General features: G+C 57.9%; 2 protein-coding genes and 1 long non-coding RNA gene across 9 annotated transcripts; 1 reads left to right on the top strand and 2 right to left on the bottom strand.

Moving 5' to 3' along the window:
• Window positions 1-13,112: 13,112 nt before the first annotated feature.
• Rnf223 (ring finger protein 223) lies at window positions 13,113-19,664 on the bottom strand. 2 transcript variants are annotated; one of them, XM_077110037.1, is made up of 3 exons: window positions 16,118-19,664; window positions 15,534-15,890; window positions 13,113-14,281 (listed from the first exon to the last, which is right to left on the bottom strand). In XM_077110037.1, the coding sequence occupies exon 3, from the start codon at window positions 14,270-14,272 to the stop codon at window positions 13,544-13,546; it is 729 nt and encodes a 242-aa protein (XP_076966152.1). In that variant the 5' UTR covers window positions 14,273-14,281; window positions 15,534-15,890; window positions 16,118-19,664; the 3' UTR covers window positions 13,113-13,543. The 2 variants fall into 2 exon arrangements, with proteins under 2 accessions (XP_076966152.1, XP_076966153.1); XM_077110038.1 differs by lacking the exon at window positions 16,118-19,664 and having other exon boundaries at window positions 15,534-16,066.
• Window positions 19,665-19,765: 101 nt separating this feature from the next.
• On the bottom strand, window positions 19,766-36,516 carry C7H1orf159 (chromosome 7 C1orf159 homolog). Of its 6 annotated transcripts, XR_013155560.1 has the most exons (14): window positions 36,486-36,516; window positions 29,280-29,430; window positions 28,273-28,397; window positions 27,905-28,001; window positions 25,840-25,915; window positions 24,870-24,965; window positions 24,518-24,583; window positions 23,338-23,453; window positions 23,175-23,229; window positions 22,943-23,077; window positions 22,215-22,240; window positions 22,091-22,121; window positions 20,715-20,867; window positions 19,766-20,589 (listed from the first exon to the last, which is right to left on the bottom strand). XR_013155560.1 is itself a non-coding variant. In XM_077110032.1 (13 exons), the coding sequence occupies exons 4-13, from the start codon at window positions 27,974-27,976 to the stop codon at window positions 20,770-20,772; spliced, it is 771 nt and encodes a 256-aa protein (XP_076966147.1). In that variant the 5' UTR covers window positions 27,977-28,001; window positions 28,273-28,397; window positions 29,280-29,430; window positions 36,486-36,516; the 3' UTR covers window positions 19,766-20,769. The 6 variants fall into 6 exon arrangements, 5 of the variants coding, with proteins under 5 accessions (XP_076966147.1, XP_076966148.1, XP_076966150.1 ...); XM_077110032.1 differs by having other exon boundaries at window positions 19,766-20,867; XM_077110033.1 differs by lacking the exon at window positions 36,486-36,516 and adding an exon at window positions 36,063-36,460 and having other exon boundaries at window positions 19,766-20,867.
• A 222-nt stretch (window positions 36,517-36,738) lies between these two features.
• LOC143641868 (uncharacterized) lies at window positions 36,739-38,538 on the top strand. Its single transcript, XR_013155536.1, has 3 exons — window positions 36,739-37,588; window positions 38,038-38,142; window positions 38,234-38,538. It is a non-coding gene; the product is annotated as an uncharacterized LOC143641868 (long non-coding RNA).
• The last annotated feature ends 17,777 nt before the right edge of the window (window positions 38,539-56,315 follow it).

The raw sequence follows: 56,315 nt of genomic DNA, 5'->3' as shown, positions 1-56,315 counted from the left end.
GCTTCTGCAGATGCAGCCCCATCCCTGGCAGAAGTCTGAGCTTAGAAAGGAAAGGGAGATGAAGGGGGGCTGTGTGGTCACATAGGTGACCCCCTCCCTCAAACTCATGACTTTAATTGAAGATAATAAGTGCGCCTGTTTGATTTTGTATTAATGAGCACCCCCTCCCAACAAAAAGACCCTCAACTTCAGACCCAGGGACCCAGGGAGTCCTCGGGTATTCACTTCCTACCCCCTCACTAACTTGTTCCTTAAGGAGTGTTGGCTGCTGCACACCAGGCAAGTCAGATGCTGGGTTGGGGGAGGCAGGTGCTGGGGGTTGCAAGAGGCAGTGGTGCTGGTGGGGGCTGCCCTCGTTTAGGCTTCGGGGAGGGTGGGGAGTACCCAACCAGCTAAAGATATCAACCCTTACCCAAGCACAGGGATTGCAAGGCACATCTGCCCCAGGGGTGGCACATGTAAGTGTCCTGAGTCTGGACAGAGGTTCTTGGGGCAGAAAGGAAGCATAGGAACGGCCAGAGGCCAGGGCCAGGTCAGAGAAGCCATGGAGGGTGAAGCTGTTGGGGCTTGGGGAGGACTTTAGGCATGAAATATTCAGGCTTCATGAGAAGGCCTGCCCTGGGACGCAGGGTGCTTGGGAGAGCCCTGTGGCCCAGCTGGATGGGGTTTGGGTCATTTAGGCTAGGAAAGACCGGCCCTGGTTGGCAGCACCTGGCCAGGACCCCTGGCTTGGGGAGCTCGGGCCCCTCATGGACCCCAGCATTTACATGGCCTGCTGCAGGGTGAGCCAAGGTGGAGGAGAGGACCCAGAAGGGAAGACCAGGAGAGGGAGAGGGTGACATGCCCTTCTGGGATCTGGGTGAGTCGGAGAGGAAGTCAGGACAGCACTGACCCTGCTCTCTGGGGCGACAGTGCATGGGGTGCAGGAGCAAAGGCTGAAGCCAAAGACCCCAGGGGAGATGGTTCCAGGCCACAGTGGACCCTTCTTGAAAGTCTGCATGACCCCAGAAGAGTAGTGGCTGTGAACCCCAGGACACAAGCAGGCTTGACCGCAGCTAGGGTGCCCCTGTGGCAAGGAAGTGAAGAGACTGCAGCAAGGAAGGGGATGACCTGGTGTCCACCTCCCACCTCTGCCTGGAATTCCGGGGCTGTGGTGGGGGAGCGGGGTTCTACTCCGGAAGGAGCAGCTTCCAGCCTAGGGCTGATCCCTTAGTATCGTGTAGACTGAGTGGCAAGGCCATAGGCCACTAGGGCCGTGGGGCCGTGATACGCCTTAACCTTCGGAACCGGAATGCCTGCGCATCCCTTTGCTCTGAAGTGCGGATACCCTGGGAGACTTTAGCACCTTTATCCCGGAGTTCCTGGGCTCCAAGGCCTATGGGGGTTGCAGGGGCGGGGGTTTGCATTTTAATGAAGCCGGCAGGGGTGGGGCCTCTGCGGGACTGGTTAGCCCGAGGGCACAGCTGCGGAGTTCGGGGGCTGGCGCATCGGAGAGCGGCTCTGGTGCTGACGTGACCTCGCAAAGATGCGCCTAGCCTGCCTGCGTCCGGATACGTGCATGCCAAGAGATGCGCTGCAGCTCCGACCAGCTCTCACCAGTGGGCGCGGGATTCTTGCCACCCAGGACTTCCCTGTGCTTCCAGCCTGTGGCCTCCAGGCCCCATGTTCTGCACCTAGCCTCCCAAAGATGTGGGAGGGAGGCTCTCCACTAACTGCAGAGGCCTGGCCTGGATGGAGATCAGTGCTCCCCACCCTAGGGAAGGTGCCCTGCAGGTAGCCCAGGTGTGGGGGGTGGCTGTGGAAGGACAGTGGCACCTCCTCCTGCTTAAGTGTGGCAGGCCCTGCTCCTGCTCCCTTTTGCCACCAGAGATGCAGCCTGTTAGAGGGCACTGAAGGCAGGCGGGCAGGGGTAGGGACCAGCAAAAGCACATGATCCACATAGCCCTATGCCCTGGCATCTGGCATATCACCCAGAGTGCCCATCTCTGGTGCTTGGTCAGGCTGGAGTTCACAGGAGAGGTCCCCAGTGGTACTGAGCAACTGTCCCCAGATCAGGGTCCTGGGATCTCTGGGTAGAGAGTGAGGTATGGGATGCAGACAGGACAGGCCTGGCACAGTCTTGGGCCCTCACATTCTGAGGAACTGTGGAAGTGAGTTGGATCACAGAACTTGCAAGCCAGCAGCCTCGTGATTCCAAGGTATAATGTCCAGTTGGATACCAAGAAACAGAGCTACATGTGTATGATCCATCTCAGAAACTGGCTGGAGTGGCCCCTGGGTCCCCTGGACCTCATTCTTACTTGTCCTCTGAGTACAGGACTGGTTCTCAGAGAGGGCCATGTCTGTGTCATGTGCGTGTGACCCAGGTTGGTCTGGGAAAGCCCCAGGTGGGGCTCTGCTCACCTGCTTCCCCTCCCTCCCTCACCTGTGATGACTGTTCCTCCTCTGGTCCTGGGCCCCTGCCCACAACCCTATCAGGCCTGGCAGGCCCCACCAAATGGTAGAGCCACGCCCTCCCCCTGCCCTCGTACCATGGTTTGTGGGTCAACAGGCACCACTCACCCCTACACTCAGCATAGCGAGGCAGGATGGGGACAGGACTGGTTCTGTGCCCATGCTAGAGCCTGGGAGGATCTGCACCCCATGGGGACAAGCCTGCTGTACCCCCCTGAGTTGGAGAGGAAGCACATCTCGGTCCACTTGGTCCTGTATAGTCGGACAGATCCTGGTTGGACTTTTCTGGAATAGGAATGGCTGGGGCCAGGGAAGGGCTGGGATAAAGACCTCCAGGTGGTCTGGGGAACTGACCCCCACCCCTGGAGTCTGGCCTGGAATACTTTCCCACCACCACAGACAGGCATGTCTGCACCCAAGTGTGCTTAATCCCTTTGAACCGAAGTTCCTGCTCTGGGTGTGTGCAGGTGTATTGATGAGCTGTGGTGTGTCCCCTGACCCATATTTGTGGGGTAATGTCCCTGGGTCCATATCTACAAGGGACATCAAGGTCAAGGCTGTGAGGGGATCTGGGCCCACCATGGCCAGCATGGGTTCAGGCTGACCTCTTGGGTGTCCTTGACTGTCCCTGGGTTCCTGAGTAGCCTAGGCCCAGGAGGCTCTGCCCCCGGGTCCCCTCAGGAGGCCTGGTGTCGCCAGTTAGACCTAAGCCACCGCCACACCATGGAGCTGGCTGGCCCCTGACCTGCATCAAGGGCAGCAGGGCTCTGAAATGGGCACCTGTGGCCTCCCTTCTCCCTCCCTCTTCCTGCCAGCCTCGGCCAGATGCAGATGCCCACTGGCCTACTGGGTACCCCACTCCACCATCAGACCCTGCCTCAGACTGGTGGGAGCCACTGCAGCTAGGGAGCCCCCCATTGGAGGTTTCTACCTGATAGACTCTTGGCAGCCTGGTGGGAGGACAGGGGATTAAAAGTATGATTAAGAGTCCCCAAAAGGACAGACAGGGGCCCTTCACCCCTGTGGCTTTGAAGCTGGACCTTGGCACTGCCCTTGCCCCCAGCTCTGTATTGCCCATCTGGGGCTGTTGGACAGCACCTGGGTTCAGGATATGGGTCAGCATAGTGGGCAGCCCAGGTAGGGGCAGGAAGGCACCTCTGGTTCCGTCCCTCTTCCTCTGCAGTGTCAGTACTATGCAGGGACATGGAACCTTTGCCTGCCTTTTTCCTGTGGCCTTGCCTGCTGTCCTAGACTGGCCCCAGGGGTCACCATATAGCATCTCCTCCTGCAGAAAGCCCTCCTTGGTTCCAACCCACTGGCCCCCTTAGTGGGAATTGCCCAAGGTCTGCCAGCGTGGGAGGGAGCTCAGGCACCAAGCCCAAACTATGCCCAGAAACCCCTTCTTCCCCACAGGAAGGCGGCACCGGAGTGTACTGCTGGACCACCCTGGAGCAGCCCCTTGAGCTCTTGGTCCCTCTGAACTGAAGGGTATGCTCTGGGGAGCCATCAGGTTCAGAACAGAGCTGCCGAGGGTTCACGCCTGGGCAGAATCCACAGGGCGGCAGGTCAACACTGAGGTGTACAGGGGACACTTGTTCCTCACACCTGCCACAAGCTCCAGCGACGTACAGAGGGGCAGTCATGGAGGCACAATGGCATTGGGGTGGGCCTCTCCGGCAGTGTGGATGCCTGTATCCATGGGGCACACCTGCTGGCAGGGGCACTGCTTTGCAGGACTCTTGGTGCTTCCCAACAGCCAAAAGGCCGATGACCAGCAGTAGGCAGGTCCAGCTGGAAGTTCTGAGAACACAACCATCTGCCATGGGGCCCGGGGGGGGGGGGGAGAGAAGGGAGTGACTCTGGGCATGTTGCAAAGGTGTGACCAGAGAGTGCTGATGGATCATTGCTGGGGCTGAGGCCCAGGCAGTGGGTGCGCAGTGGCGTGCTTTGCTGAGAGGGAAGATGGAGAACGGGAGACAAGTCCTGCAAATATTGCGAAAGATGCTGCTCTCTTTACAAATGGAGATGCTGAGGTGTCTATGAGGTGTCTTGCAGCTCCATCAGGGCTAGGGCTGGAGGTGAATGGCAGGTGGACTCAGTGGGACCCCACATGAGGAGCCAAGCACCATGGCCAGGCCCCGGAGGTGGGAGACAAGCAGGACCTGGGGCCAGAGGTGGGGAGCAGCCTGGAAGGAGGTCTCAGTGGGGTTGGGGAGTGGGAGGCAAGCCCAAGGACATCTGGAGGGACACAGGGTCTGCAGAGGAGCCTTCCTGCCTGCACTTACTTGGAGGCTCATGTTCAGTGGACGGCAGCAAGGCCCTGACAGGAGTCCTGTTGGGAGGGGGCAGAGGCCTGCCATGTCGGGGCCTGCTGCTCCTCCCTCCCAGCACTTGCCTCTGTCCTGCTGTGCCCTGTAGTCAGCGAACTCGTGGCCTCCGGCTTTCTCAATGGCTCCTGCCAGCTGCTGGGCTTCCACCCACCCACCCAGCCACCCACCCATCCACCCATCCACCCGTCCACCCATCCACCCGTCCACTGACAGCCCCTGCCATCTACCGCCTGCCATTCTTAGTCATTCACTTCTTCTTTTAGTGGAGCTTTAAGGTTACACATGGTAGTTGGGTTTATATCAACAAACTCCTACACGCACGGAATTCGTTTCCAGTTCCCTTTTCCCTCCTGTCCTCCCTGCCCTCTCCCTCCTCTGCTGGACTTCCTTCACTTTCATTGATTTGTATTTGGTTCTTTATGTTATCCTCTCCTTCCCTCCCCCTCTCCTTTATTTTACTGTAGCTTCCACAAAGGAGAGAAAACATTTGACCTTTGGGTTTCTGAGTTTTGCCAATTTCACTTTGTGTAATATTCTCCATTTCCATGGATTTACTGGCAAATGCCATAATTGTATTCTTTTTTTTTTTTTAAAGAGAGAGTGAGAGAGGAGAGAGACAGAATTTTTTAATATTTATTTTTTAGTTATCGGCGGACACAACATCTTTGTTTGTACGTGGTGCTGAGAATCGAACCTGGGCCGCACGCATGCCAGGCGAGCACGCTACCACTTAAGCCACATCCCCAGCCCTGTATTCTTTTTTTATGGTTGAGTAGAACTCCATTGTGTGTGTGTGTGTATCACATATCACATTTCCTTTTTTTTTTTTTTTTTAAATATTTATTTATTTATTTTTAGTTCTTGGCGGACACAACATCTTTGTTGGTATGTGGTGCTGAGGATTGAACCCGGGCCGCACGCATGCCAGGCGAGCGCGCTACCGCTTGAGCCACATCCCCAGCCCCTCCTTTTTTTAATATTTATTTTTTAGTTGTAGTTGGACACAATACCTTTATTTATTTATTTTTATGTGGTGCTGAGGATTGAACCCAGGGCCTCGCACGTGCTCGGTGAGCACTCCACTGCTGAGCCACAACCCCAGCCCACAATTTCTTAATCCATTACCTATTGACAGGCATCTGGGTCAGTGTCATGATTTACCTATTGTGAGTTGTGCTGCTATGAATGTTGATGGTAATTCACTTATTTTTTTCAAATATTTATATTTTAGTTGTTTAGGTGGACACAATATCTTTATTTTATTTTTATGTGGTGTTGAGGATCGAACCCAGCACCTGGTGCATGCCAGGCGAGCGCGCTACCGCTTGAGCCATATCCCCAGCCCAGGTCATTCACTTCTTGATTCAAATGTGATTATTTTCTGGTCCCAGGCACTGTTTTCAGCCCTGGAATATGGCAGCACACAGAGTGGCACTTATGGAACTTAATTTTTGAGTAGGAGACATTCAGCAGGCTACTCAGTGTGGTGCCTGTGATGGGGGCTGAACAGCAAGTGCACAAGCCAGAAGGGCACAGCAGCTGCCGGCCTCTGTCAGCCAGGGCAGCCACCCCAGAGCTGGGCAAAGCCTTCCTTCCTGCAGCCAGGAAGCTGAAGTCTTCCAAGACCAAGGGGCCAGTGGGGTGGCTCTAGGGGGTCTGAACAAGGGCTCATGCTTGTGGCAGGCCCCAGCTCCACCCTGAGAAGCTGGGTCATGTAGAAGGGTGCTTCTGATGGCTGTCCTCTGGACGCGCTGGAAGGGTCTCCCTCACCCACCTGGCCCCCGCCTCCTTCCTCATCATGGCCCAGCGCAAGCTTTGAGCAGGGGAGGCCCACTTGGCAACTGTGGGTGTTAGCTGCAGAGATGATGCAGGGGCTGGGGCAGGACTGGTCTGCAGTCTCCAACGTACTGCCCCCATACCAGGTGGCTTCACCCCAACGCCAGTGGGGTGGAGGCAGAGATGCTGCTTCTGTCCCAGGCAGGCCCAGCAAGAGCAGCCCAGGAGGCTCCACGCTGTCTGCGGAGGGTGGGCCTGGCCAGGCAGGGTTCTGAGCACCTGAGGATGCTCCCAGAGGGTAGTGGGCAGTAGCGGAGGGAAACTGGGTGCTGTGGGGCAGCTGCTATGCCCCTGGGCAGGACTCTGTTGGGGTGGCTCAGGGAGTGAGGGAAAGCTGGTCCCACTGCCTGCCGTCTGGGGGCCAGCTCCTGGGGATTGTGTGGGAGGAGAGGCAAGGGAGGAGTTGTGACAGCAGAGTAGACAGCTGGACCCATGTCTGCCTGGACGAGGAGGCATCAGTCTGTGAGGAGAAGTGGCCGCTGGGGCGCTAACAGGCTTCAGATCTGCCTAGGTTCTCTCCTGAGGCAGCAGGCTCACTCCCCAGAACTCCCCAACTGTAAGGTGGCACCTGGGACACTGACTTGAGCACATGGGGGGGGGGTAGGGGACTGAGCCTGATTGTGGAGCTCCTGGGCAGGACCACTGGTGGTGGGCTGCCCCAGCCTTGGCCTCCAGGTTAAGGAACTTGGGCCTGGGGTCCCAAAGCCTAGTCCTGGGCAGGGGGTGGGAGGAGTGCCCACACTGACTGGACAAGAGCTGCAGTGGGGAGGGTCCTGGCCCATCTATTTCTGGCAGGAAAAGCCCAGAGACTGTCCTGGAGGCTGAGTGAAGATGGGAGGCGGGGGATGGTGGGAGCCAGGCTCCCTTCCCATAGCTGCCCTTGAACCTGCCTCCAGGTGGCGCAAGGAGGGACCCACATCATGATCCAGAACGTGGGTGCCGACTGTGACCTGTAGGGGGGAAGTTTGCACGCTGGCTGAGCTGGTGGGGCATTGCCCAGGCCAGCGTGGGAGGCTGCTTCACGATCACAGCAGGGCCCACTGGGCTGCCTGGACCCAGTCAGAGTGAGGAGCCTGGGCTAGTGGCACCTGTATGTGTGTGCAAGTGTGTGAGTCTGCTGGGTACCGCCTCTCACCTACTCTTCAGTCACCGGGTGCAGCGGCTGCCAAACTGAGAGTGTTGGCAGCCCTGCCCCCGTGTGCTATGAGGCCCGTGTCTCCCAAATCCAAAGCACAAGTGCAGGGGTGAGAGAGCAGGGGACTGGGCCCTGATGCCACCACTACCCTCCTGGCTAGTGACTGGGGTGAGCCAGCTCCTGCAATCTGTTTCCCCACTACAGGAAGCTGGTTGTGCCAGGGACCCGGTGGGCTGGTCTGGGAGGCCACTCTGCTTCTTGTTGCTGAGGACCAGGCTGCCACCTGGTGGCCCCCTGCACCCTGCTCAACACAGCTGTCTTGTCTTTTAGCACTGCTGGGGGAGAGAGGGTCACAGGGTTGGGCCTGAGGTCTGATGCTTGTCTGTCTCTGTCTCCATATCTGAAGTCTCTCCCAGGCTAGGGCCTCCAACCACATCTGTGCTTCACCCTGGGCCAGGTGGTACCACAGGCACCTGCCTGGCAAGGAGGCTGAGAAGCTGCTGATGGAGAAGGGCATCCGGGCAGCTTCCTGGTACAGGAGAACCAGAGCAACCCTGGGGAGTCTGTGCTCACAGCGCCAACTCATGAGCCAGAGGAGGCACCGGGCACCGACCGCAGCCCCGCATCACCTACATGATGGTCTGCGTCCAAGCGGTAGGCGGCATGAGAGGGCTGTGACTCTGGGAAGGGTGGGCTTCACAGCCAGGCCCCTCACTGCCACCCCACAAACAGATGGGAAGTGTGGCGGGAGGTAGGGAGCAGTTCTACATCCTGAGAGAACTGGTGGGACCCGACAGGAAGGCTTCTCCAACCCCTGGGTGGAGAAGTCGGGGCCGTCATGCAGCTCAAGCAGGTAGGCTGCTGCAGGAGCCCCGGGGCCCAAGGGATGCCACACTGACCCCTCCACGACAAAGGCCAGGGGTAAGACTTCCTGCAGGCCTGCCCTGGGAATCTGAAGGACCAAGAGAAGGGAGGAATAGGCAAGGCCCCTGGCACATGGCCCCAGTGTCCTCTCCAGAATGAGGGTCCTGGGCCTGGTCAGGGCGTGGTGGCCACCTTGATGAAGGGTGCCTGGAAGCCCCGCAAGGCCACAGGAATCAGTGCCGAGAGCCGCGTGCAGAAGCTCACCCAGGCTGCAGATGCCCGTGGGAAGACAAGCAGGGTCTCTGGGAGGAGTCTGAGGTGCTCCTTTCCTGCTGCCTACCTCTGACTCCATCCTCCAGGGCTGGGGCGGGGTGGTGGCATTGAGGGCTCTGCAGAGGGACAGGGCCACAGCTGAAGCCTCCACTCTCCCAGGAGTTGCAACAGCAGGAAAGCTGGCTCCTATAACCCTGGAAGAAGGCACAGAGGCCAAGCCCGATAACCTCTGCAAGAACGTCCTTCCCCGTGATCAAGTGCTTCACTGTCATGGGCACGTGGAGACCACCTGGCAGGGGTCCTGGGGGAGGCAGGGAGCGCCCACCACCAGATTTGGCTCCCTCTTACACACAAGGCCCCAGACCTCCCCACCTCTGCTCACCACAGGTCAGTGGGCAAGGAGACAGGGTGGTGGAGCTTCCCACCTCTCCAGGAGACCCGAATGGCCTCTTTCCCTTCCCAGTTGATACCACCCATGTCACCCTGCATGACGTGGACACCAGCATGCCTGGAGCCGACTCCGTCAAGGCTAACTGCATCAGGTGGGTGTGTGAGGGAGCAGGTAGGTGTGCATGACATCCTGCCCTCAAGGCCTGTCTGGATCGCACAGGAGACCCTGACCTGTGTCTGCCCCCCCAGTCATCCGGGCTCCGTCTTGGGCACCAGAGACCACGCTGGGAGGTCCCAGAGAGCCAGGTCCAAGGGGTGGAGAGCAAAGTGTGGGCCCTGGCAGGGCTGAAAGCCAGCCAGCAGGGTCTTCAGAGCAAGCTGGACTGAGTGTGACTCCTCAGCCCTCCCCTGGCCTTAAGTGTGAGGAACCATGAACCACCTAGGCCCTTTTGCACACTTGCATAAACTTAGATCTGTCCTCTCAGCTTTAATTTTGACATTCACCTCTTTCAGAGTGACCCAGAGGAGAAGTCAGACTTGGGAGTGGGCAAAGGGACATTGCTACACAGGGCTCCCTGCAGACCACGGCAGCTGCCTTCGGGGCACGATGTGCCAAGAGAACACACATGTCCCTGTCGTGACCATCAGACAGGTGGAGCGGGGCGGGTAGGAGCCCGGAGTCCTACCTGTACTGTGAGGTCCAGGCTTCCCTCTTAACTGGTCAAGGAAGCAGCTCCTCCTCTGGGACAAAAAGCTGTGGGGCACTGGGGCGGAGGGAGGAAGAAGAGCCCATGACCGCACCTGTGTGCGTGTGCTTGCCAGGCAAGGCGCAGGCTGACCTCCTTCAGAACAAGTGTTTCTGGTATTGGCCAGAGCTTCGGGGCCACCAAGAGTAAGGCCATGTATGTGTGTGCCACAGGGCTACTATGCACAGAAGCTACAAGTGGGGCGGCCAGACCAGGTGAGTCTGGTGGGCAGTGGAATGTGTGGCTGTAGGTCAGAGGGCCAGGGTGCCCCAGGTCCATGCTGAGGGAGAGGAGGTCCTGAGCTGAGAAACCTGACTTCGTCTATCCCCACTGGTTTTGGTGGCTTCTGTTCTCCTGAACCTGGTTCACAGACCGGGCTCTGCTCACAGAGGACTCGTCTCCACCCCAGCTCCAGGGCCTGGCCCTGGCTCCAGGTGGCTCATGCTCACATCTGCCTCCCAGGTCTCTGCCTGGCTCCTGTCAGCAGCTCTCTTCTCTGGGTGCCACTGGTGCCTATTCCTGCCCCAGGCACAGATCCTTCCCCCTTCCCAGCAGCACAGGGCTCTGATCTGACCAACCACCTCTTTGTGGGAGGGTCCTGCGAATTCCTCAGGCAGGAGGCTGGCTCTGCCTAAACAAAACTCCCTGTCCCCACTCCTGCCCGGCCACCTCCTTCTTTCCTTCCCTTTCTGTTCCACCCCCATTTTCCTTTCCTTCCTCCCCTCCTGCTTGGCCTTGGCCTGTCCCCAGCCCCTCCACCTTCTCCCAGCTCACCCCCTTTGCCCCTCCCACCGAGGGGTCCTAACAGGACCCGCTCACCCTGGTGGCCCTACCTGGGAGCTGCCCCACCCAGGAGGAGCCACCGCGCACAACGAAGCACTTTCAGGACTTGACCTGGATGGGGTGAACCCTGCCAGGCGCTGGGCTCACAGTGGTGCACTGCAGGCGCTACCAGGGGTGGGGCTGCAGGGAGCAGGAGGAGACTGGACCTGTGGACCAGGCCTTCTGGTAGGATGGGACCAGGGCTTCGCTCCTTGAATTCATTAAGAGGTCGCCTGGTTTGACCCCAGCGTGGGCATCAGACGCAAGGGCACCATCATGGTGTCTGCCTTTCTGGGGGACCTCATCCGCAAATTTGGTGAGCAGTTCCGGCCCCTCCCCTCCCGGAGGCCACGCCCCATAGAAGCCACACCCTCTCCCGCTGCCCCTCCCCCAGGCTCCATTCTCCCTACTCCTGACCTGTGGCCCCGCCCTCCCACGGGCCTCGCCCCTCCGGCCCTGCCCTCTCCGTTAGCCCCACCCAGAGCCCACCCTACGACCTGCCCCCTTCTCTGCTGAGCCCTCCAGCCTCCTCTGCTTGCCAGCTGCCCTGAACGCCGTTGTCCCTAGGGCTGGACGAACCAGCTGGTGCGGCAGCAGCGCTTGCGGAAGGTGGAAACCGAGCGCAGTGCCAGTTCGTGTACCTAGCGCTACATCCGAGGCGAGCAGCTGCGCTTGCGCGGGCAGGTGGGGGCGGGGCGGGACTGCGTGGGCCCCAGCGGAGCGCGAGTCCCAGCGGAGGACTGGAAGCTCCGCCGCCGTCCCCGACCTGCGCAGTCCCGGTCGCCCGCGGCGTGAGTTGGTGACGGTCTGGGGTGCAGGCGAATCCCACCCGTTTTGGGTGGGATCTCCTGGGAGCCAGCTGACCTGCTGCTCCACCCGCAGAGCCTGGGGGCCGAGGGGCCTCTGCCACCCTCCACCCACGCTGTCCTGTCTGTGCCCTGGGGTAGGGCTGGAGCCCTTGGAAGCTGTTGGCTCCTCAGAGGGCGGCTTCAGGGCCTGAGGTGTTCAGGTGTTGGAGTGGCGGGGGCCTGGAGTCCACCTCTCAGACTTGCGTGCCAGACCTGGCCCCGACTGATAGGGGAACAGTCTTGAGATCCAGTGTCCTTGGCCTTGTGAGGACTGCAGAGCTGACAGTGACCACATGTGAACCTGAATGTGCCTCAAGTCCAGCCACTCCATGTTGGCCTGTGTGTGAAGTGAGCAACAGGGACAGTCCGGGCCTGACATGACTGCAGCCATCGGTATTAGTATCCTGCTGACCTGTGTGCCCTGCCCATCTCAGGGCAGCAGGCCTGGCCTCCTCACCACCATGCCTGTGCAATAAGGCCTGTGGAATGAGAGCCTGTAGAGATGCTCATGTGACCGTGTGTGCAGACTCACGTGCCTGGCCCTGCTGGTGGTGAGGTGACTCCACATGTGCGTGACTGTGTGTGACAGGGTGTGACACCCCTGCCTGTGTCCATGGAGGCACCCTTCCTTCTCACAGCTACCTGTGGCATCAGGGCGTCTCTAGTAAAGCTGGTTTTAGTTCTGATTTTAGGCTGATCCCTGGCCCCCCTAATCCTGGGCCAGGGGTGTATGTGGTCCCTAGGACTGGACCCAGATTCTACCGCGACTCTCTCTGCTCTCTCTCTGCCCCGCCAGAGGCCCTGCTGGTAGGAGCAGGAAGTATCTGGGCCTCGGGGCAGGTCTGGGCCTTCCTGGTCTCACTTACCTTGTGGTACAGGATTCCTGGGGCCATGGCAGAACCTGGGTGGGGTGGGGTGGGCAGGAGGCCCAGCCCACAAAGCTGCATGCACTTGCTCGGCAGGTGGGCTAGCTCAGGAGGGACCCAGGGTCTAGATCATCAGGCCACCACTGCTTGTCACCACCTCTGCTTCAGGGACCCTTGGGCCTTGGTTTCCACAGGGGTCTGGGTCCCGTGGTTCCCTAAACAGCTCTCCTGGTGGGGCTGGGGGTTCACAACCTCCTGGGGGTAGGCAGGGATGGCCATGGTGGGAGATGGGGAAGAGAAGCCCCCTTAGAGCCACTGGGTGCTGGGCCAGGCTGAGGCTCCAACCTGCTGGGTGCCCTGGGACTTTCCCTGTTTCCCTCGGGGAACCTCATGGTACTGGAGCTGGCCCCCTAGTCCTTGGTCCCACCCATGATCCAATGGGGAACCTGGACAGAGGCTAGGCTGGGTGGAACAGGGGGCTTTCTGGAGGGGTGGGGACTGAGTGGCGGCAGGGACACAGAGTGAGAACATTTTACCAAACATGGATATAAAATATTTTATTTTAAAATGTACTATTTGCAAGCATAGAAGGGCATCCGGGCAGTTTCTGCAGTGGCCTGGGCAGAGGGCCTGCCCTGCCTCTGCTCTCTGATCCCTCCAACAGAAGGGGCCAGCCCTGCCTAGAGAGAGCCCTGGGAAGGCCCTGGTGAAATGGCCTCAAAGACAGTAAGCCGTCCATGCATTGCAGTGTGTGGAGGAGGACAGGGGTCTGGCCAGCACCTCCTGGGTCCCTTCCACCACTGTGTGACAGGGGAAGGGATAGCTTCTAGGGCCTGTAGGAGCCAGTCATTCTTAGAGACTTTGGGCACCCTTTGTCCATCTCATGAGGACCCTCAGTGGGGCCCTAGGGGATAAATTTCCAGTAGCTGCTGTGCTCCTGACCCCAGCAGGTCAGAGGCCTGGCCATAGGCTGGTGACCCTAGTTGCTAGCCAGGGGCTCAAGGGAGAAGGCAGCGGCAGCAGTGCTGGAGGCGGTAGGTGGCCGGGGGAGGCAGCGCAGGTTCCCAGTCTTGAGCGCGCACTGCACGGGCCAGAGCACCATGCAGAACAGCACCAGCAGCAGGACAGAGACCAATGCCAAGCGCCGCCAGTCCCTGCAGCGTGCCCAGCAGCGGGCCAGGCGGCTCCGGCGTGGGGCCAGGTCTGGGACAGGCGCAGGTGGGGTAGGTTCAGCAGGCTTGCTCAGGCCCACATCCACACACACAAAGCTGGGTGCCTCACGGCCAGGTGTGGCAGGCAGTGGGCGGCAGCACAGCTTGGTGCCCTCTAGCCACACTGGCTCCTCTCGTTGCAGGTGTGCGGGCATCTTGGCCTGCAGCTGGCGGCTGGTACGCAGTGCAGGGGCCCCAGCAGCTGGCACAGCTGTGGGCTTCCGGCAGAATGGGCAAGGCACAGCCTCACTGCCGGAGCCTGTGGGCTGGGCGGCCGCTAGCCGGGCCAGGCACTCCAGGCAGAAGACATGGGTGCAGGACAGTTCCTTTGGTGTCTTGAAGATGTTGTCATAACCTGAGAAGCAGATGGAGCACTCCAGCGGGGAGGCCACCTTCTCTGAACCAGGGGTGCCGGGTGACCTGGGTGTCGAGACTGTGGGGCTGCTCCGGCAGTGGGGTGGTACCACCGTGTGCCATACCTGCTGGCCTGTTGACATGGTGCTGGGCTGCGGAACAGAGGCTGCTGTGAGTGTCTCCTGCCCATCCTATGAGGTCAGTCTTGTCCAGCATCAGCCCCCAGATTCCAGGGAACACACTGTCCACTTGGGGGTACCTCTGAAGTTTCTGTGTCCCTGGAGCTCCTTCACCCAAGCTATCACCTGCCCTCCCCTACTTGTCCCAGGGCTGGGTGTCCAGTGGGCCCCAGGCCTAGATGGCCCAGAGGGTGCTGGGGTGCATCTCAGGGCTCAGTGGACACCTTCTGCCCCTGCCTCTACTTCTGATGGCAGGGGTCTGTGATGGCTCCTGCAACATCCCATCTTTTGGGGTACAGGCCCTGTGGGAAAGGCAGCTTGAGGGTGGGCAGCTCAACCAGGTGACTCAACCCGGAGCCTGCAGGGTGGGGGCCCTGGGCTTGTGGGCTGCCTGTGGGCGGCTGAAGTGATGTGAAACTACACGCAGCGGGCGCCTGGGCTGGTCGGCACGTGCTGGAGTTGTAAGTGGCCAAGTAGGGGGGTCTCTGAGTCTGAGGGCAGCGGAGCCCTGTGATGGTGGGAGACTGGGAGGGCTTTCCCAGCTGCACCCTGGACACTCTGGGGCCCACTTGTCTGGCTGGTGACCAGGGTCTTGTGCCAATGACCCCCCGGCCAGGGTGAAGCAGGCTTCAGCCATCCGCTCTGTGCCCTTGAATGTCAGGTCATGGCTGCCCTTTGAAGAGGAAGCAGGATGTTGAAGGGTCCAGGGCCTTCTCTTCCATGGCCATTTCTACTTCCCTGATGGGCTCAGAAGACCCCGCTGACCAGACACCTGCCCTGCCCTGCCTGCTGCCCCTCCCCAGCCACCTGGTCCTGCCTAGAGGACAGGCAAGTGACAATGCCTTTCATCTCAAAGGCTCTGGTCCCAGGACCCATGGAGCCCTGGAGGCCTCACTAGAGGTGGCCCCTTGCCTTCCTGGCCCTGATCTAGGCTCACTGGCCAGTCCTAGGGGCAGGTGGATGGTGCAGGTATTGCTAATTGTCACTGTGATCCTGTGAGTCACCTGACATCACCGTGATGTCACGAGGGCCCCAGGCTCCTGGCATGTGAAGTCACCACATCTCAGGGACAGCTGTGGCCCTGGAGAGCCTGGGAGGACCTCGGGACTCCCTCCCCCACCTTTCTCCCACAGAACCTGCTCCTTGGCACCAGGCCCCACCTCACAGAGGCGCTCCGCCCTGGGCCTGTTCAGGTGAAGGGTGAGGCCAGGCTGAGCAGCCTTACCTGGCAGCGGGGGGTCAGCGGCTCCTGGGCATGATCCTCTCCACCGACCACAGAGGGGTGCTGAGCCTCTGGGCTCCCCAGCTCCAATACTGTTTGCTCCCTCTCCTCCAGTCCTGGCTTGGCCTCGGCTCCACCTGGCAGGTGTCTCTCCTGGGCCCAGCGGCCAGCAGCTGTCCTGAGGCACTGGCAAGTGTACCTGGGCTGCCAGGAGTAGAGGATGCGTGTGCTTGTCCTGGTGTGGGCCGTCTGGGACAGGTGTGAGTTCTCAAGGCATGAGCTGTGGGCAGGTGCCTTTATACCTCCAGGGTGGCTGGGGGTGTGGCTTGGGCTTCAGGATTGGCTGGCCATCCTCTTTACCTAGCAGGACAGGCATGGCCACCTGGGGATCAGCGGTTCTGGGTCTGGGGTCAGCCCAGGCCTCTGCAGCATGGAGGTCTGTCCACTCTGTTCTAGTTCCGGCTGCCCATGGCTCCTGAGTGGGCCCAAAGCAGGGGAACCCACTAACACCTCACAGTTGTAGCCCAGCTGGTCACCTGCACTGCTACCTGCCTCCCCAGAAGCTCCACCCCCTCCCACCCACCCACCTGTGACTATCCTTCTCACGCCTGGCACTCTTCTGCCTCTGCCCAGGGTCCCACTCCAGGCCAGCCTCCCTCTGTTGGGGTCCAGGAAGTGAGGTGAGAGGTCAAGGCTAGGCAGGGCCTGAGCAGCAACTTTGAGGATGAAATCAGAGCCAGGACATTGTGATCTGGGTGGTCACAACAGCTTGTGGGCAAGAAGCCTCCCCCCTCCCGCACCGTGTTCTGTGGGGCAGGGACCAGGGGCTGAGGGAGACCCAGGTCCAGCAGAGGATCGCAGAAGCTTTCCTGGCTTTGGCCAGTCAGCATGGGGCTCTAGTCCACCACGGGGCAAAGGCCCGGGCTAGTGTCAGTGTTCACCCAGGGCTGAGGCTAGAGTGGAGGGAGGGTGAGGGGACTGCACCAAAGCCCGATGGGCCAAGCAGTAGCCAGTGGCACAGACCACCCCCTCGCCAGCTCACCTGAGCGCCCATTGTGAGTGGAGGAGTACTGCCCACTCCACTCCAGATGACCAACCTGGATCCCTCCAATGGATGTGGCCCTCCCCACCCTTTCTGTCACGGTCAGGCTCTCCTCCCACGTCCTGAGCTTTCCCTCCTTCTGCCTAGCACAGTGGTCGATTCGCCAGAGATGCTGAACTGGGACGGGCCTACTGCTAGCAAGAACCCAGGTTCTGAGGTTGGAGCCCACACACAGGCCTGTGGAAAGGGCACCCTGTGAGAGGGGCCATGCTAGGGCAAGGGATGCCCCTGCTCCTCGGGGGCCCACCCACCTGCAGGCACCACTGACCACCTCAGTGGACTGGGCATCAGAAGCCCCTGCGGTGTTGCTCCCCAAAATCCTGGTGCTCAAGGACAAGACTCCCAGGGCCTGAGGGAGAGCTGGGGGGTGACGCCTTACCAGAGGGGAGCCGGGCCTCAGCGTCCCCATCTGCTCCTGGAGTGGACAGAGATCTCAGGGCCAGGAAAGGAGGGGCCCAGATAGGAAGCAAGGGAACAGAGAGCAGCTGGGGCCCCAGGGAGGGGTGGGCCCAGAAGGAGGTAGTGACTAGAGAGGGACTGGCTCCCTGAGCAGGGTCGGGGGCTCCTGGGGTGCTGTGATCAGCCCCTGGAGCCAGTTGTGCGAGCCCAGTGACTCAGCATCACAAGCCCTCCAGGAAGCAGACTCCTGGCTGCCCTGAAACCTCCTCCCCAGGCTCCTGTGAATATCGCCACTGTGAGGTCACCGGGCTCCTCAGGGCACAGTCAGTACCCAGAGGCGAGTGTGACATAGAGGCCCAAGGAATGTACCAGGCCTTGCTGCAGAGGTGGGGCCAGAATCCCTGCCTTCCCCCACCTGGGCCTGGGGGAGTCCCACCCAGCAGTAGGGGACTTGGCAGGCTGTGTCCAGGGCAGTGGATGGGGCACACCTGTTAGCACGTCATGAGTAGGCAAGCGAGTGAATGGGGTGTGTGCACCAGCACCCTAACAATGGCCGAGTGAGCACTGTGCATGCATGAAGTGTATGGGTGCGTGTGCGCACACAGGGTCTGCCTCACTCTCTCCCGTCTCCTCTCCCCGTACCCCTCACCCTGGGGGCTCCCTGGGCCAGGCCCTCACTCATCCCTCCCCACCTAAGGTGGGTGGCAGATAGAGGAGCTGTCCTTGTGCAGGTGAGTCCGAGAGCATGGCCTTGAAGGAGCACCCTGAAGCCCACGGTTCACGGCTCTCCCACTTCCAGGGCCATGGGTGAAGCTGGTCTCCCATTTCTGACAATGCTGTACTTGGGGCCAGGGTGTGCCTGGTGCTGGTCATTCTGCTGGCTGCCCACCCTCCCCGAGTTGCTGCACCTGAGGCTGTCTGCATGTCGCAGTGGCTCTGCTGGCTCCAGGCTGGGATGCTTTCCCGCAGGCCCAGGCATGGATGGAGGCAGAAGCTGGAAGGGGAGGTAGGTTCTGGGGTGGAAGGCACACTTGGGTCTGCCCTTTGCCCCACCTTCTGGGGCTGGCAACAGGCCTGGTCCCCAACCTCTGGAAAGGAGGCAGCCTGGACAGCATTGTCCCTTTTGTACTCAGCAGTGAAACTGCAGTCCCCAAAGATCTCTTGATAGCCCCTGCTCAGAACCCCCATCTGCTGAGCCTGACTGATACACACCCCACTGAGGCTCAGAGCCCAGGCAGCCCCCAGACCCAGGCCCCATCTAACTGTGCACCCACCACCCGACATCACTGTCAGGTCCACCTGAGTCCTTGCTCAGCTGATCCTTCCCTGGTCAGCTTGGGCACCTCCCCCAGTGCTGCCCAGGGAATACTGAACGAGCAGGTAAGGGAATGAAGGGTGGGGGGCTGGACTCTAGGGAAGAATGTGCAGGGGGCTGTAGTGACCTCTGTTTCCAATTTTGGCCATGGGTGGAGGCGAGGGAGAGGTCCCAGGTCAGCATGAGTGAGAAGGGCCTGGGCAGGGGTTGCTCGGGATGACCAGAGAGGGAGGGGGCCTTCCCTGTCTGCCACACAATGTCCCTTCCTACCTGCCATCAGAAATCATGTTGGTGGGGCTGGGGTTGTGCCTCAATGCCTGGCACCAGGTTTGACCCACAGTACCACATAAAAATAAATAAAATAATAAAGGTATTGTGTCCATCTACAACTAAAAAATATTTTAAAAAATCACATTGGGGTCCCTCAGTCTGGCCAAAGCACCTGTCCTGCTGCAGGTACCTCAGGATGGCACGGCCCTGGGGAGGTCCCGGGTGCAAAGAGGCACACTGGGTCAGACTCCCTCCTGTGGCTCTTGCTGCTCCTCATGTTCTGTCTCCAGGGTGGGGTCCTTTGTTCCCAGAACAAGGTGAAGTGGGGTAGGCCTACTGGGGGCCTTGTTCCCAAGCACTTCTCAGGTAGACAGACCTCAGGCTGGGCTTTCTGAGGCTGGATGGCAGCAGGTATCTGAAGACACAACCCCCAGTCCATATTCTGGGCAGAGGGGCTGGCGCAGGGCCAGGACTCTGGGCATTCCAAGTGGAAGGCACACTTGGGTCTGCCCTCCTTCTGGGCAGACTCTCAGTGCCCAGGGGAGGGCCAGTAACTGCCTTGCTCCAGCTTGCCCTGTTTGGCCAGTTCTGATGCCCACCAGCCTCCCAAAGCACTGTCCACCTGTGGGCTTGAGGAGGGACTGCTGCCTGGGCTCAAGTGGCCAGGACACGGGGGTTTCCCCAAGGGCGAGTCAAGCCCATAGACTGCTGTTTGTAGCCTCATCCTGAGGGTTTCTAGGGGTGTGAATGAGGCCTGGCAATCCCTGCCAGGTCTCCATGGCCCTGTCTGCATGCCCCTGCCAGGCCTGGCTCTTCTCCACAACAGCCCAGAAGAGATGCCCACATCTTCCCATCTTGGGTCCCAAGGAACCTCGGGTGGCCCTCTCCAACAAGGGGATTTGGAGCAAGCTGTCTTTTGGGGGACACCCTGAGAGCTGAAGGGGTGAATTCAGGGGTGGGCCCTTGGCAGGAGCCAGGCAGTCCCTGATTTGAGGCCCCCGACTAGGAACTAGGTAGTAGCACTCCTGGATCCTGCTGTCTCCCTGTCCCCTGCATATGGCAGTGGGGTGGGTGGTACTGGCCTGGAAGGGGGTGGCAGCCACACATATTTAAAAGAACAGATGACCCTTAGGGCCCTGAGAAGGCAGGGAAGGAGAAGCTCTGAATAGTTTACTCGACTTGACTTCAGATCGGCACCCCACCCTGTTGCTGGGCCAGTGGCTGGCCAGCCTCAGAGATCAAGTCCACCACTCGCGGATGAGGAGCTGCACACAGAATCACAGTGCCAAGAGCACAGCCACGTCCCCAAGAAGTGGGCCAGGCTCGATGGAGATGAGGCAGGACACCTGAGGACAGTGACAGACCACTAAGTGCTGAGCCCAGCACGTAGGAGGCGGCCACCATCGAGCCTCCTCTACAGGAAGCCTTGGCTGGTGGCCCCAGCCAAGCTAGCCATGTGCAGGCCATGTCTGGTGGCCTGGGATGGCTGGGACAGGACCACCGGGCAAGGGCCGCTGGCCAGCATGCCTTCCACGGGCCCAGAAAACCTGGGGATTCGGATGTGGAAGACCCATGTGTGGGCACTTCACTGTGGGTGCCCAGCCTGGGTGCCTGTTGGCCAGTGTGTCCTGCCTGGGGTGCAAGGCCTGGGATGGGACAGCAGTGCCTCAGGGAACTCAGTTCTGTAGCTCCCGAGGCTGTGGCTGTGGCCTCCCAGCCACCACGGGAGCCAGACGGCCTGGAGGCCTCAGTCTCAGGCAGCTGGTTCACAGCTCCGTCCTGCCTGCCGGCCAGGCCCCAGCTTCACTCCTCTCAGAGGGTCTGTGGGGGCCACTGGGCTGGGTGGTGCTGGAGGGGTCCTGCTACCATGGTTTCTCCAGGTGCAAAGCAGCCTAGTGACCCCTGCCGTCTCCAACAGTTCTGGCTGTGGGTCTGGCTGTGGCCTGAGCCCCCAGTCTCACATCGGCCTGCTCCTGTTGGTCAAACCAAGCAGTGTGGGTGGAGCAAAAGGACTTTCAAGAACCCGTGGGTGGGTTCCCATTCAGCCTGTCACCCGCTGGGAGCCCCAGGTGACAAGGCCCTTTGTGGGGGGGCTCACTGAGGGGTCCTCCAGCCTCCAAGCTGCAGGGAGTGCAGTCTGATCGGCTTCCAGGTCAGACGTTGCTGACTCGGGCCTCTGCTGTGGAGAAGGCAGAAGGGTCCGAGGCCCGGTCCAGGGGCCGCTCGCGCCTGACATATCTTGGTTTTCGCACTGAAAGGGGTCAGAGATGAGCTGTGTCAGAGCCAGGGACAGAGGCTCGAGGACGGCAGAGGATGTAGCTGGAGGTGTGGGGCACCACAGGGGCCTGTTGACTCTGACCAAGGAAGAGACCAGGCGCCCCTGCCCGTCAAGAGCCAGTTCCTCCTGCCAGATGCCCCCGGGAGCCTAGCCTGGCTGTTTCCCATTAAACCCTGGGACCCTGCACCCACACATCTGGGCCTGGATCAGGGCCCGGCTGTCCCTTAAGACTAAGGTGCAGGCATTATGCATTTCTAGGACCATGTCCTAAGCCCCAGAGCCTGCAAGTGTGACCTCATTTGGGAAAAAGGTCTGGGAAGATGTGCTTTAGATCTCAGATGAGACCCTCCTGCCTCAACCAGGTGGCCCTAACTGCCATGACCAGTGCCCTCCTCAGGGGAGGCAGAAAGAAAAAAGACATGAGGGAGCAGAGACAGAGGGGATGCAGCCACAGCCCAGGGAGCTGAGCCTAGGAGCTGAGAAGGTACGAGGGTCCCACGGACCTGGGAGCCAGTGTCCCCCTCTCCCACTCCTTGGTCTCTAACGTCCAACCTGGAGAGCTGTCAGACTCCTGCTGTCTAAGCCACCTGGGGATACTCTGCCACGAGGCCCCAGCCACTTGGGGCCCCTGTGCTCTTGCAGATGCTGTGGATGAGGCTGCTTCAGACCTGAGCCAAGTGCTGCCTGGAACAGGGTAGGCTGGGCCTTAGTTAGGAACTGCTCTGCCCCAGAGGAGAGGAACACGAGCTTGGCCTGGGGAGGGAGGCTGGGTGATTCTGCTCTGGGCTCACAGCTGTGACTGTGGTCAGGGACTTAGCTTCACAGTCTCCTCTTATAGTGGGTCACAACTGGGTGGGGGTGCCTGGTGGGGCAAGACCCAGGGGCTGACCTGCTCCCTGTACCCTTCAAGCAGAGATGGACTTGAGCAGGGCTGGAGGAAGTGAGGGGAAGGTCTGCCCTGTGTCGGGTTCTCCTCTCTCAGTCTCAATACCCAAGAGGAAGGGACAGCACACGGCCACGTAGGCTGATGGGCACCAGGTGTGCCTGTCAAGCGCCTGTCCCTCCTTCATGTAGTGTCTCCTTGGGACCCAAGAGGTGGGCATGTGTGTCTAGGGCAGACCTGTAGAGGTCCCTGGGTCTGGCATTTGGAAACCGGCCCAGAGACAAGAACCCCGGGTGACACAACCTGCCTTTACCTGAGGACTGTGGTGGGGGGATCATTGCAGCCTTGAAAGGAGAGAGAGGCAGAATCAGATCTTGGGTGCTCAGCATGGGACACGGAGCCCAGGACGCTCAGCCGGGAGGGTGCAGATTACTTACGACTTCGCCAGGCTGCAGGCCTGGGGCTACAGAAGAAAACAGCACATCACCCTGGAGCCAAGCAGCTGCCTGCATCCAGTGAGGTCCACAGGCAGGCAGAGGCTCTTCCCAGGATCCAGGCTGGGTCTGGTGCTACTTCCACACTCTGCCCAGCAGTGCCCTCAGCTGAATCTCAGCTTGGCCACATTCATGGCCTGCACCTGGGGCAAGCCACTCAAGCATCCCAGGAAGAGCCACCTCCCAGAAACCTCCCTCCCACTTTCCCAGAGCATACAAGGCATGCTCCTCAGGCGGTTTCTCCGGCTCCAAGAACCCAGTGTGGGGGACAGAGACCCCTCCTCCTCTCGGTTCCCAGAGGTGCTGCAGGTGAGGCAGTGGCCATCAGCCCCCAATTATGCCTAAGGGCATGGGTGCCTCCACTGGGGTTCCCTGGGCCACCTGAGATGGCCACACCCAGGGTCTACTCTGCTCTAGGGATGGCCTGGAAGGCAGAAATGCTGGGTGGGCATTTCTGGGAGCTGACCCCAAGGCACCTAACTTGACTGGAGACCCCAAGACTCCTACCAGCAGCAGAAGCCCAGCCTTGGACTCTCAGGACCTGAAGCTATAGTAGCCCCCAGAGGGCACCCAAATGTTGGTGTAGGGTAGGCAGAGAGGGGTCCTGGCACTTACTCTGTCCCTTTGGGCACCACCTAGGCCCCTGAGTGGGAGAAGGAGGAGTGAAGTACCTTTGTCTCTCCTGTAGAAGACCCTGGGGAGCTTACTGGAGCGCTTGAGGTAGAAGAACCCAGCCACAGAGAGGATGAGACCTGCGCTGACGAAGAACGTCCCCAGGAAGAGGGAAGCTGCCACGTGGGAACCCCCTGCAGGCAAATCAGCCGCTCTAGTGGCCAGTCTCAACTGTGGCATGCCAGGGGCCCGGGGTCCATGCCCAACCCAGGCCACCATTCCTGAACACACCTGAGCCCTCACAGGGAGCAAGGGGCCAGCACACCTGGACACAGGCCCAGGCTTCCTGGGGAGAGGGAGGGGAAGGTGAAAGGGAAAGAAGCCTTCATTAATTCCATGCTCCAGAAGTTCAGACCCTAGGCTCCCCGAGACTGTGCAGGGTCAGAGCTCCAACCTGCAGCAGGTGCTTCTGCCGCACTCTACCTCTCAGGTGCTGGCAGCTGCTCCTTGCCCGTCTGAACCTGCTCAGTGTCAGGACAGGATGGCTCAGGGCCAAGGACTGTGGACAATCTGTGACCATGGGATGGAGGAGATGCTTTAGGTGCCTGGGGAAGCCACTTTTTCACCCTGAGGCACAGGTGCCCTTGCCAGGCCCATGGCCTTGCCATCCAACTAGCCCTGTGCTATAGGAGGCCATGAGGTGTCCGAGCTGGCCCTTCCCTATGGGCCACTGCTCTGTGCTGCTGGCTTCTGCAGTCCAGGCCAGTGCTGGGCCTGAGGCCACCTTGGAGCTCAAACATATTTTCTGGGGAGGGGAAGGCCAGGCTCAAATTCCTGGGAAGAGCTGAGCCTCAGAACAGAACTCTGAGCCTAAGATCTAGGACCCAGGTCCAGCCCACGGCTGCTAGATGAGTGGCTGGGATGATGGTCCCCACAGCCTCTCAGGCACCTCAAGCAAAGGAGGCAACCTTGCTCTGGAGCTGGGCTATGGTGCCCCGCCCCCTGCTGGCCCCTCTCCCAGCTCCTGCCTTGTCCGGATCTTCCCTCTCACCTGGTCCCACCCTCCCCAGCCACTCCTAGCCACACTCCCACCCCTGACCTGACCAGGCCCTCAACTCAAGTAGACTGCAGGCCAGGGAGAAGTGACTACCTAGAGACAGGGAACGTCCCGAGGACAGTGCTGTGGCAGGCATTTCTGGTGGCCCATATGCCTGCAGTCTTAGAAGCCTATGCCCTGGAAAAACCACTGGGATGGGCAGACTCCTGCTGGGGCCTGAGGTCACAGGGGCCATGGCAGCCATGGAATGAGGCAAGGACCAGACAGAAGGTGCGGCTGTGAAGGCTTCCACCAACAGCCCTTCTGAGACCATGGAGGATTTGGCACCCCCCCACACCAGGGCACACCCAGTACCTGCCACACTCAGCCCACAGACCTCAGCCTCATGAGCCACTGGATTCTCAGAAATCCCTACTTCATGGTCAGGGTCCCTGTCACAGAGCGCATGGCTGGGTCTGAAGTCTGATCGTGACCTCCAAGGTACCCTACAGCCCATCAGCTGTCAGGGTCTGTGCTGCCATGGCTCTAAGGAGCCTCTACCCCAGGCCTGGCTCTGGCCTGGTGAACTAAGACTTACCAAAATGTGGCCGTCCAGGCAGCCCTGTGCTTCTGTTCATGGGGAACTGCGCACCCCAAGCAGCAACTGTGGGGAGCAGAACAGAGGGGAGGCCAGGGCCAGGCACAGGACCCGAGAAAGACCCCGACACTGCCTGAATCTGAGACCAGACATTAGCAAGTCTCGCCCCACAGCTGTTCCTCATGGACATGGGACTCGGGAAGAAAGGGCTCCTGGGGGCTGTTTGCTGATGGATAGTGGTTCTGTGGGGACAAGGGCGGCCACTCCAGTTTCCCCAAAATTGGAGATGTGGACCCCTGTGAGAAGTCCAGGATCTGGGAGGAGTATGGGGGCAGCAATCTGGGAGACATACGGCTCCTGCACTCAGAGCTGTTATAGGTCAGCACCGTCCCGTTCCTGCACCGGATGCAGCTGGTGCTCCCGTCCGCGTTCCAGCGTCTATAGCAGCCTACACAGAAGGCAGGCGGCTCTCAGTAGAGGCAGAATCCAGGCCAGTTCACTGTATCCTGGAGCATTTCTGTATCTTTTGAGTTTATAAATCGACGGTCACTCAAAAACACGGACACTGGAAGTTTGGGTGGAACAAAAGGCTCTAACTCCAGAGAAGAAACCAGCACCACAGGAAGCACGTCACTCTGGCCCCAGATTCCTGTGGAGGCCTGGTGCTGAGGAGGCCGCAGCCTTCGCTGAACACCTTAAGAGACAGTCCAGAGGCTGGTGACGGGAATCTGAGATTAACAGTGTGGTGGCCTCATGCTCTGGAGGACTGGAGGCCTGGCCTCCACCTCCTGCCACCCAGGCTCAAGGACCACGGCTCCCCCAGGACCACTTCCTTCAGGGCATGCGTGCAGCTGCCTCAGGCACTCCACACTCACTGGACCCACTCAGGGCAGATACAACCCTCATCTGTAACTACTGCATCCTTGTACTGTCCCCCCCGGGGTCTCCCTGCAGGATCAAGCCAAATGTCCATATCAGACTATCACTACCTGAAGTCCCACCCTCTCCCTGCCCAGGTGCTGGAGTGGCCTAGCTCCTACTGGCCAACAGCATGTGAGCAGCTGTCGTCCAGCTTCCTGTAAGGGTAGCGACTGGGTATTATCCCTGTACTTCTTTCCAACATTCAACACAGCACTGAGGCCAGAGACATAGGGTCCATAAACATTGATAGTGGGTGTTGAAAGCTAGCACTGGACATGAGCTGTATTGGGGCTAAACCATTCTTGTCCTCACCACTGAAGAGGGGCAGGCGGGGACAATGCCTACCATGGGATGGTGGCTTGGTAGCTGTTCAGGGGACTGCTTATGACAAAGTGGCTCACCTGGGCCACACAGGCCTGTGCTTGGGCATGTGGTGTTGGCGTCCATCACGTCCACACAGCACTCAGGCTGCTGGGCCTGGAGGGGTGACAACAGGCAGGCTCTGCAAGGGCCACACTGTCAGTCCACTGTGAGCGTTCATGGCTCTGCGTCTTCTAGTCAGCAACAGGCTCCCAGCTTCCCCCTTGGCCTAGAAGCAGGTGAGGACACATGCCTGCCCCTGCAAGAGCCCCACTCTGGGCAGTCTCCAGGGAAAACTTCAGTGTAGTACAGAATGAGCCAGGGAGATCCAATGCAGCAGGGTGGAGACTGGACCACTGACCAGACACATCTCAAGAGTCACTGATCCATTCTCCCCCGTGGCCCTGGGCGCCCCTCCAAGGTGAGGATAGCACTGTCTGAGAGTGCAGGGCATGAGGCCACTGAACACTGAATGACCACACGAACTGCCTGGGGCCCAGACCCACCAGACAGGTTCCACAGCAGCCTCCTCACTCCCAAAGGCCAGGCAGGAGGGGCCCTGGGAGCCTGATCTGCACTGCGGCCTAGAGGTGATAGGACTCAGAATTCTGTGCATTTGAGAAAGAGCAAAAGCAGGTCTCTCTGACCTCCTCTGCCCTCTGTCCCTCAGGCAGACCAGGAGACCCCAAGGGAGAGGGCCTTGCCCATGCCCAAGGAGAGGAAGATACAGAGAAGAATCTTGGCTACCCCACCTGGACAGATCCTGGTTCATGGCCATCAGATCACACTCTCCATCCAAGCACACTTGGTCAGGACCACCCTCTTCCTCAAGCCTGCGCACATCACTCAGTACCCCACTTCTCTGGGACACGGGTTCCTTACGAAGGCTCCCGTGTAATGTAAGACTCACATTCAAATGCTGTCTCTCACACGTCTGTCCCTTGTCACAGGTGCCTCAGTCACACGGCTGAGGAAAAGAACACTTCCTCACCCACGGGGGTCGGAAGGTGTCCAGCCCCACCTGGGGAGATGTCCCAGGCTGTGGGCGTCCATTCATGGGGTCTCCTCTCCCTGCCCTGAAGACCTCACTAGGAAAGTTGAGGTGGCCAAGGCCCCTTCTCCACAGGGTCTCCCTGGTCGGGCAGAGCTGCTCCAGCCTCAACCTCCCACCTTGTGGGCCACAGGGAGAAACAGGGCAGTCACTCCAGGAACTGCAGTACCAGTTCTAATGACACTGTCTTGAGAAAAGGGACACTCTCCTGGACCACGATGAATACTGGGAGGCTGGCAGGGCCTGGCCAAGGCTTGGCACGACCAACATACCCCCACAGGGAGGGGCACTTCACTGATGCCCTCTGCAATTCCACCAATGAATGCCCCTTGGTGTTGCAGCTTGGTCTCAGACAAAGTGCCCAGGCCAGGCCAGCCGTTCAGGGGAAATGAACTCATGCCCAACCCTTGAACCCACGTACAATACACATGCTGAGCGCTGGCCTTCACTGACAGCAGGGCAGCTGACAGACCTTGAGGCAGGGGGGTCCCCAGGTGTGACTCTACTATCACTGCTGGGCCACTCTTTCCTGTGACTTTAGTTTGGTGAATAGTGAGGGGCAGCTGAGGAGTGTGAGTGACACAGGGCAGCATCAAGACCACACAGGAGGGGCCGAGGCCCAGTGGCTGCACCCTCACACTAGCCTTGGCCCGGTCAGTGAGGGACACCCCACCCTCTTGCCACCCGGCCCTGGCTCAGCTCTTCTGGACACCAAAACTCAGCATACTGGAGTGTCACCAGCTTTGGCAGAGCCATGATACCCCACTGTCGCTCTCCTGAGCAAATAGCACGTGGGCAGGCAGCTCCAGGCTGCATCTGCAGAGACCCTGTGCGCTCTACAGAAACAAGTAGGTCTGGCAGTCTTCTAGAAGGTAGAACCAAACAGCTACCGTATGGGGGCATGTCTGCTGCCCTCTTCAAGACACGAGCCCCTTGGACCCCAGCATGGAACTCCGTCATCCCTAGGGCTGAGTGCCAAGACTCCTAAGGTTAAAGGGAAGGGCCCACTGCCTCCCTGGAGGATGGCCACCTGGACATGTGACAGGAACACCAACCTCGCTTTCTGTGGACTTGCTGGCAACTCCCACCAGAAGGCCAGCCAGGAGCGTGAAGCGTTGCAGTGCCATGCCAGGAGCAGGAGGACAGCGGGGCCTGCGAGAGAGGAGGGCAGTGCCAGGGACACAGGCAGGAAAAGAAGGGAACATGTCAGGGAGGTGGAGCCATAGTTGGAAGGGGGCGGGGCTGCAAAAGGAGCAGCTCTGAAGTGGGGGGTGCCACGTGAGAAAGGGGAGGGGCTGCAATGCCAGTCGGAGTGCCCAGAGCTGGGGAGGACCTGGCAGGCTTGATGGGCTGTGGCAAGCAGGGGCAGGCGCACAGGTCCCTGCCTTGTGAGGTCTGTGGGTGCGGTCCAGGGCACCCTTACCTGCCCCTCCAGGATGAGAGCTGCAGACATCAGCTCCTCACCCAGGTGCTCAGTAGAAAGCCTGGCCAGAGGGCGTGGAGTTCATGGGCCTGACCGTTGAGCTCTGCAGGCCCAGGGTCCAAGGCCTGTGAATCAAGACCATTAGGTGAGGCCTGCTGTTGGTCACTGTGAAGACCACTTTCCCAGCAAGGTGAGTCCAGAGTTGGTCAGAGGGGCATCCTGATCTCTCTCCAACAGGTTCATTGGGTTGGCGTTTGCAAACGAGGTCACTGCATCTCTGGTCTCCCAAGACCAGATGACACCTCTCTGTTGGAGTCTTGGGCATTGTCACCCAGACTTTTTCCCCGTGGGTGGCTAGGTCCCTAGGGCAGGCAGACATGGGTCCAGAATAATGCTAGAGTCCAAAAAGTTCTAGTCCTGGGCGGAGGGATTCAGGGAGCAAACACATTGCAAGGAGACTTCTTCACCCTGACTCCTGTCACCTGACCATCATGGGGCTTAGTAGTCACACCATGTTTGTTTTTTGGTACTGGGAACTGAACTTGGGTGCTTTACCACTGGGCTGTATCCCCAGTCCTTTTTTTTTTTTTTTTTTTTTTTTGAGACAGGGTCTCATTTAGTTGCTGAGGCTGGCCTGGAACTTGGGATCCCCCCTGCCTCAGCCTCCCCAGTTGTTGGTATCCCAGGTCAGCAGGCCTGGCTTCACTTCACATTTGTAACGTAAGAGAGAGCATTAGCAGCACCCACCACACAACCTTGAAGTGATATCATTTGTACTACTTTTTTTTTTTTTTAGTTGTAAATGGACATAATATCTTTATTTATTTTTATGCAGTGCTGAGGACGGAACCCAGTGCCTCACATGTGCAAGGCAGGCGCTCTACCACTGGGCTACAGCCCCAGCCCCCCATTTGTATTACTTTCAACAAATTTCACTTAACTCACAGGGTGATTCTCATGGCGTAACGTCACAGACACTGCTGGATACATATTTTCATGTTAGTTACCTCCAGGAAACTCTGCACTTAAACACAGCTGCGGGTGGAAGCGGCACACTGTAGGACACTCTGGCACCAAGGACACTCTTCCACAGCAGCAGTCCCCACTTCCTTTCCAGGCAGGTCCTCAGGAAGAATGCAGAGATGCTCCAGTCTGAGGCTGGGGAATAAGGAACGGTGCTCTCTGACTGGCCTGGGGCAGTGGGCAAGTTCCCCCTTGGGGATCCTGGGGAGAGGACTATGGGGTCCACACAGCCCAGGAAGGCAAAGACTGAGGGCACAAGTTCTGGTCCCTTGACAGGGAGGGGCCCATATCTGTCCTGTAATTTGCTTCATGCCAGATTCATCCAGGTCTGTTGGCAAAGCAAGCACACGGTATGGTTCAGACAGTGTCCAGTCCTGCAGGATAGTTTTCTATGAAGCGAGGTCCAGTGCCCTCCTGCCTACAGCAGCGCTTGCCTTTTCTGGAAGAGTGCCAGCGATCCACCCCACTAGAAGTGCACACTTCCTGAAGTCCCCCTTCACAGCTAGTCCTCTTAGATGGTGCCCCTCACCTACAGGGTGTGGTCAAGTCTCACCCTTTCTTTTTGTCCATTTAACATGTGCTCAGTAGATCTCCCCATGCCCTGGGGAAAACTGGTGTCAGGGTCCCTTCTCACTTTCTGGGAAAGGTAACCAGGGCCAGGTCAAGTCACAAAAGGAACCAAAAGTCCAAGACTCCAGTCACACTGGCACTGCTTAGTCAGCTTTATTGAGGTTCAATTAGCACACAACAGACTTCGTCCACTTACAACACACAACCTGGGGGTTCTGGAAAGCTATGCACACCACGTCTCTGTGAGCGCACATCATCAGGGCATCTGCAGTGCAGCCCTCTGCAACCCTTCCTCCTGCAAACCCTGGCCTGGGCACCCACTGACTGGCTATCACCACAGATCTGCTTTCTAGAACTTCTTTGTTTTTTTGGTCCCAGGGATTTAACTCAGGGGTGCTTAACCACTGAACCACATCCCTAGCCCTTTTTTGTATTTTATTTAGAGACAGGATCTTACTGAATTGCTTACTGCCTGGCTAAGTGGCTGAGGCTGGCTTTGAACTTGCAGTCCTTCTGCCTCAGTGTCCCAAGCCTCTGAGATTAAAGGCATATGCCACTGCACTGAGCTGTATTCTAGAATTTCTTACAAAGAGATCACTTAGCTTTGTGTCTGGCTATGTCACATGGCACAGGGCCTCTGGAAGTGCCTTGTTGATCTGCACATCTGTGCCTTTCAGTGGCTAAGTGGCACTCCACCCAGGGAGGCTGGGCCTCCTCTCCCTCACCACTGCCCACCCCTGTCTAGGGTGCCCCTCAGTCTTTCCCTGGCCTTGCAGTAAACCTGTTCTAACCACCTTCCCAGCCTTGCTGTACTTGTCTCTGGGCAACTGCTCTCCTCTTAGGCATCACTCCACAGCCACCTCAGCTACAGGATACTCCATTTGCTGAAGCTGTGTATACACAGCTAGAGGTCAGGCCACAAGAACCTGCTTCTGACAACAGTGTGGGCAGTTCTAGGTCACATGCATATCCACATTTGAGAATCAGCTTGTCAGTTCACAGAAAAGGCTTGCATGAGTTCTGCAGGGAGGACTGGTCTTCCAACAATGTCAAGTCTTCCATTCAAACGCTCTCCCCCATGCTAGGTCACTTCAGTTCCCACAGCCAGTGCTCCGTGATCTCAGTGAAGAGGTTTTGCATATCTTTAGTTAGACTTACTACTAAATACTTTATTTCTTGGTATGATTATAAACAGAAAAGAATTTCTGATTTCATTTTCTAATAGTTTGCTGTTAATACGTAACAGAACAGTTAATTTCTGCATATAAACTTTTATTTTCAAGATCTTCGTGATTTTACTTAATATACTCAGCTTTTTAAAAAATATTTCTTAGGATCTCTTCATAACCACATCACTTGCAAATGCAGTTTTACTTGTCCTCTATGATCTGATGAAACCAACTTGGTTTTTACTTCTGACCTTACTACCAAGGTAAGGGCTCCAGGCGCAATGCCAGCTGCTTGATTTTAGGGATAAAGTACTTCATGTTTTTCACTGCTAAGTACAACATCTAGTGTAGGTTTTCCACTGATGCCTTTTACCACACAGACAAAGCTCCCTTCTCCTCCTAGTTTGCTAAGAGGTTTTTCCTCCATCATGAAAGGGGTTTAAATGTTATTAAATGCTTTTTCAACATTTACTGGAGTGATCATGTGTTTTTTCTCCTTTTTAATATGGACACTACATTATTTAATTTATCACTGTTCTATGGTTTTAGCCAATGTAGTAAAAAAAAAAAAAAAAAAAGAAAGAAAGAAAGAAAAGAAAAGCCATAAACATTAGAAAGGCTCAGCAACTTAGTGAGGCCCTGTCTCAAAATAAAAAACAAAAACAGGCTGGGGATGTGGCTCAATGGTTAAGGACCCCTCAGGGTCAACCCCTGGTACAAAAAAAAAAAAAAGGTTTAGAAAGGAAAAAGTAAAACTGTCTCAATACAGACGATACAATTGTTTACATATGATCCTAAGGAATTTACAAAACAGAACAAAACAAAAAACTCCACTGTAACTCACAGAACTCTGTGCTCTACTTGATAACTTTATTTCTAACGAGCCAAAGGGATATGAGGAACAATTCTGAGGGTGCTCTGCATGCACACTGGGGCTGAATAAAGAAGGAAATGGGCTGCAGATGGTGGGCAACAGGGTCTTACCCAGAGTGGCAACAGCCTAATAGTATGTTCCAGGTTAGAGATTACAGACACATAGATCTGATTGTGTAATAGATCTATCAGCAAGTCTGTCCACTGAGGTCCTAGAAGCAAAAGTAGTACCTGGGCCTTGGTTCTCATATCTCCCCCTCTCCCCCTCCCTCCATCTCTCTCTCCCTCTCCCTCTCCCTCTCTCTCTCTCCCCCCTCCCCCCCTCTCTCCCCCTCCCCCCTCTCTCTCCCTCCCCCCTCCCTCCCTCCCTCCCTCCCTCTCTCTCTCTCCCCCCCCTCCCCCCTCTCTCCCCCCTCTCTCTCCCTCCTCCCTCCCTCCCTCCTCTCTCTCTCTCTCTCTCTCTCTCTCTCTCTCTCTCTCTCTCTCTCTCTCGGTGCTGGGGATTGAACCCAAGGCCTTGTGCATGTGAGGCAAGCATTTTGCCAACTGAGCTATATCCCCAGCCCCCTAGATTCTAGTTTCTAAGACCACCCTCCAATCTTAGGAATGAGAGCTCCCTGGAGAAGTGGCTGATTCTGGGTCTAGGGCAGGAAACATAGGAGTATGAGCCCAAAGTACCTTATAGCATGAGAAAGAAAGTGCTCAAAAATCAAAAAAGACAGTAGCCAGATGAAAGTGCCCCAACAACAAAGCTGAGACTACACAAGCAGAAATATACGGCCGAGCCCCAAACCACAGCCAGTGCACAGTGCCACACTGGTGACAATACTTGAACCACGGCCAGTGCAGGGCACGTCCATGCTGGCGACAGTGCATGAACCACAGCCAGCGCAGGGCGCGTCCACACTGGCGACAGTGCATGAACCACAGCCAGCGCAGGGCGCGTCCACACTGGCGACAGTGCATGAACCACAGCCAGCGCAGGGCGCGTCCACACTGGCGACAGTGCATGAACCACAGCCAGCGCAGGGCGCGTTCACACTGGCGACAGTGCATGAACCACAGCCAGCGCAGGGCGCATCCACACTGGCGACAGTGCATGAACCACAGTCAGCGGAGGGCGCGTCCACACTGGCGACAGTGCATGAACCACAGTCAGCGGAGGGCGCGTCCACACTGGCCACAGTGCATGAACCACAGTCAGTGGAGGGTGCGTCCACACTGGCCACAGTGCATAAACCAGACAGTGGAGGGTGCGTCCATGCTGGCAACAGTGCATGAACCACAGCCAGCGCAGGGCACATCCACACTGGCCTCGGTGCATGAACCACAGCCAGTGCAGGGCACGTCCACGCTGGTGACAGTGCACGAACCACAGACAGTGGAGGGCACGTCCACACTGGCCTCAGTGCATGAACCATGGCCAGTACAGGGCATGTCATGCTGGCAACAGTGCATGAACAATGGCCAGTGCAGGGCGTGTCCATGCTGGCGACAGTGCATGACTGATGGCCAAACACAAAACGAAAGAGACACTCTTTACAGAGGAATCCTAGATAGCATCCCCAGCATGGGCTGGACAGAGACTCACTGTAAGACAGCAGGGACAGGGGAAAGGAGCAACTCTGCAGCAGAGACACCTACAAACACCATCTCAACCAGGCCAGGGGTAGTCTGTGGACGTCAGAGATGCCCTAAAGGGGTGTGATGGGATCAGCACCTCACCTGATCACCCCTGGTGCTCCTTCAGTCTGCCATGAGTGACGTGACAGTCCCTCATGTCAGTCCACCTGAGGAACCCAAACAGGATGTTCTACAAACACCCCACCAAGCCTCTTCAGATCCTAAGAATTCACCAGAGAGTGAGACACAGCCACAGCCTGGGGAAGACACAGCAGCCAAACACAATATGGGGTCCTGCATAGGGCCCTGGAGGGGCAAAGCTGGGGACATGCACAGTGAAGGGCACCAAGGTCAGGTGAGCCCGTCGTTATCTCAGGGCAAGTTCGAACAAGGTCAGGTGAGCCGTTATCTCGGGGCAAGTGCATCTGTTCCAAAATAAGAGTTTAAATCTGTTCCAAAATAAAAAAAAAAAAATGTAAATTACACTATTGATAACATGAATAGGCAGTTCAAAGAATGGGACTCTAGAGGCCAAGGCAATTTAGTGAAGCCCCTCAAAATCTTAAAAATGATTGGAACATAGCTCAGTGGTAAAGAGCCTCTGGGTTCAATCCCCTGTAGCCAAAAAGAAAAAAAAAAAAGAGTGTGGGGTGTTAATATTTGCAAGACAAATACTACCTAACAAAAGCCCTGTTTATAGAATACAGAAGAGACTGTCACAACTCAGTAATAAAAAACATGATGAAGCCTTATGAGACACTTCAGAACAGACATCTGAGCACATAATACACAGAAGAAAAGTGCATGCCACCATCACACCATGGGAGATGAATGACGGACACCAGGCAAGTGGATGGTGGGGATGCAGAGCTGAGGAACTGCACACCTGGCCATGGCGGTGGCACTCCTGCTGTCTTCCCAAGAGAAAGAAAAACACATGCCCACAAAAACGGTCCAAAATTGCACATAACTTCTTTAGCCACACCAGAAATACACCCATATGGCTGAGTGGTGGGTGGCACAGCTGTAGGTGGGATGGGACTCCATGACACTACAGCAAGTGGTCAGGTCACAAACACTTGCTGAGACAGGATCCTGAAAGGCTTGAAAGGCAACCTCAAGGGATGACAGGCAGGTTCTACATCTGACAGGAGCATGGAGTAAGTGGGTGGATGTGTATATCAGAACTCATGGAACTGGATACAAGACCTGTGTCCCTCACTGGACATAAATTACACCTCAACAATTAACTAAATGCAGTTCATTTTCTACTTTGAAAATCTCAAGATCAAGCTTTCAACAACAAACTTAGCAACCCAGATAGGACCCGAGAGTAGCCCCTGCTCCAGCTTTCTTGGGCAGGCCTGGCTCTCCAAGGAACCCCATTCCCATGATGAGGATTCATGGTGCTGGTGAACTTGTTGACAGCCAACTGCAGGAGAGTTAGGGGACAGTACTGGTTGCTCCATCATGGTCCACTTTGAGAAAAAGGAAACTGAACTCAGGACTAAGTCACAACTTTGGCCATCTGACTGGTGAAACAGGCTTGCTGGGTGTTTAAAACCAAAAACTTGGAGACCAAAGTCAAGGAAGTAAAAGGGCCAAGGAAAAAGCAGCCAACATTTTGACCCTTGTCCTCTAAGGTCAGCCAGGACAGAGAATGACGGGACCCTTCTCTGGGTCCTGCAACTCTAGTGAGTCACTCCATCTGCTGATCAGGGAGATGGAGAGGACCCTAGAGAACAGAAAGCTCGGAACCCTCCTGATCTAAAATTCCGTCTTGTGCTTTGACAGAGAACAAACGCTGCCAGCCATCTGATGGGCTGTAAAAAAAGAATTCTAGACCTCTGGTGTTGCTGCCACCAGAGCTGGGCTGGACCTGGGGCCTATCCAGGGTGTCTCCACACTAAGGGTGCCAAAACCTCAGTGATACGGTGGCAAGAGGTTGTTCTTTAAACAAGCTACCTGATAAACCCAAGTTAACAGGGAGAACAATCAGGACGAAGGGGGTGGGGGGCTGGAGGTGCCTTTGGCACACAGGGATGCTACCTATGGACCAGATAGCTCAGGTGACTGCCTGTCAAGATGTTTGCTTACTTGGCTTTTGGGAAGAATATTGGGAGCAGGATGTGTCAGGAAAATAAAATCCAGATCTCGTTTCCTTCTACGAGCTACTAAAAATAAAGTAGCCATTAATCCTGGCCCAACACAAACTATTGGTCAGTAGCTCTTAGCAAGAAATAAAACAGGACAATGAGGTGCGCTGTGAAACTTCCTTCCCAGCCTTGACCGCCCAGGCTGGGCCTTCAAGCAAACACTGTCTGCCAGGTTTTCACCAGAGGAAAACCGTGGGGGGAGCGGTAGGGCTCAGCAGAGCTCCCACGGCCTAGCACGTGTGAGGCCCAGGGTTCGATACCCAGCACCACAAAAACCAACAACACAAACAAAAAAACGCGAAGAAGCCCCTTTCACTTCTGCCTTCCCGGTATACAACACTAAGACAAACGACAACAAAAAGGACAAGTCTGACACCTTCACATCTGCAGGGCTCTGCAGCTCAGAATTCAGCCAAGAGGTGCGGGGGCATTTGCCGACGTGCAGTAAGAAACGCGTCCACACCCGGCCCAAGCTGCACGCTGAACGCCGCTTCGGCGTAGTGGACCAACAGAGCTGGAGACCCGAGTCGCTGACCGCACTACTGGGCAGCCCCGGGACCCAGGGCCGCCCCCGCCTTCTCCGAGCCCGCGCCCTGCCGGCTCCAGGGCGCCTCCTCGCAGCCCTCTGGCCCTGCGTCCGTCTGCGCGCCCACCGCACTTCCTCCCGGCTCCCGGGCGAGGCGGCGGCGGACTGCCGGACACTGGGGGAGTCCGCTGGGCCTCAGGCGGCCCGCAACAACCTCTACCTCCAGGTCTTTGTCCGGCCTGCGGCCCCCTCCCGCCCGAGCCCTTCACTCACCCCGCGCCCCCGGGTTCCTCTTTCGTACCCCCCGCCCTGCGGACAGCCACGCCGCGACACCTGGGACTTGTAGTCTCTCCTCCGCCCCCTCCCCGGCGCAGGCGGGTGCGGCTTCTGGAAGAAGACTACAACTCCCGGCGGCCCACGCAAGAGCCCGCTTGCCGGGTGGATCCGGCCAGAATTCTCGCGAGACTTAGGGAAATACGCGCGGAGTGCTATGGGAAATGTAGTCCGGATGACTGGGTCCCGAGCGGGCAAAGAAGAACTACATTCCCTAGGATCCCTCGCGAGGCGGCTGTCGTGGGTGTTGCTAGGAGAGGTGCTCCGGGAGGCCGACGCCTCCTGCAGCCGCCTCGTGGGTCCACCCGCTCTCCGGCCCCTGAAGGACGCACCCTCGAAATCGTGACCCCAAGGCGGCCAGTAGAGGCACTACATTCTTAGGATATTTTCCTGGCTCCGGCGGGTCACCAAGCCGAGCTCCCAGGCGTGCAAGGGCCCTGCGTGCAGGCCTTGCTTGAACCCTGCCGCGAAGTCTGCTCCTGGCCACTTTGTCGCCCACCCCCGCCACGGTGGAGACGTCGGCGGCCTGGCCGCTGCAGTCCAGCGCGCTCCGGCCCCCCGGGGGGTGGTTGCCTCCGCCGGCAGTGCCAGGAAAGGACACGAAGGCCGGGAGGGTGTCCAAGGAGGAGGCGGGTGGACGCGGGCCTGGGTGGGCTGGCCGGCCGCGCCCAGGCGTGGAGCTGCCGCGCGAGCATGTGCTTGCCCTAGAGAGGTTGGGGACCTTGGCCTGGACCAGAAGGACCCAGCCCTCCAACGCTCTCCCGCACTCCTGTCTGGCATGAATAGATGGTGTCCGAGCTGGTGGAGCGGGTCCAGAGGGTCAGAATTGTCACTTCGCTTGTATTCACTTCCCTGGACTCCACCTCATCCCAATGGTTCTGGAGACTCAGGCATGGGGGCGTAGTGGTGCTTCCCACGGCCAGTCCTGTCCACCGGAGTCCTCGGGTGGCAGGACTGTCTGGCATCCTGGGCTGGCCTCCCAATAGGATAGGAGTTCTGCTGTGTGGTCCCGGACTCTGCCTCAGAGCTGCTCCAGAAAGAAGGTGTGTGCGGGCCCCCAGGTTTATTTTTGGCCAGTATTTGTAAAGGCTCTCCCTGAAAAGATCATTTATGTGTATGCTAATCAGATGCTTGGATCTCTGCCCCTGGGAAACCCAGGAGGGCCTACCCATCAGGCCCTCTTTCCTGACCCAGGGGTGGAGAGATGGGTGTTGCCGGCAGTTGGGGCTCAGGGTCACAGGAGGTTGGTGCCTGCCCCTCCCAACTCTCTCAACCCGGCAGCCTCTTTCCAAGCCAACCTCTGCCCCGTGGCTGTCCAGCCTTAGCCCTGAGGTTGGCTGTCCCCTTTGTGGAGGCCACCTCAGTACTTTTGTCCCAAGTTTAAACGTCTAGAGATTTCTGTGGAAAAAGAGCTCCAGTTGTGCAGTGATAGCATGTTTTCTAAGGAGGAGTATCAGGCACCAGAGGGAAATCATGTTGGTGTCCTCTTTAGACTCCCAGGGTGTTCCTCAGGGCCTGCATGGCAGCAGTTGACGTCATCTGTCTCTAAGTATCATCCTGGAAATGGCTATGAGTGCTTCTGGCCACCAGTGCTTAGGTGAGTGTGCTGGAACCACAGGATTCCCTGAGCACTGTGGGTTTCGGAACAGTGCAGCTGTGATGGTGACAGTGAAATCTGTTCGGAACAGGGTGGCTCATGTGCACCATCTGGTCAAGAGGGACTGCTGGGGGCAATGGCACTGATGGACTGTGGGGAGAGTTCCACCCATACCTGCCCCTGGGAACCAGACTACGCGACAGGGCTTTTGCTGTCTGCAGGAGTTTCTTTGGGCCCTGCACCTGTCCTGTTTTCTGAAGACCAGTGGACACTGAAGCCGCATTTCATGGTTGTGGGTTTCTTTTTCTCAGCCCCAGTCCCCCCCCCCAATTCTTCCTTCTGTCCTTTTGATTATTCATAATTGATTGATGCTTTCTATATATGCATAAAGATGAAATTTTCTGTGGTGTATTTGTATGTGTAATTTATATGGTTTTGTTAACACCATGCCGTGGCCCCTCCCCTTTCCCCTCCCTCCTTCTCCGTCTCTGTCTTCTACTCCATTGATCTTCCCTTTATGATTTCTAATCCCCTGCTTCTTTCCCGATTTTGCTCTAGCTTCCACTTATGAGAGAAAATATCAACCTCAGGGTAGAGCACCCCTGGGTTCAACCCCCAACAGCACTGGATGAGTTCTTGCAGAGGGTGTACATCTGGGTGGGAGGGCTACATCAGGACATTTGGCAGGCTAGGTGAACATTGGCAAGTCCAGGTGGACATAAAATCAGCTCTACCTTCTGTCTTGATGTCGCCAATACCCAGCGCCCCTGCAGCCTCTACCAGGACACCTCGTTGGTGTCTCAGGCCCCATACATCCAAATGGAGCCCTGATCCTTTGGCTGAGAGTTTTGTTTTTGTATTCAATAAAGAGGTTGGATTTTGTAAAATACTCCCCCCCCATCTGTTAAAATAACATGGTTTTTTCTTTTCCCATTTGTTTTTCTGGTGAATTCGTTGAATTTTCTAATGTGAAGCTAATATCACATTCCTGGGGAGAGCCCCAGGATGTGTTTTCCTTTTTATGTATTGCTCTATACACTTTTCAGAAACTCCAAATAATAATTATTTTGTTAAGAATTTTGTATCCAGCCAGGTTCAGTGGCACATGCCTGTAATCCCAGTACCTCAAGAGGCTGAGGCAGGAGGATGGCCAATTCAAGACCAGCCCGGGCAGCTTGGTGAGACCCAGTCTCAGAATTTAAAAAGAGCAGGTTTATAGCTCAGAGGTGGAGTACTTCTGGGTTCAATCTTCAGTACTTAAAGAAAAAGAAAGAAAGAAAGAAAAGAGAAAAAGAATTTTAGTCTCTATGTTCAAGAGAGATTTTTCTGATTTTCCTTTCTCATGATGTACTTGTCCACTGTGTTGCTAGGGCGATGAGGCCTTTGGGGATGAGTTGGGCATTCTGTTCTCCTCTTGGACTTTCTACATGAGTTGGTAGAGAATCGGTGTCTTGATGTTGGTGCCGTCCTTTCCTTAAACGTTCGGCAGACCTCAGGTCCCGTCTCTTTAGAGCAGGCATCTGGGTGTTATTGAGTGAGCTCTGGCCACTTCCTGCTGGCTGTCAGACACTGTGACCTCCACCCTGGTGCTGTGTGAGCGCCGTTCTAAGGCACACTGAAGGGGAGTGGAGACTGCCGAGCATCCTGGGTGTCTTGAACACTTTATAGGTGTTCTGAAGCAGGCTTTCTAGGGTTGGCTGTCCCCAACCACCAAGGCAGAGCCCTTCTGCGTTTTCTACCAATTCCTGCAAATTCTGGAACTTTCCCATCTGTGCATGGGGATGGTACCTTCTAGCAGGAGTGAGCCCCAGGCCTGCTCCCTTCCCTGCCTCGTGGGGTGTCTGCACATGCCCAGGGCTCTGTGCTGTGCTGTGCTCTGGAGGACCCTGCCAACCCGGGGCCCTCTGTGCCACTCTCCTCTCTGCTGCTCTGTCCTGTGAACTGTGGCCCCGTTGGTCTCAGGGCCCTCAGCTGCATGGCACCTGGGGCCTTGCTGTGCCCTGGTGGTAGTGAGTGGGTGGCGGGAGGGCTGTCCTGGGGATTTTGCAGCAGCTGTGCAGATACTCGAGGGCAGTGGCTCTGCCTCTAGTCTGGGTTCAGCTGTTGAGGCAGGAGGGCAGCCCTGGTCCCCGTGACCCCTTCTTGGCCAGAAGCAGAACACAATTATTATCACCTCCCAGCCACAGGCCAGCTCCCTGGGGGAAGCATCTGTGGTAGGGTAACGGTCACCTCCATTTCCTGGAACACCATGGCCACACTGGCTCTTTCAGAGTCTCCAACTTAGCTGTTAAGTCTTGGTTTACTGCTGTGTGTGACTGTGTTAGACTTGCCTGTTCTCAGGCCCCTGCCAAGATGCCAGGTGCACCAGGATGTACTATTAGAAGCACGAGACATGCTCGGGACAAAGCCCAGGGTCCACACTCGGTCCCTGCAGATGGAGCTCGTGTGCTGCCTCCCGACACCTGCACTTGGTCTTGGGCGCACATGCACCCTTTGTGCCCTCTGGGTGTCCTCTGCTTGATGCCCCTCCAGGCTGGGGGCTTTAGTTGTCCTCCAGTACAGCTCTGTGTCCCCTGGCCAGTTCTGTGGCCTCCCCCCACTCTGGAGGGTGCATGACCAGACTGAGCAGCTTGGTGACCCCCAGCAGTCTCCAGAGAAAGGGGTGCCAGCCCACCAGAGATCTACCTGCAGCCTCTGTGCCTCCTCTCCAGGTGGGGAGGGCTGTAGAGTCTGGCTGGGGAGACCCTTCTGGGTACCCAGGCCTTCATCTCCCTGCTGAAGCCCTTCACACGCCACCCCACTCAGAAGCTTCTCTGTGGTCATCTGCCTGGCCGGGTGCCTGTTCTGTCTACCATTCTGGGACTGTGTCTGTCACTTTCTGAGGTCACCTTGCTGTGGCTCAGATGCTGGGCCTCTTGAATGACTCGTAGTGTCCCCGTGTCCGCATCCTGTGTCCTTCCTTCAGCCTTCTCTTTATTACAAGTCCTGTGTGACACTGCTGCGGTTAGTTCAGGAGAGCCCCTTGCCTGGGCAGGAGAGCTGGCCGTGTGCCCACTTCCTGTCCACGTGTCCTCAGTGCTCAGACAGCGTCACTGTCACAGTGCAGAGCAGTAGCCTGGAGGCCAGGGCCAAGTGGCTTGTCAGGGAGGAGGGCAGGCCCCCGCTGGCAGGCACAGGTCTGGGGGTGCCCTGAGGTCTCTTTGGGCAGCCAGGCCATAGCAAACTCATGCCCAACTTTTGAGTTCTGTTCTGCCTTCCGTGTTTCCTGTGCACATCGCTCTACCTTTCTAGAACCAGGCAGGAAGTTAACAGTGCAATGGCTGTGGTTGTTATTCGTGAGTTGTGCCAGTAAAGCCAAGTGGGCCCTGCCAGGGCATGGGGACAGGTGCAGACCATGGCCATGCCAGGGCATTGTATCTGAGGCAGTGTGCCCACCACTGCCCTTGTCACCACTGGAACCACTGGCCACGGCATCTCCGCAGAGGTGCAAGTGCTGGGCACACTGGGAGGCATGAGACCTGGCCAGCTGCCATCAGGGCAGCCAGACCCAGACCCAGGGGCCCACCAAGCTGGACCAGAGAAGCAGGTCGCTCGTGCCTCTCTGGGTGTGAACTGGTGCAGCTGCTTCTCCGAACACACGCTGACCACAGAACCAGTGGCCAAACTCCCTGGCACTTATTCCTGAGGAACGAAGGCTTTCTTCACACCAAGCCCACAGCAGCTCTGTGGCAGCCCAAGCTGGAAGCCATCACAGCACTCTTGCCGGTGCAGCTGCCATGGGAATAGCATAGCCGTGAAGGGACCAGTCACTGATGAGCAGCCTTGAAGTGGGGGAGAGGTGGCGAGGACAGCTGTGGGGTGATTATAGGGACAAACGAGGCAGGGCACCGAAGATGGCAGGAAACAGTTTTATTTGGCTGCAGCCAGGTTCAGAGGGTACAGCCTTTGCTGTGATCAATCAATCCCCTGAACCCGGAGTTCAGGGAGCTTCAGAGTTTTAGACCCAGCAGGTAAGGGGAGGGGCTCAGAAGTTCACAGTTTGCAAAAGTTCACATAAAAGCAGCTTTCTCTCTCACTGTTCTGGGCACGTTAACCCTTCAAGGACCAGACCTGAGAAGGCGGGAGCTGCTTCTCCCCCCTCTCTCCTCCCCCACCAGCTGTCACCATGGAGCCCATTGGTCACTTATCTTAAAAATGTAGACATCCCTGTGAAGCCCAGCTCAAGGCCAGAGGCCTGGTTTGCACATTTCTACAAAGTACTGTACTGGATACGTTTGTGAAAACCTAGTGAGGGGTGTCCAGCACCTGGAGTGCTGGTGTCTTCCCGGCCAGTGGCCCAGTAAGCAGGGCGACACGATGATTGGAAGTTTATCTACCGTGGACTCTCTTACTGACAGTCCTAGATCAGCCATGGTGAAGAGGGCTTTTCTGTGGAGAAAGGGGGTGCCACTTCAGGGTCACGGTGGGGCAGCAGAGGGAGACCCTCCTGAGCACGGATAGTGGTGGGGTGGGGACCTGAGGCACACAGGTGATGAGGGGGTATAAGCCCATAGGAGCCTCAGCGCTGTCCTGTGGCAGGACGCCACCCCGGGGCAGCTGAGGCCCAAACTCCCGGACACCTCTTGAGGTCCCTGAGGCTGTTACTGGGACTGGGCTTGGCCTCCTTGGGCTTTGACTTCTGTCCTTTTCCTGCCATGAGGCAGTCTGGACAGTTTATGAGACCCTGCCCTAGAGAGAGAGCTCCGGAGAGCCCCAGGGCCATCCCATCACCAGGGCCACCGCTGCCTGGCTCCAGGGCTCCTGGGAGGGGGCTGCAGAGCTCCACCGCTCACCTGTGTGGGTGGCCCCAGGGGTGGGCGTGCTCAGGCCTGCCAGCTTCCGCACAGACAGGGGCACAATTATCTGAACTCCGCTCCCAGAGGGTTGTTCCTCCCAGCAGCCCCTGCTCCTTGGCTCCAGGACACGGTTCCTACCTCCTGGGGCCTCAGGGCCCACCCAGCTGGGCAGAAGCTCTGGAAGGGCTCAGTGCCCCCCAGGGCACAGGGACACTTGCCCTCTCTACAACCTGAGTTGCCAGGGAGGGGCAGGTGGAAGTGCTCAGCCCTTCCCAAACAGGCTGTGAGGGGCGGTTCAAGTGCTGCACACCTTGATCCTGTCTTCAGAAGGCAGCCTTAAGTGCTGTGTCTACTGCCTGCTCCTCCCGGTCAGGCACTGTCCCTGGGCTGCAAGCTGCAGGTCCTGTGTCCTCCTGAGGGAGGATGCAGAAGGAAGCAAGTGGGGATCATGACCACAGATCTTCCTGCTGGTGCCCAGACTGCACCCTGCGGGGGACTGTGTCCACCTCTGGTGGGGCCAGCAGGCCTAGAATAGGGTCAGGTCATCTCCAAATGACATCTGCTCTGCAGTGGAACCGGGGAGCCCCGGAGTCCCAAAGCCTTGGGTGCAGAGTGACCTGGCCAGGAGCCTTCTTTATGGGGGCGGGCATGTAGGGTGAAGACCACCTCACAGCTGCCCTCGCTGTGGGGGTAGGAGCCTTGCCTGTCACCTCCATCCTTATCTGGCGGGGGTTATGGGGCCTCAGCCGGCCCAGCCCTCCTCTTGGGCCTCATTGGGCTTTGAACCCAAGCTAGAGACTTTCAGGGATTTAGGATCATGGGTCAGCTTTTGGGGCCACTGGGCAGATGTGGGTCTCCAGGGGTGATGGTCCTGAACTGGCCTGCAGGTGGCACCCCTCTCCAGCAGGCCTGTAGCACGACCAGGCCACTTACTCCAAGTGGGTCGCTGCCCCAGGTGGTGAGTAGGCCAAAAGAGGATGTTGGGCCGACAGCAGCCTGGGCCCCTTCCAGTGGGTGCCCTAGGGTACAGCCTGAGGCAGCCTCTTCCCTGGACTACACTGGGTGGTGGCATGAGGACGGGATTCCACCTTGAACCCACTACCAGCTCCCTTCCCAGAAGCCCCACCCAGGAAGGGCCCACACCGCTAGCCCTCCCCCCCAGACCACAGTTTCCTGGGGTCCTGCACCCTCACTGGTGCCCCAGGGTGTGGGCCCCCATGATGCCCTCCAGCCCACTGCTCCAGTGCTGACCCCGTTCTGTTAGGGATATTGTAGAGGGGGCTCTTCCCAGATGGCACTGGCTGTCCCCCTCCCGAGTCCTCTGTGAACTGACGGGACCCTCACACAGAGTCGCCCTCATCTGCCCCAGGTGGGCGTGGGGTGCAGGAGTTCACGCCGGGTGTTCTGTGAGGACCTGCTTCAGTGCAATAAGCCAGGAACCAAGTGAGTGCAAACTGGAGTTGACGTTTGGAAATCAAGTCGAATGCTGAGAAGACCCGTTGAGGATGTCAAGGCTGCTGCCCAGGAGCCCTGGGCAGGGACACGGGCTGCGAGGGGGCCCCTCCCTGGAGACTTCCCTCCAGCCCGCGGTGGGGCACTGTGCACTGTGCGTTTCTATGATTTAAGTGGAAACAAAATGCTGATCTGGCTGTACACTATTACCCAACCAATCACCAGACCATCAGCAAAAATGGACAGATCCATACATGGAACAAATGTTTTCCAGGACTGGTCAGAGCAAACAGAACAAGGGGCCAGGACTTGACCAAGGTGGCCACTGGTCCCCTCCCCACGCCCACCAGGGGCCCATAGGACAAGCAGGAAAGGGATGGGCAGAAGGCGTTCAAGACAGGGCCTCTCTCTCTGAGGTTCACCGGGGGCCAGCCCCAGGGCAGCCAGCAAAGGCCCCTGGAAGAGTGGGGAGGCAGCCTCCGCCTGAGACAGTCGGTCATGGCAACCACATCCTCATGGCTGCAGCCTCCCTCAATAAGGCCACTCGCCACGCAGCCACAGGTAGCAGCACAGGACGCCAGGTGAACGGGGTGGGGGGGGCCGCTGACGTGGCTGCTGCTCCAGGACCCTCTTCCTGCATCCTCCACCTGCTGGTGGGGCTTCCCTAAGCCCGTCCTTCCCGTGGGGAATTCAGCTCTGCACATGCTGGCCATTGCTCAGAGGGTCCACTCAGCCTCTGGAGTCTTTGTGCCTGAGCGTTGGGGGCACCAGCCTCAGTGAGTTGGAGAAGCTGCTGAGGGAGACCAGGGGGTGCCTTTCTCCCCTGCCCCCCTCCCCCATGGCTCAGCTACCCAGGTCTCTGTGGCACTGTCATAGGATCCTCTGACTTTAGACCTGTTTAGTACCTAACCCTGAGCACCAAGCCCCACCCTGGATAAATATTTATTGGCAAATAAGGGCTTGCCGGGACGAAGGCCGTGGGCGGCTGCTCGCAGCCCCTGTAGCTCAGAGCAACCTGCAGCATCCACGGCCCCCGGGGGTTGGTGAGTGTGGGAAGGAGGGAGAACAAGGCCAGGATGCAGCGCGGCCGGGGCCAGCCAGCCCCAGGAAGGGAGCTGGGGGCTTCAGGCCCCTGGAGAGGACACTGGAACACTGGCCGCTGGCCTGGCCCCAACCAGCCCCCACAGAGCCTGATGTTGGTGCCCCTGCTAGCCTGGTCTCTGTTCTAAGGGGCGACCGTGGAGCACTCGAGCACCAGCAGCCCTGGTCGGGAAAGACGCCCAGGAAGCCGAGGGCGGTACTCCATGAGGCCTGAGATGGGGCAGCCTCCTGGCCAGCCAGGCAGAAGCTCCAGTGGCCTGCAGCTCCTGCCCTTTGGCCATCCCGTGGTGCAGCACTGGGACCTCACAGCCCTGAATGCCGTGGGCCCAGCAGGCATGTCTGCCCCTCAGGGCTGTGGGTCGGATGTCTGTGCCTGGGGCCTCCTGGAAGCCCTTCTCTCAGGCCTTGCTGACGCGAAGATCAGAAGTGGTCAAAGTGCTTCCCGCAGAGGCCCTGACCACAGAACCCAAGGCTGGAAAGAGACTGCCCAGGCACGTCCGAACTCTCTCTGTCCCCAGGGCAGGGGTCTGCCCGGGCTGTGGAGGTGTATTCTTTGTCCAGCCTCTCTCCTCCAGCCTGGGAGCCCATGGCAAGCACAGGCTCTGAGGTGGGCCTGGAGTTAACTGAGTTGGGGGTGGGGGGTCGGCACCATGGAGACGGACGGGACCCTGTCCTTCCCAAGGCTATGCAGAAGCAGCTCCAGGCCCGGGCCTGTTTCCAGTGGAGGCCGCCACTGTGTGGAAGTTGTGAGGCTCTCCAGAGCAGCAGGAAGTGCTGGCTCCCAATAAGCCAGCACTTATGGCAGCCTGCAGCCGCTCCCCAAGTCACCTGAAGTCAGTCTGGGGCTCGTGGGAAGACCGAAGGCAGGCGGGAAGCCGAGGGACCCCTGGGGCCAGGGGCTGGGGCCCTCAGAGCTCCAGCTGGCAGCAGAGTCTTCTGGCTGCCCTGGAGTGCTGGTCAGCCCATAGCTGTACATGTCCTCAGGGGCTGCTCCTGGCCTGACGTGGGCCCAGCACCAAGGCCACCTGTCAGACAGAGGTGATCACTGGCCCTGCTCCCCTGTGGTGGCCACATCACATCACGCCCCCTGGCCATTAAGCCACAGTGAACAAGGTGTGGCACTGTGGGAGGATGCTCCCAGCACTACCTGCATGCAGAGCACGGGGCCTCTGACACTGGACGCGCTTCTATCAATGCACAGAATGAGGCCGCAGGGAGACTGACACCTCAGTGTGTCCCTCCGTGGCAGGGATGGTGGCTCGCAGCCTGCCTGTGGGTGGCACATCTTCTGAGGCTGTAGGGATGCGGATGCCTGGATGGATGGCCTCTATCCCTGGACAGCTGCTGCCCTGCATCTGGGTCCCCCTCACAATGTGCGCTTCTGCACTTGCAGGCAGAGGATGCCTTGGGCAGGGTCACCCCACCTGGCTGTCTTGGACCTTTGGGCTCTACTGGTCATGGCCTGGCCCTGGTCGCTGCCACTCGGGAAAGTTGGTGGGCAGGTAGGTGGACAGGTTGGTGGGCAGTTTGATGGGGCATGTGGGACACACTGTGCACACATACACACCCATATTCCCTGCTGTCACGCACCCTGTGAACATGGGCAAGTTCATCCTGGGTGCTGGACCTTCTCTGCAGCTGAAGGGTCTCCAGTTGAAGCAGCCCTTCCATCTCCTGGGCGTTGAAAGTCACTGCAAGCAGAGAAGCCATCCCAGGTGGCGGGATGGAAAGCTGGATGCCAAAGAGCTGTCAGGCCTGTCTAGAGAGCAGCCTCTACCTCTGCCCCCAGCAGCAGGATCCCCTGCTTGGGGATGGGGCCCTAATTCCACACGTGGCCCCCTCCAGCCTTCTCGGACCTGGCCTACTGGCCCTGCTACCTCAGACCTGTCCTGGACAGCAAGGCTTCTCCTGGCCCTGGTTCCTGGCCCCAGTGCTCACTTCTCCAGGGTGGGGCAGCTGAGGCTCTTGGGCATGCTGTGGCTCCCCCTGCACTGCCTGCCCCAGCCCTTCCCTCACTGGCCCACATGTCCTCTTCCTTCCTGGGGCTGTGGTCCCTGCTGCTGCCCTGCTTGAGACCACCATCCTCCTTTTCCTGTTCAGTACACAGGTCACCCTACTGGCACCACCTCTCCAGGCCTGGCTCTCATCCCTCGCTGTGCCAGCCAGGTGACTGTTTCTAACCAACCAGGTTAAAGCTCAGGTACCACCTGGCCTGCTGCAGGTCCTTCTCAGCCCCTCTGCAGCTTCAGCGGGCCTAGGGAGGGCTGTGGCTGGCCCCGGGAGCTGCAGCACTACTTCCAGGTTCTCTTCTCTCAGGTCTGTAGCAGAGGCTCCCCAGCACCTCGCAGGTTCAGCCCTGGAATAAGGTTCACTGCACAGGCTTGATGCTTGCTTCTCTTGGCACTGGGTGTTTCCAGGAGTGACTCCCCAGGAAGGCTGGTGAGTGCCAGAAGGCCTAGTGCTGTGGGTCTTTAAATACCTGCCATGTTTCCCACTGTAAGGACAAGATATGTTCCCCACTGCATGTCATGGCTTCCTGCAATAGGCCTCTCTGCTCTCTGGTCTCTTTCTGAGAAGGACACAGACGTTTCTAGGTGTCGCGAGAACTCACACACCACAAAACAGTGACTGAAGCAGTCACTTTGAAGACTGCCCCCTCAGCAGCCCCTCAAGTTCCCAGGGCTTCATGATGTCCTGATGTCAGGGAGGGACCACCCCCCTGCCGTGCCCTCCTGCTGCAGCCACCTGCAGGAAAGGGCACATGGTCTGGCTACAGCTCCCCTCTGCAACCTATCAAATGCACATCAGAAACCACTGACTGTCCCCATGGCTGTCCTAGGAAGGCAAGGAAGGGTTGATGAGTAAAAGCAAATGATCTGGTCACTGCAATTGATGCAGAAAAAGCTGATAAATCTCAAAAACTACTTATGACTTTAAAAAAAAAAAAAAAAAAAAGACTTCTTAGCTGGGCACGATGGTACACGCCCGTCATCCCAGCAGCTGAGGAGATGGAGACAGGAGGATCACAGGTTCAAAGCCAGCCTCAGCAAAAGTGAGGTGCTGTGCAACTCAGTGAGACCCTGTCTTTAAATAAAAGACAAACTAGGACTGGGGATGGGGCCCAGTGGTTGAGTGTCCCTGAGTTCAATCCCCAGTACCAAAAAAAAAAAAAAAAAAAAAAGACTTGCTGGAAAACCAGGGGTGGAAGGGAAGTTCACTCCTATCATTAGGTTTATAACCCTAAACGCCACAGCAAACCTCACGGAATGAGACACTGCGTATTTCTCTTGAGGACCAGCCCAGCTCTGGGGCACCCAGCCATGGCTGTTGCTCAGCACAGGCCTGGAGGTGGCGGCCCACAACCAGGAGAGGAATGCAGGAGAGGCCAGGCTCTGCAGAGCAGAGAGTCAAACTGTGTGCAGAAAACGGTGGCTCTGTGTAGAAACACTGAAGACTCACGGGGGAAAGCATCAGGGCGAGAGGTCAGCAGGAGCGCAGAGCAGAAGACCAGCCCAGAAAAGCCAGTGGCGACCCCAGGGACCTGTCAGCTGCACCCTCCAGCAGGCTGAGGCCTGGCCAGCAGGGCCACAGGCTGGAAGGGTGCCAGGTAGGGAGGGAGCCAGTGCTTGATGGCCACGGTCTTGGCTTGGGAGGAGGAGCAAGTCTGCAGACAGGTAGCTGGACAAGGTGACCAGCTTGCTACAGTAAGCAGTCCACCTCGAAGTGGGCGAGAGGAGCCATGTGTGGGGGCAGAGGACACACCCATCATCCCAGCCACTCAGGGGGCTAAGACAGCAGGATCCGATCACAAGCTGGAGGCCAGCCTGGGCTACCTAGAGACCCTGTCTCAAAATAAAACTTTTTAAAAAGGGCTGACGGTGTAGCTCAGTGTTCAATCCCCAGCACACCCCCCCCCCAAAAGTCAATCTGGGAAATGTTGTTACATTTATTTTCCCACAATAAAAATATCAGTAGTATTAAAAAAAAGTAAGGTTCAACAAGTCACTGAAGTGTGATTTTGTTTGTAGATGTCCTGAAGACTTGGATCTGCAGAGACACTGCCAGGGGCTGCCAGGGCTGGGTGGTAGGGGTCTCCCTAGGGTGACAAACTGTTATGGAAGCAGACGAGGCAGCACTGCTCAGGCTATGACAGTAGTAAATGCCTGAAATGTACTTCAGATTGGTTAATTCTAGATTAGATAAATTTCACCTCGATTTTTTTAAATGATAAAATACTTAAACAGTGTTGCTTAACACCAGTAATAACCAATTAGCAGACAACAGAATTCCTAAGAGCAAAAAAAGCTATGAATTAAGGTACTTTAGAAGGTTGTCTACCAAAAGCTTCGAAACCCAAGAGGCCCCTGCTGGACAGAGGCACCAGCTCTTGGGAGGGGGGTCGTATGCCAGCCAGAAACCAGTCCCTCACCTGCAGCCCCCAACCCCCTGTTCAAAGCCACACCTGGAGACTCTTTAGGAGCTAGACCAGATCACCCTAAAATTTATGGATGAAAAAGGCATGTGTAGCTAAGTGAATGTCAAAACAGACAGAAGGGGGAACTAGCCCTTCCAGATGCTGGGGGCCCAGCAAAGACAAGCAGGCATTCAGCCCAAGGGGCAGAATCGAGCCTGGGCAGAGACCCTTGTGACCACGATGCACAGTGACAGCCTCACGGGACAGCAGGACGTGGGTTTGCCGGATGATGTTGGGAAACAGACTCAATGTGTGGACAAAATGGAGCTGCATCTCCCTGTGCCACCAGGCTCGAGGCGAGCTGCCCACGGGGAGGCGACTGCATGCTTCAAGACAGAGCAAGAAGGGTGCCAAACCCAGAGCTCCATATGCACAGATCACAGTCATGTCAGAACCAAGGCTTTTCTCCAGTGAGGGACAATGTGAGAGGATGCCGGCAACGCTCAGTGTGAGCCGGACTGGTGTGTGGTCCAGTGGGTCCTGCAGCCCCACATGCACCGGGGCAGCTCAGCAATCTCAGAGCAGGTGGGGCTTCCCTCAGTGGCCAAGCCCCTGCTTGTGTGGGGCCTGTGCGGGGTGCGAATGGGCAGTGTGATGGGACTCCTGCAGAGCGGTGTGCAGGACAGCACCCAGCCATGGTGCTGGTGATGGGGGAGAGGGGAGGGGTCCAGAGCATGCGGGGGGCCCACAGCACCCCATCCATGCCGAGTGGGGGCCACGGGCACACAGATAGCGAGCACCCTCTCCCCAGGTGAGAAGGCAAGGACCCCGTCTTCAGCTTTCTGGGTCCACCGCGCAGGGCAGACCAGCCCGCTGACCACCGGCTCCCATGAGGTGCACATGGACTGGTCCGGTATGGGCCTGGCACAGTCCTCACCCAGTGAGCAAAACCCAGGGGTGCGTAGGGCCTAGGAGATCCTGGTGCTGAGAAAGGTCCACACTGCAGACCCCGGGCTCTGCCACTTCCACCCTGTCCCCAGCACAGGAGGGCCACTGCCTGCAGCAGCTCCAGGGAGGCTGAGCCTGTGGCCCACGTGGCTGGACGAAGCAGCTGAGCAGCAGCCTCCTGACCCCTGGCCACCTGGGCCCAAGTCCCCGCGCAGTGGGACCAATGGCACTGAACTGGCCCCCACTCTCTTTTTTGGTATCAGGGGCTCTGGTGATCCCGTGGGCCAGGCACCCCCGACCAGGGGACTGCAGGGGCTGTCAGCATGTCAGCCCCAGCTGGTGAGGCACATGGTCTCTGTGAAGGGAAAGTCTGGTTTTCCTGGGTGACAGTCACTCGGCTGGCTGGGCGGTTGCCCCTGTCCAGGAGGCCGCAGGCCCTTGGGAGCCCAGCACAGTGTCTGCTTTGTTTAGCCCCAGGTCCTGAGGTCAGCTCCAGTGCTGCCTTCTACTGGGGCGGAGGCTGGGGGAAGGGATGAGCCTACAGCGCGGGCCACAGCCTTGGGGGAGAGTGGAGCTGATCCCCTCAGGGCCCCCCAGGCCAGTTGCTGACCCTGGAAGCTGATTGCAGGCTGCACTTGGATCCTGGCTCAGCAATTCCTAAAATACAGAGCTCTAGAGATGTCACAGGACTGGCACTGGGTTGGGGGCCACTGTGTCCAGAGACCTGTAGGGAAAAATGTCTTCACCCGACCAGAAACTCAAACCTGCTCTGGGCTGGGAGTTGTCCTGCTCGTCCACGGCTTTTCCACAGGGACAGGTGTTGTCCTTGAGAGGACAGGTGGTGGGCCAGCCAGGGCTGGAAATCACCAGGGTCCACAAGCCCTGGACTGCTTTCCTTCTGTGTGTGTGTGTGTGTGTGTGTGTGTGTGTGTGTTTTAGCTGTCAATGAACCTTTATTTTATTTATTCATTTATATGTGGTGCTGAGAGCCAAACCCAGTGCCTCACATATGCTAAGCAAGCGCTCTACCACTGAGCTACAACCTTAGTCCATTTTCTGTTCTTTTTTGTTATTTTTTTCTTTTCCAGGGCAGGCTTATTCTGGATACCAGGTCTTCACTTTTAAATGAAAACCACCCGGCATTCCTGTGTAGATGGACACTATACACAAACCTGGTTTTTTCTCAGAGCAGAAGTTAAAAATTATTCAATGCAAAATTCCTGGGCTGTGGAACAGTGGCCAGTTGTACCAGGCAAAGGTTTCCACCACATTCCGCCCGCCAGGCCCGTGATAAGACAGCCCTGCTGGACCCACACGGCCAGGCCAACCACGGCCTTTGGGAACCAGGTAGGACTGGGGCTCCTCTGGAGCTGGAGGGGAGTGCCCAGGAGCAGGGTCTCTGCTTCTGAGCAGCCTGAAATCTCCATGCTTGAAAGTTTCTCTTCCTTACCCTGTGATGTCCTGGGGAAGGTCTGTTTCCCAGCGGGGCAGGGGCCTGGGGCAGGGGCCTGGGGCGTCCAGCCAGTGAACATGGGCTTAGCCATGTGGGAGGCTGGAGCCTGCAGGAGGGAGCAGCTTGCGGGGGTCTTGCAGGAACCTGCAGTTTCTCCTGAGTGTTGGGGGCGGGGTGAGGGTTGTGCTGTGAACTGGGGTCATTTGAAAATATCCAGGAGAGCTGGGCCAGGGCTGTGCCTTGGTGACTGAGGGCTGTGGCCGGCAGGAAAGCCACAGAAGGCCATGGGTGTCCCACATATCCCCTAGAAGGTGGGGTTCTCTGACTTCTGTGATGTTTTATGGGTGTTTTAACCTTCCTGGTGGGAAGAGATGGCCATAAAGGCCCTATACTGTCTACAGGGTCTATTTATGATGTCAGTGCGTGGCCCCATAGTGCCCAGGAGGAAACCACCCTATTCCATTGAGTGGCGGTGTGTGTTCTGGGAGTTACCCTGCAAGGGTGGGGTCTGGACTCCCAGCTTGCTTTACCAAGCCAAAACTCAGTCCTGAGGGGTCTACAGCAGCCCTGGTGCCATGATGAGCGGCCTGCCCTCCACGCGGACAGATACCAACCTCCGCAGCAGGTGGTAGGGGGACGGTAAACCAGGGAAGGCTGGTGAAGATGCACCGACAGGACAGAGCAGGGGTTCTCGGCCAGGGTCCACCATGCCCTTAACAGCAGGCCACTCCTGGGCCTCGGAGAGTGCACACCACCCTGAGTTCATTTCCTCTGAGTCATGTAAGAGACACACATTTCCATAAGGACTGACAACAGCCTTCCAGCCACCCATAGGCCAGGCAAGGCCTCTGCTTCCAAAAGCAGGCGGTAGGACCAGAATAGCTTCCCAGAGTATCCACCGGGCTCAGCTTGTTCCTCCCACACTCTCCCCACTGTCACCCCAGCTCAGCAGGTTCTGTGTGGCCAGAGCTGCATGCGAGGTGTGGCAGATGACCGTGAGTCCTTTTCACAGTCAACTGCCTGCCTCCCTCCTGCTTGGTTTTCTCCAAACTCATTCCTGATGCATGCCGGGCGCCCCAGTTCCAAGGTCCTGGGCATTCCTGGGAGGCTGCTCTGGCCAGCTCCGCCTGGGAAGGTCCAGGGCAGGGCAGGTATTGGGGAGGTGTCCTGGTCTGCACCCTGGGGACACCCCAGGCCTCCTTCAGTGGGGCTGGAGGTCCCTGCTCCCCACTCTTCCTTCCTGGGTAGCTGGAGCCCATCTGTTGGTAGCCCTCCAAAAAGGACTCAGGGACACGCATGGCTTTGGGGCTTGGGCTCAGATGGGGCTGGACCTTGGGTCCAGCCCAGTCCTCTGGGCTGCAGTGGCCTCCTGCTCCCACTCCTGGTTCTTGGTGTGAGACCTGGTACTGGTTTCTTCTCTGGAGTCTTTGGGCCCCTTATGTCTGCTCTTCTGGCATTTCATGCACATTGCACCTTCCCGTGGATTGGGGTTTTCATCCCCTCTGCTAGGTGCCCAGTGGATCCTTCCATCTGGAACTTCTTTCCATCCATTCCTAGGAATCTTCCTGACTCATATTCTAAAGGACCTCCTCCCTTCTGTTTTCTCTGTGGTGGACACTGAGAGTGGCCCTGCTGCTGGGGTCCGGCTTGGGTGTTGGGTGCGGTGCCTGGTGGGAGGCGGAGTGAGCTCCCCCAGGCTGGCGGGGCAAGTCTGGGGTGTGTCTCAGCTCAAACCACAACAGCAAAACACCACACCCTGCGGACGGACGCACAATAGCAGTCCACTTCCTCAAGGTGTGGGCAGGGCTGCCTCTCCAGGCCTCTCCTGGTGAGATGGCTCCTGCCTCATCCTCAGTGCCCTTTCCTTCACGCCCGTCCCTGGCATCTCTGTGGGTCCCCTCTTCACGAGGACACCAGAGGGACAGCGCCTTTCTCACGGCCTCATTTACCTTGAGCGCCTCTTCGAAGGCTGTCTCCAAACACACATTCTGAGTTCCTGGGGCTCTGGGTGGAGCTGGACACCACGTGGACAGGTGTCTGGGCCCCCCTGTGAGCCTGCCAGGTGACCCGCCCTGGCCTCGGTGGAGGCACCGGCTCTGCCCAGCGCCAGCCCTCCTGGGGAGCGGGAAGACAGCCAGACCCACTCTCCTTGCGTCTCAGTGCTCACTTGCTCCCTGGCGGTCCGCTGATGGCCTTGAGCCGCACAAGTTGGCCTCGCGCCGAGGGAGCACGCAGCTGCCAGTCAATGCCGGAAACTCTGGGCAACCCCCCAACACGGTCCAGGGAAAGGGTGGCACGGGAGTTCCCAGGCAGCCTGGAGGGGGCAGTGCTGGGGTTTGCCTGTGGTGGGGGTGCATCCGAGGAGGGAGTGTCTGTTTTGATTCAGGAAGAGAAAAAAAAAGTTTTGATGAACTTGTGCTGACTGGGCGCATGAAGCTGGTGTCGGAAGTTGGGTCTTCTCCCAGGAAACGGCCCTGTGAACGTTCCCAGTGAGCATCTGTCCTCCCTGTCCTGTCCCTCCTGGGTCACTCCCTCCTGGGTCACTCCTTGAAACCATCCCCGCTGTCTGACTCCTACCCACCAGGAGGGGCTGCTGTGCAGGACATCACAGAGTGGCCCTAGCAGGCACCGTGGCCTAGAGGGTCCCTGCAGACTTCGGGCACAGTATGGCTTAGGACACAGAACTCTGGGCTGGGCCCTGGTGGAGACCAAGCCCTTGTGGTCACAGCCTGTGAAGCCTGCAGAACTCTAGGGTCCACCTCAGTGCCCAGCACTAGACCACACAGAGATAGTAGATGGGGCATCCACATGTGGTTCCTACACACAGGGCATGCCAGGTGTCCACTCAGGCATCCAGGTCTACACTGGCAGGACAGGCTCCAGGAAAGGAGTCAGAGGTGGGTGGGGTTGGTAGCAAGGGTGGAGCCCCAGAGAAGCACTGGCCCTAGTGTGACAACGTGTGGGGAGGGGTCTGCTGACCAGTGAGGCCTGGGAGGACAGGGTGGAACCAGGTATATGGCAGGCACTGACCACAGCGTGGACCTTGAGCCGCCAGCAGCCCACAACTGCTGGAGGAGCTGCCCTCCCTGCTGGTCCTCTGAGCCTCATGTCCACCCTGGTCACTCCTACAGCCACGGCTGTCCTGGACTCTGCCCCACGCACTCTCATACGGACCCAGCCCTCTCTCCTCCCATCACAGACAAGCCTTTGTCTTCTGGGAAGACTCCCCAGTCCCTGTTGAACAGTGTGTCTGGGCCCCAGCCCTTGCTTTGTGGGCGGCCTAGCATAGAGCACAGCAGCCCCTGCCCTGCCCCCACCTCCCTCCAGGTGGGCACATCACGGCTGCATGGGACACAGCCATTCAGGAGGGGAACAGCTATGCCAGGTGGGGCTTCCTCCACAGGTTCCTGGAGGTCCAGGAGGGGCACCCAGCTTCCTGGACGCGCCCCCCCCCCCCCGCCTTTTATTTGGTACCAGGGATTGAACTCAGGGACACTCAGCCACTGAGCCACACCCCCTGCCCTATTTTGTATTTTATTAGAGACAGGGTCTCACAGAGCTGCTTAGCATCTCGTTTTTGCTGAGGCTGGCTTTGAACTCGCCATCCTCCTGCCTCAGCCTCCCCAGCTGCTGGGATCACAGGCGTCCACACCCAGCTACCTGGACCCTTCTTGAGTCTCTGACCTCAATCATGTTCCCGAGGCTTCAGAGGGCCTCAACCACCACAGTGTGGGAGGCCAGCAAGGCCCCTTCTTGATAATCCCACCTCCCAAGGTGGGGGTCCTGCTGTAGCCTCTGACCACCCCAAGACCACTGTCCCCTCCGCTTCCCCTGCCCCCATGACCACTGCTGACCAGGCTGGGGGATTCTGGGCAGTAGAATCCTCGGGCCTAGGTGAGACCAGCTCCCTCCCCTCCTGGGCAGGACTAGAGCCTGGCCACCACCCTCTGCAGGGAGGGGCCTGGGGAAG

Source organism: Callospermophilus lateralis, chromosome 7, assembly GCF_048772815.1.
Source record: "Callospermophilus lateralis isolate mCalLat2 chromosome 7, mCalLat2.hap1, whole genome shotgun sequence".
Classification (NCBI taxonomy): Eukaryota; Metazoa; Chordata; class Mammalia; order Rodentia; family Sciuridae; genus Callospermophilus; species Callospermophilus lateralis.
The sequence above is the reverse complement of the archived record's forward strand: the minus strand, read 5'-3'. Positions and strand labels throughout refer to the sequence as shown.

Coding starts and splice junctions, on each gene's coding strand:
- Rnf223 (XM_077110037.1), bottom strand. CDS start 14,272: ATGTCAACAGGCCAGCAGGTATGGCACACGGTGGTACCACCCCACTGC.
- C7H1orf159 (XM_077110032.1), bottom strand. CDS start 27,976: ATGGCACTGCAACGCTTCACGCTCCTGGCTGGCCTTCTGGTGGGAGTT. Junction 25,916..27,904: donor GCAAGTCCACAGAAAGCGAG/GTTGGTGTTCCT, acceptor TCACCCCTCCAG/GCCCAGCAGCCTGAGTGCTG. Junction 24,584..24,869: donor CAGCTCTGAGTGCAGGAGCC/GTATGTCTCCCA, acceptor TGCTCCCCACAG/TTGCTGCTTGGGGTGCGCAG.